This window comes from Mustela nigripes, chromosome 1, assembly GCF_022355385.1.
Source record: "Mustela nigripes isolate SB6536 chromosome 1, MUSNIG.SB6536, whole genome shotgun sequence".
Classification (NCBI taxonomy): Eukaryota; Metazoa; Chordata; class Mammalia; order Carnivora; family Mustelidae; genus Mustela; species Mustela nigripes.
Window position 1 is genome coordinate 10,732,236 of NC_081557.1, and position 72,089 is coordinate 10,804,324.

Consider the following 72,089-nt stretch of genomic DNA (forward strand, 5'->3'; position numbering starts at 1 on the left):
ATACACTTGGAACTGATATAATGTGGTATGTCAACTATGTCTCAAAAAAGGAAGTATTAAACATACAACCTCATAATTCACTGGGAAAGCTCTTGTCCTGGGGTGGGGTAGAGAACAAGTTGTAATCAACTGCATTTCTATAGCACTTGACAGTGTACTAAATACTTTCACATCCTTCGTCTCACTTTACCACAGACACCAGAGCCCAGGAGGGCGGATAGATAGATTCCTGCATGCTGGGGCTCTGAAGAACTCTTGGGGCCTACCCTGTAAGCTCGGCATAGAAGCAGAGGTCCCTACAGATGAAGCATGGGGGCTCTTCAAAGACCCATCTCTCTAGTTTCAAATCTGGACTTAGCCCTTCTTTGCTGTGTGATCCTAGCTTTGTGTCTCAGCTTCTCTGAGCCTCAGCTGTAACTTGGTGCTAATGATACCTTCCTTGTAGAGTTGTTGTGAGAATTAAAGGAGATATGTCTAAAGCATCTTGTCTAGCACCCTGCTCAGAATAGGCCCTTAATTCACAGCAGCCAGTTCTGGATTCAGGTACCCCCCGAGGCCACTTCTCTGTTACTGCTATGGTTCATTCAGCCCCCAGCCCCAGTCCCCTTGGCTTAAAGGGGAAAAAAAGTTTGTATATAGTTTTAAGTCATCTGCTATTTTATTTATTAAATAAATAAATGAATGGTTGCTGGAGAAGAGCATTTGCTTGGATTAGTGAATATATTAGAGGAAACCTGAGATAATTGATCATTCCAGGTTCAGAATTTAGAGGAAATGACACTGTGAGAAATGTCCTATCAAGCCAGTGAAGTTGGATTTGGAGAAATGCTTAGATCTCATATTTAGCTCTTTGTGGAATTTATACTTCCTGCTCCAAGGTTACAAGATAAAATCCAGTGTACCAAAAATATGTCTTTATAACTCCTGATAAAACCGAAGTGTTGGGGGAATTACTTACCACAGATTGTTGGTGTTTATTATTTGCTGGGAAACTCGGTGTTCAAAACAAGTGAGATTAGATGTCCCTGAAATTGTAGGCCTTTAGAATTCCCCTTTAGAAAAAAAAAATAAGAAGCAGTGCTTTTGTCTGAAAAACATTTTCTAAGAAGTTCAGCGAAAAACCCAATTTACTTAGTTGGCAAAATGATTGCAGAGCAGTAAATGAGCAGAGTTGAGGGAGCTGACAATGGTAAAGAATGGAAGACTAGGGGCGCCTGGGTGGCTCAGTGGGTTAAAGCCTCTGCCTTTGGCTCACGTCATGATCCCAGGGTCCTGGGATTGGGCCCCGCATCGGACTCTCTGCTCCTGGAGAGCCTGCTTCCTCCTCTCTCTCTGCCACCTCTCTGCCTACTTATGATCTCTGTCTGTCAAATAAATAAATAAAATCTTAAAAAAAAAAAAAAGGAAGACTATAACATGTGTGCCTGTTTTCATGCTGGGGCAGAAACATGTTCATGCTGTCGCGGAACAGACTTTGTGTGTGTATGGGTCTCTAAGAGTAACGTATTAGACTCATACAGGCACAAGTGACTGAGGTTACATAGTAAGCATTTTCAGAGTGATTTCTTAAGAATAATACTTTTCTTTCCTGTGTATTTACTATTTGCAGAATCATTTTGTTCACAATCGTAGAGGAAGCCCACACGGAAAAATATGTATTTTGTGCTTCCAATTTGGAACTCTACAAACACTAGAAAAACACCTTTTTTTAAAAAAAATTTTGCTTTATTAAAGCAAAGCAATATCCTTCCTAGATTCAACATAATGAAGAACAATTCTTAAATAAATCACCTCAACTTTATATGACCCCCAGTTTCTAATATATTTGTCCTCACATTTTTCCTCTGCTCTAATCTTTAATACCAGATGTCTCAGTCTTTTCCTTTGTCTTTCGCTGAAGTTAGAATTTAATTTCCTCCTATCTCAAGTCCCTTCTAAGGCGTCACCTACAGCCACTCCCTCCTTTGACCCAATAACATTCAATAGAAATGTCCCTGTGTGGTATCAGATACCATTAAGTAAAATCAGAAAAATGAATAAGACACTTTCCCATCTTCAAAGGTATAATAGACTGGTAAGAAAACACATCATTTTTAACTGATGGCTAATCTTGGTGGATTAAACTAATCTGATTCTGTTGCTTCATGAAACCTAACAAAAATAACAGTAAGAGGTAGGAAGAAACTTATTAACCTACAAATCCAAAAAAAAAAAAAATAGGAGAGAAAGGGGTGTCACATTTTTTCCAAATGTTAGCAAGCAAACGGATAAATAGTAAGTAACTTAGCAGCCCACAGAAAGTGTGAATCTGACGGATAGAGCTAGAAGTCTGGAAAAAAGGCTGATCCTCATTTGTAGAAGTCAGTAAGTCTTGAGAATTGGAAGTGCCTCCAGTTGGATGTATCACAGGACACGGTGAAGGCCTGGTTCTGACTGAGAAGCTAGTGAATTAGTAAATCAAGTAAATTGACTAAGAAGGGTGAACTAAGATCTCAGAAGGCCTAGAGGGTAATCATTTCTAAGTGGAACAACAGAATACAGAGTTCCAGAAGGAATGTCTCCAGAAAAATTAAATGAAATATTGTCCTCTGAGTCTGCAAAGATCGAGGGATTTGTGTTCATGGTGGGGTTCTTGGGAAATAATTGCCAAGGGGTAGGAAAAGCTAAGCATATGAAATGTGAGGCAGTTTTAAGTCCTGGAAAAGAAGTGGTTGAAAGAAGATACAAACATAACATGCATAGTAATTTACCTATTCATGACTAAAACACCATATATTGATCCAACTAAAAATGGTGGTGATAGAACTCTATTGGGAGAAGGAGGGAGAAGAAAGTGTTATTACGGGGAGGGGTATCCAGAGTAAGGGAGGAGGATGTAGGGGTGAGTCCATTGTCTTCAATAATAGGGAGTTATTTATAAAAGCCCCAAATTAAAAATAATGTTAAATACATTGTCTTAAGGGCTCCTGGGTGGCTCAGTCTGTTAAGCATCTGACTTGAGCTCAGGTCGTGATCTCAGGGTCCTGAGATCCAGTTGCCCCCTTGGGCTCCACGCTCAGCAGGAAGTCTGCTTCTCCCTCTTCCTCTGCCTCCCCCATCCCACTTGTGCTCTCTCTTTCTTTCTCTCTCAAATAAACAAAATATTAAAAATAAATAAATGCACTGGCTTAGAAATATGGACGTAAACACAAAATGAAACAACTGAAAATTTAAATGCTTGCTTCTAGAGAAAGGAAATTAGTTGAGACTCTGGTCACGGGATACTAATGATCTCCTTCAGGCTAAATCCAATGAACATTTTGCTGTTAATGTCTTGCTTCTCTGAACTTTCTGGTATTACTCAGAATATTTCTTTCTGTTGAAATACTGCTGTGTACAGTTTATGTGTATTACCTAAGATAATCCTCTCAATAACCATATGACATATTACCTACATTTTAAAAAAAGATTTTATTTATTTATTTATCTATTTTTTGGACAGACAGAGACACAGTGAGAGAGGGAACAGAAGCAGGGGGAGTGGGAGAGGGAGAAGCAAGCCTCCTGCTGAGAAGGGAGCCTGACGCCGGGCTCCATCCCAGGACACTAGGATCATGACCTGAGCCGAAGGCAGATGCTTAACGACTGAGCCACCCAGGCGCCCTGACATATCTACATCCTACAGGTGAATAAACTGAAGCTTGGAGAGCTCATTGGTCCCAGATCATGCAAGGAAACCTAGCTCTGTCTGATTCCAGCGTCTACACTGAAGACTACTAGTACTGTGGACTTTTCTCTTCCTGTAAAGATAATTTGATCCTCAAAATTGCCGTGTACTATATGTTAGCTAACTTGAACATAACAAAAAAATCAGAAAAATAGTTGCCGTGTGAATTTATTTCAATTATTATTTTTTGATAGTGTTAATGCAGCTACCTCCTACAGCATCCTCTTGGTCCATACGAATTCCATGCATCCAAATGTAGCTTGCCCTACTCTTTAGCTTCCTTTACAACAGTTGGTCAGTGTCCCATCTTCAGACTTCTTTGGGGCCAAGTTAGATGGGAATCTCTAAACCATTGTAGACTTAAAGGGTCATGGGCCAGTTAACACATGACCTTGCTTATTCTCTGCTCTAGTGGCAACTTGGGGCTCGCCTATGGTTTTCTACAGCTCAGCAAGTAAAATTCCAGACTTGCCTTCTGACAACTGCTTCCCCCCAAACCTCCAAAGAGTTCCTTGCTGACCATGCACTTGTCTGTTTGTGAGGACTAATGTGGGAAATGCCAAAAATTTCTGTAGTCCTATAAATTCCCTTCCTCCTTTTTGATGATAAATCTCTAGGCTTTTCTGCAAAGGGCTGCTGGGTTTGATGATCACTGAGTAGTTTCGCTAACGTTTTTTTAAGTTCTGGAGAAATGGATCCAGAAGCTGTCTTTCATTTGGGGGTACTTGTTGGCTCTTACTCTCTGAATTGTGTTTCAAATAAACTCCAGGGCCTATAGGAAAAATCACAACCTACCTCCTATTATTTTCATTTGGTTTTCATTTTTCTCTTCCTTTCATGATAGGTGGAATGTGTTAAGATAATGAAATCTACCGTTAGGTAAGAATAAAGAGACTGGGTCCAATGATGAATCTATCTGTGCTTTATTCTCCCCCTGTGGGGGGAGGGGCAGGTGCATTTTTGTCTTTAAGGGGGATAGTTACATTACATTAGATGTACACATTTAAAAAAAAAGAATAGATAATAAATAATGGATAAAGATTTTGATAGAAGGTTGTAAGTTTGTGAACTCGATATTCAAGGAATGGAAAAGAGTAGACATAATGTCATGGCTTGACCAGCCTCTTATTTTTCTGAACTGTATTCAGAGTTTTTTTCCTTTAAGGAATACCCTCAATTATTGCAAAGGATATTAGGATACCTGTACTTTTCCTCCTGTTTCTCATGTTGGAGTCATGTCATTTTGAGTTCCAGTTGTTATATTTTACATGAAAAAACACTTAGTCTTTAATCTCTTACTGCTTTATTTGTTCAATGCTATTTTGTGTTTTACTCATTATTTCACATTAGCTTTTTGTTTTGCTGGGTTATATCCTTTGATAATTCCAAACAGCTCTGAGGAGGCCTTCTGTGCCCAGTTGTTTCTTAGATAATACTTTTTTTGCCCTTACTTTTGAGTGTTGCTATTTTGTAGGACTTCTCATAGTTTCATTCCAGAAGATAGTGAAGTTTCTGTCCCTTCTGAACTTAATGATCCATAGAATCTACCCATTCCTGTTTTAACCCTTTAGAGTATCTCAAGGGACTAGTTTTCAACTGAAGCACTTTGGGAAATACCAGAATAACCCATTTTGGAACCAAGTGGTAGTAGTAGAGGTGAACTTTGTGGGTTGGGCTTGGCCAATGACAGGAATTAGAGAACAGGAGGAGAAACGGGTTGAAGACTTTGTATAGCCAAGAGCAGCTCACCATCTCGGGAAATTTTTCCTTAATAATTGAAAATGATAAGGAAACTCGGAGAAGTGAACCTAGTATACGGGATTCTTTTTATTTAAGAATATTTGCTGATTCTATTGGGTGTCCATTGGTATCGAAATATGGCTTTAATTTTCATTTTATTTATTTCTAATGAAATTAAACATGTTTTCATATCTTTTTTGACCATTTGGGTGTTCTATTTTTGTGAAATGCCTGGACAAGTCTCTTAAACAATTTTCTCCTGAGTTGTCTCTTCTTTAGCTAATACTTATAAGAGTTCTTTGTATGTTCAGGATACATATCCTTTCTTGCTTATATATATTTAAAATGCCATCTAAAATTCAGTGGATTTTCAATTTTTGCTGTTATTAGAGGTTCTCTCTTTTTGCATTAAGGACAGCACATGATGTGATGAGCTCTGGGTATTGTATCCAACTGATAAATTACTAAATACTATATCTGAAACGAAAGATGTACTGTATATTGGCTAACTAAATTCAAATTAAAAAAAGAAAATGCTTTCAACACACACAAAAAGTATATACACATTTAAAATTGTTCCACCTTTTTTTTTATTAATTTTTTATTTTTTATAAACATATATTTTTATCCCCAGGGGTACAGGTCTGTGAATCACCAGGTTTACACACTTCACAGCACTCACCAAAGCACATACCCTCCCCAATGTCCATAATCTTATTAAATAAATAAATAAATAAATAAATAAATAAAATTGTTCCATCTTCCTGGAGATTTTGACTGTAATAATAATTTTTAATTATGTAATGTTCCTCTTTTGGATAAATAACACTTTCTGCTCTAAGGTTAACTTTGTCTGATATTAATAAGGCTTAGCTTTAGAGTTTGCCCGATACATCTTTTCTCATTCTTTTACTTTAAACTGTGTTGTATTATTTAAGATTTGCCTCTTTTAAATAGTAAGTAATGGGGTTTGGTTTTTTTTAATCTAGTCTAAAATTTTTGTCACATATTACACATAATATATTTACTCGTATATTTGGAATTAAACCTACCATCTTAAAATTGACTTTCCTGGAAGAAATTAAAGTTCTAATTCTTATTAGAATCTGATAAGTCAATTATACATGCTGTGATTTTTAGAGGTATAAGTAAACACCTAGTAAAAGACTTTATAATTAGTAGACTAATTGAAGAGAGAACTATAATAATAAAAAAACTCATTGAAAAATACTCATATCAAAAATTAAGCAATAAAGGGGAAATAAGAGAATACAGAGCAGTTGCCAAAAAATAGAAAACATTTTTTTGTTTGTTCATTTGTTTAAGCTGGTTACTCTATTTTATGGTATTGGTTTCCCTAAATGCTCTGTTTCTATTCACACTTCAACTTGGTAATAGCTTTTTTCATGTCAATAAATATACATTCTGCTCACCACAGCCTACATCTGATGATTTTGAGGGAGAAGTAAGCATGAAGCCAGGTCATATGTGCAGGAAAATGGTGACTTAGGTGAGGAGAGCACCCACTTCTCTAGACAAAAGTGCCCTCTGAGTCTCCATGTTTAGAATCCTAGTTCTTGAGGGGATAGTCAGGACTTTCATTTGAGTACCAATTCCATAATACCCTTCTTCCTACTTTTTCTTCTGTTATTTCGAAGGCTTGACATTATTCCTGCCTCTGTTCTGCTTCTTACTGCGATCTGGTACTCACATCCTATGTATTTGCCTAAAGCAGAAAGGTAATTTTGCTCAGAAAAAAGTTCCCAAACCTTGGCTTGGGGCTACACCACACTGCTGTGTGGTGTAGTACCTGGGTGAAGGAGAAAGGGACTACTGACCTAGATGTTTCCAATAAAATTTTAAAAATGGTTTAACTAAATAACTGCCCCAGGCTCTGCCCTACTCTAATATTTACAGCTTCTGACACCGATCCTGAACTCTCTGTGTTTGCTCTTACTTCTGTGGTGGTCCTATCTGCTTTCTTTGGGGTAGAGAGATTCTATTCATGCTTCTCTGTCAAGTCTCATTTCTACTCTTCACTCTGTTTCCATAATTCTTCAACATCACTTGCCAGTTATGCTGTGTCTAACTTTTTTGTCGTTCCATGCAATCTGGTTCTTTGGAACACCCTCCAACCCCCAACTCAGTGGAACAGAGTAGAGAGCCCAGATATGGACCCTCAACTCTATGGTCAATTAATCTTCAACAAAACAGGAAAAAATATACAGTGGAAAAAAGACAGTCTCTTCAATAAATGGTGCTGCGGAAACTGGACAACTATATGCAGAAGAATGAAACTTGACCATTCTCTTACACCATGCACAAAGATAAACTCAAAATGGATAAAAGATCTCAATGTGAGACAGGAATCCATCAGAATCCTAGAGGAGAACATAGGCAGTAACTCTTCGATATCAGCCACAGCAACTTCTTTCAAGATATGTCTTCAAAGGCAAAGGAAACAAAAGTGAAGATGAACTTTTGGGACTTCATCAAGCTCAAAAGCTTCTGCACAGCCAAGGAAACAGTCAAGAAAACAAAGAGGCAACCATGGAATGGGAGAAGATATTTGCAAATGACAGTACAGACAAAAGGTTGATATCCAGGATCTATAATGAGCTCCTCAAACTCAACACACACAAAACAGACAATCATATCAAAAAACAGGCAGAAGATATGAACAGACACTTCTCCAGTGAAGACATACAAATGGCTAACACATGGAAAAATGTTCATCATCACTAGCCATCAGGGAGATTCAAATTAAAACATTGAGATACCACCTTACACCAGTTAGAATGGCCAAAATTAGCAAGACAGGAAACAACATGTGTTGGAGAGGATGTGGAGAAAGGGGAACCCTCTTACACTGTTGGTGGGAGTGCAAGTTGGTGCAGCCTCTTTGGAGAACAGTGTGGAGATTCCTCAAGAAATTAAAAATAGAACGTCCCTATGACCCTGCCATTACACTCCTGGGTATTTACCCCAAAGATACAGATGTCGTGAAAAGAAGGGCCATCTGTACCCCAATGTTTATAGCAGCAATGGCCGCGGTCGCCAAACTGTGGAAAGAACCAAGATGCCCTTCAGCGGATGAATGGATAAGGAAGATGTGGTCCATATACAGTATAGAGTATTATACCTCCATCAGAAAGGACGAATACCCAACTTTTGTAGCAACATGGATGGGACTGGAAGAGATTATGCTGAGTGAAATAAGTCAAGCAGAGAGAGTCAATTATCATATGGTTTCACTTATTTGTGGAGCATAACAAATAGCATGGAAGATAAGGGGAGATGGAGAGCAGAAGGGAGTTGGGGGAAATTGGAAGGGGAGGTGAACCATGAAAGACTATGGACTCTGAACAACAATCTGAGGGTTTTGAAGGGGCGGGGGGTGGGAGGTTGGGGGATCCAGGTGGTAGGTATTGGAGAGGGCATGGATTGCATGGAGCACTGGGTGTGGTGCAAAAATAATGAATACTGTTACGCTGAAAAAGTAAAAAAAAATTTTTTAAGTCATTAAATTAGTTTATGTATGTATATAAAGACCTTTGAGCAGAGTGTGACCCACAGTAAATCCTTAGCCACTGATCTCCACCGATACACACAGTAATGACACATTATAGACTATATACACGGTATTACACATGCTATTATTTTCCTATAAAAGACTGTATGAGGCAGTCACTGCTCATTCAGCAAATTTCACAACAGACACCCACACCCGTATTAAGGATGCTAAATCAGTTAGCACTTCCGACATAAAAAAGGAAGCAGCTGTGCATCTCAGAAATACTCAGCACTGCCTTTGGGGATCAGAAAAACTGCAGGAGAGGAATGCAGAATTGACCTGAGTGAGGTGTGGAGTGGGGCCAAGTGTTTTATCTGGACTGAAGGCACTTGCCCAGAGTCTCCGGCACTCATAGGACCACTGCAGACATTGCAGGCCTGAAGAAAGGTAGGGCATGCCTTTCTAGGCTCTGGGGCTGATGGGTTTTTCATCCGCTGGTTCTAGGGTGACTGAGAGTGGAATGAGAGAGGATCAAGTTACTTCTCACAGCAGGAGCTGGTATTCTGGGTTGGGGGTGGGTCTAGTGCACCTTTAAGTGTATGTTGGGAGGGGTGGGTTGGAGAACACTCTTTGTTGCAGAGGATGGTGGTAAGGACAGGCTCCTAGAGGCTGAGCCTGGGTAAGGTGGTCACAATTATGTTTGATCCCTACATCCCTAGGCTCTTAGGGAAACCGAAAGCAATATTTTATATTTTTTCACTAAGTATTTCATATACTCTTGAGTCTCCTTCTTTCGTGTTCTTTATTCTCTGTCTCTGACATCATTTTTATAATTCAGCAGTCAAAAAAGGCCTGTCACGTGAAGAATTTGGTGGAGATGCTGTCAGGCGAAGGTGGGGTCCCCAGTCTTAAGCAGGCCCTGGGGTACACTGTGGTCTGACCTAGTTCTCCAACCATTCCAGGGCAGCATTCACGAGATGCCATGCCACAGACTGAAGATACCTGTGAAGAAGTCTACTGAGGAAAGGGATTTTGTAGATTTAAGTTTGATGAAGACCATTGTCCAGCTCCCTCATTGGCACTTGGGACTCAGGAGGGAGTTGGTGATAAAACAGTAGGAAACAAAAGATGGGTGGCGGTACTCACCCCCAAGAAGATTTGGCATCAGTAGAAGAAAAGTGGGATGTTTTCTAGGTTTCTCCACATTTGTAGCAGGAACAGCAATAACAGGAAGACACTCTACTTGTCAACAGCCCAACACATATTGCAAATAATATGGTAATACTACAGTTCAGAGTCTTCCCCAATCTAGAGGAAATGTTCCTCATACCTTTCCAAACTTTTTTGTTGTTTTGGTTTCCTTTTTATTTGAAAATAGGGAAGTCCAGACCTAGGGGGTAAACACGTATTTATCCTTGAGGACTTTATCTTCCCTAGGCAATTACACATGGATTTCTGTGGTAGGAAAGAAGGAGGCAGTTAAGCAAATTTATAGTCAGAGTTCATTAGAAGGACCAGAGCATCAGCCCCAAATTACCAGGACCAGATATATGTTGCCACAGAATATGGAAAGACCATTAGAGACATTCGGAAGTGTTATTATAATATAGTGTTTGTTTGTGGGAAACTCAAAGTCTTATTAAATAGAGAAGAAGAACCACCAAGGATGTTTGACAAGATAGGGCCTACATCACCTAAATCCTCAATCTGAAGATAAGTCTGAGAGGTGAACGCAGAAATTTATTTGCATTAAAAAAGTACACTAAAATACACCTTTATTTGGACTAAGAATTACCAGTAGTTACTTTTACAATACTTTTGGTCTCTATGGTACAAGAAGGAAATAACTGAGTCTTTTTTTTCTTTCTTTTCTAGGTTTATTAAAAAATAACTGGCGTATATCGTTGTATAAGTTTAAGGAGTACAGCATGATCATTTCATTTATATGTTGTGAAGTGATGATCAGTCAGTTAAGCTAACCTCCATCTTCTCCTATAAATACAATAAAAAGAAAAAGAAAAAAAAGGGGGGGAAATTTCTCCTTGTGATAAGAATTACAGGATTTACTCTCTTAACAGCTTTCCTATACATTACATAGTCATGTTCACTATAGTCATCATATTGTACGTTGCATCCCTAGTACTTATGGATCTTATAACTGGAAGTTTGCATCTTTTTACACCTTCTGCCATTTCTGCCCACTGACTCTTCACCTCTAGTGACCATAATTCTGATCTCTTTCTAGGAGTTTTGGATTTTTTAAAAAATAAGATTCGACATGTAAGTGATATTATATAATATTTGTCTTGCCTGACATATTTCACTTAGCATAATGTCTCCAAGGTCCCTCTCTGTTGTTACAAATGGTAGAATTTCCTTTTTTTTTTTCATGGCTAAATAATAATCCAGTGTGTGTGTGTGTGTGTGTGTGTGTGTGTGTGTGTGTGTGTGTATGTGTGTGTGTGTGTAATGCTGCCATGAATGTGGGGGGATAGATACCTTTCCAAATTAGTGTCTTCATTTCCTTTGCACATATTCTCAAAAGTGTGATTGCTGGATCAAATGGTCATTCTATTTTAAATTTCTATTTATTTATTTATTGGATAATGCTGTTTTATTTTTTTGTTTTTTGTTTTTTTTTTGGCTTTTTATTTTTTTTTATTTATTTTTTTTTAAAGATTTTATTTATTTATTTGTCATAGAGAGAGAAGCGAAAGCAAGCACAGGCAGACAGAGTGGCAGGCAGAGGCAGAGGGAGAAGCAGGCTCCCCGCCAAGCAAGGAGCCCGATGTGGGACTCGATCCCAGGACGCCGGGATCATGACCTGAGCCGAAGGCAGCCGCTTAACCAACTGAGCCACCCAGGCGTCCCTTTTTTGGCTTTTTAAATTTATTTTCAGCATAACAGTGTCATTATTTTTTCACCACACCCAGTGCTCCATGCAATCCGTGCCCTCTTTAATACCCACCACCTGGTACCCCGACCTCCCACCCCCCCACCACTTCAAACCCCTCAGATTGTTTTTCAGAGTCCATAGTCTCTCATGATTTTTAATTTTTTGAGGAACCTCCATACTGTTTCCCACACTTACTGCTCCAATCTACATTCCCACCAACCATGTACAAGGATTTCTTTTTCTCCACATCCTCTCCAGCATTTGTTCTCTCCCATCTTTTTGAGGATGGCTATTCTAACCAGTGTAAGGTGATATCTTGTTGTGATTTTGACTTGAATTTCCCTAAGGGCTAGTGATGTTGAGCATCTTTTCATATATCTATTGGGGTTTTATATATCTTATTTGGAGAAATTTCTTTTCAAATCCTTTGCCCATTTTTTTTTCCTATTGAGTTGTATGAATTCTTTATGTATTTTGGACAGTAACCCCTTATCAGATATGTGATTTGCAAATACCTTTATCCTTTATCCCGTTCCATAGGTTTTTTCCCTTTCTTGATGGTTTCTTTTGATAAATAGAAGATTTTGGTTTAATGTAGTCCTGTTTGTTTATTGTAGATTTTTTCTTGCTTGTGCTCTAGATGTCATATCAAAAATTCATCATCAGGACGCATGTCAAAAGCTTTACTCCTATGTTTCCTTTGTAGGAGTTTATGGTTCCAGGTCTTACACTGAGGTCTTTATCCATTTTGAGTTAGTTTTTGTGAGTGGTGTAAGATTTATGTCCAGTGTAATTCTTCAACTTGTGTTCACCTAATTTTCCCAGCACCATTTGTGGAAGAGACTGTCTTTTCTCCATGGAGTATTCTTGACTCTCTTGTCAAATAGTAGTTGACCGTGTGTGCTTGGGCTTAGTTCCGGGCTCTGAATTTTGTTTTTGGTCTGTCTGTCTGTTTTTTGGCAGCACCACACTGTTTGGATGACTAAATCCTAATAGTATAACCTGAAATCAGGAAATGTGATGCCTTCTGTTTGTTCTCCTTTTTCAGTTTTTCTTTGGCTAGTTGGAATCTTCTGTGCTTCCATATAAATGTTAGGAATGTTTTTTTCTACTTCTATAAAAAATGCCATTAAAATCTTGATAAGCAATGCATTGAATCTATAGATGGCTCTCAGTGGTATTGACATTTTAACAGGATTAATTTTTCCAATCCGTGAACAGGGAATACTTTTCCATTTATATGTGTTTACAATTTCTTTCATTAATGTCTTGCAGTTTTCAGCATAGATCTTTTACCTTCTTAGTTAAATTTATTCATAAGTGTTTTTTTGTTTTTGGTGTTGTTATAAATGAGATCAATTTTTTCATTTCTTTTTCAAAAATTCCACAGTGTCTAGAAATGCTACTGATTTTGTATATATTCATTTTGTATCCTGCAACTTCCCTGAATTCATTGATTAGATCTAATAGGTTTTTAGTTGAGTCTTTAGGATTTTTTAAATATAAAAATCATATCATCTGCAAATAGAGACAATATTACTGCTTCCTTTCCAATTCCAATACCTTTTACTTCTGTTTCTTGACTGATTGGTCCAGCTAGTACCATATTGAATGGAAGTGGTGAGAGTAGACAACCTTGTCTTGTCCCTGATCTTTGAAGAAAAGCCTTCAACCTTTCACCTTTGTGTATGATATTAGCTGTGGGCTATTTGTATATGACCTTTATTAAGTTGAGTATGTTCTTCTATGTCTATCAGGTTAACAGTTTTATCATGAGTGGATGTTGAATTTTGTCAAATACTTTTTTCTGCATCTATTGAGATGATCATATGGTTCTTTTCTTTCATTCTATTACTGTGATGTATGATTGATTTGCATATGTTGAACAATTTTTGGTTTCAGGAGTAAATTCTGCTTGGTCACAGTGAACAATCCTTTCAATGTGTTGTTGAATTCAGTTTCCTAGTATTTTACTGAGAGTTTTAGCATGCATCAGGGATATATTCCTCCAGTATCTCTATCAGTATTTCCCTTCCTGGTTTTGGTATCAGACTAATGCTGGCCTCATAAAATGAGGTTTGAAATTTCCCCCTTTTTAAAAATTTTTATTTTGTTTTTTATAAATATATAATGTATTTTTATGCCCAGGGGTACAGGTCTGTGAATCACCAGGTTTACACACTTCACAGCACTCACCATAGCACATACCCTCCCCAGTGTCCATAACCCCACCCCCTCTCCTGACCCCCTGACCCCCCAGCAATCCTCTGTTTTGTGAGATTAAGAGTCACTTATGGTTTGTCTCCCTCTCAATCCCATCTTGTTTCATTTATTCTTTTCCTACCTCCCAAAACCCCCATGTTGCATCTCCACTTCCTCATATCAGGGAGATCATATGAGAGTTGTCTTTCTCTGATTGACTTATTTCACTAAGCATAATACCCTCTGGTTCCATCCACATTGTCGCAAATGGCAAGATTTTCATTTCTTTTGATGGTTGCATAGTATTCCGTTGTGTATATATACCACATCTTCTTTATCCATTCATCTGTTGATGGACATCTAGGTTCTTTCCATAGTTTGGCTATAGCGGACATTGCTGCTATAAATATTCAGGAGCATGTGCCCCTTCGGATCACTACATTTGTATCTTTAGGGTGAATACCCAGTAGTGCAATTGCTGGGTCATAGGGTAGCTCTAGTTTCAACTTTTTGAGGAACCTCCTTACTGTTTTCCAGAGTGGTTGCACCAGCTTGCATTCCCACCAGCAGTGTAGGAGGGTTCCCCTTTCTCCACATCCTCACCAGCATCTGTCTTTTTCTGACTTGTTAATTTTAGCCATTCTGACTGGTGTGAGGTGGTATCTCATTGCGGTTTTGATTTGTATTTCCCTGATGCTGAGTGATGTGGAGCATTTTTTCATGTGTCTGTTGGCCATCTGGATGTCTTCTTTGCAGAAATGTCTGTTCATGTCTTCTGCCCATTTCTTTTTTTTTTTTTTTAAGATTTTATTTATTTATTTGACAGAGAGAAATCACAAGTAGATGGAGAGGCAGGCAGAGAGAGAGAGGGAAGCAGGCTCCCTGCTGAGCAGAGAACCCAATGCGGGACTCGATCCCAGGACCCCGAGATCATGACCTGAGCCGAAGGCAGCGGCTTAACCCACTGAGCCACCCAGACACCCCTCTGCCCATTTCTTGATTGGATTATTTGTTCTTTGGGTGTTGAGTTTGCTAAGCTCTTTATAGATTTTGGACACTCTTCTATCGTTTTGAGTTTTCTGTCATTTATTTCTGCTCTAATCTTTATTATTTCCTTTCTTCTGCGAACTTGGGACTCAGTTTATTCTTCCTTTTCTTGTCCTTAAGGGGTAGAGTTAGCTTGTTTATTTGTGATCTTTCTTACTTCTTAATGTAGGTATTTATTGCTGTGAAATTCCTTCAGAGTTGCTTTTGCTGCATCCCACAAGTTCTGGTAAGCTGTGTTCCCACGTTTGTCTCAGGAAATTTTAAAATCTCCCCTTTAATTTCTTTTTTTGACCCATTGGTTGTTCAGGAGTGCTGTTCAATTTCCATATGTTGATGAATTTTCCTCTTTTCCTCTTGTTTTGACTTCTAGCTTCATGCCATTGATGTCAGAGAAGATAAATGGTGTGATTTTAATTTTCTTGAATTTTCTAAGACTTCTTTGTATCCACACATATGGTCTATCCTAGAATGTGCACTTGAGAAGAAAATGTGTTCTGCTGTTGCTCTAGTGTCTTTTCTCATCTACAGAATGGGCTGGGGAACACTCTGACCAGGGGACTCGGTGAGATCCATATCTGACTGAATTGGATCCTTAAACAAGTTTTGTGTCTTTGTTCATAAAGGATATTCATCTGTGGTTTTCTTTTTTTAATGATGTCTTTTCTTGATTTTGATATCAAGGTAACCTGGCCTTGAACAATAAATTGGGAAGTATCCTTCCTCTTCCAGTTTTTTAAAAGAGTTTTTGAAGAAAAGTTATTGAATCTTTTGTCTTCCTCTTCCAGTTTTTTTTTTAAGAAGTTTTGAAGAGGGGTTATTGAATCTTTTTATTTTTTTTTTATTTTTTTTTAAAGATTTTATTTATTTATTTGACAGAGAGAAATCACAAGTAGATGGAGAGGCAGGCAGAGAGAGAGAGAGGGAAGCTGGCTCCCTACTGAGCAGAGAGCCCGATGCGGGACTCGATCCCAGGACCCTGAGATCATGACCTGAGCTGAAGGCAGTGGCTTAACCCACTGAGCCACCCAGGCGCCCAATTATTGAATCTTTTTAAAATGCTTAATACAATCACCAGTGAAACCATATGGGCATGGGCTTTTCTTTATAGGAAATTTTTAATTTCCTCATTTAAATGCTTGTTATAGGTCTATATAGCTTTTGTGTTTCTTCTTCCATCAGTTTCATTAGTATCTCTACAAGAATTTAACTGTGTCATCTAAGTTATCTCATTTATTGGCATATAGTTATTCATAGTAATCTATGAATTTTACAATTTTTTTTTCTGTAAGGTTGGTTATCATATTGACTTCATTCCTGATTTTGGTAATTTCTTCTTACAATTCTTCTTGTTCAGTCTAGATGATTTTCTAATGATTTCTAAAAATCTAATGATTTTCCAGTTTTGTTGATCTTTTCAAAGAATACCCCATTCCAAGTATTCATTGTTGTTGTGGCTATTTGTCATTGCTGTGTTGTTGTTGTTGTGTAGTGACTGTCAGATCTCTTCTGTGAAGTATATATTCTGTGTAATCTGTGCACATCAGAATTTCTGTTTTATTCAGGTTAGTGGTCAGCTACTGATTTAAGAGATATCTTTAAGAGCCTCCTCCCCCTAATAAGTCTCCTTCCATTTTGTCTTAAGTCATGTGTGCATGCAGCAAACTTTAATACTCTGGTACTTTATGCCCCTGTATTTCATTTCTCTATAGCCTTTCCTTCTTCCTTGCACAGAGTCCTGAGATAAGACATAGTTGAGGAATTAGGAACTTCTCAGGTCTTTCCTGGGCACACATACAACATACACATATATGGACTTCTAGATCCCCAGGGATATATTAAGAATTTTTCAAGGTCCTTTCAGAAATCTCATTCCTGTTTTTTTCTTTTAACTATTTTTTAAATTCAGCTTTTTTTTTTTAACTCCAACTGTATCACTGCCTCAGGAAGCTATGAATTAAACAATTTCTGATAATTGCTTTTGACAAACACCTTGGAGTTAAGGCTGCCATCACCGAATGAGCCTTGAGTCCTACATATCAAGTAAAGACAAGATCTATGAGTAGAGCTTTTCCAGATGTTTTCCAAACAAGTTAGTAGTGACAATTTCCTGGAGATGGGGTTTGTTAAGAATTTCCAATTTTATTTTAACCCCTTCACAGACTGTTAAGTGGCCAGTTTCTGTAGCTGCCATGGTTCTAAGGCTTCTAGTTTTCAGGGCTACCACAGAACTGGGAGAGGGTTATAGGAGTAGGATTAAGTTAAAACAACAATAGAGAGAATTGATGAAACCAAGAGTTTGTTCTTTGAAAATATCAACAAAATTGACAAACATTTAGTTAGATTATCTAATACAAAAAGATGAGTCAAATAACTAATTTATAAGTGAAAAGGGACATAATACTGATTTTATAGAAATAATAAAAGGATTATAAGAGAGTACTATGAACAATCGTTTCCCAATAACTTGGATAACCTAAATGAAATGGACAAATTCGTGGAAAGACGCAGCCTACCTAGACTTACTCATGAAGAAATTAGAAAGTCTGAAGAGGCCTATAATTAGAAAAGATATTGAAGAAATAATTGAAAACCTCCCCAAAAAGAAAAACCAAGGACCAGGTAGCTTCACTGGTGAAATCTACCAAACATTTAAAGAAAAATTAATGCCAATCTTTATCAACTTTTCCAAAACATTCAAGGGGAGGAAACACCCCATAATTCATTCCATGAGGTGAGCATTACCTTATTACCAAAGCCAGATAAAGACATGACAAGAAAACTATAGAGCACTATCCCTTATAATTATTGACACCAATATCTTCAACAAAGAACTAAAAACCAAATTTGACAGTCTATTAAAAGGATTATATACCATGACCAGGTGAGACTTATACCTAGAATGCAAGGATAGTCCAATATATAAAAATGGATTAGTTAATATGCCACATTAACAGAATGACCTAAAGAGTCACACATGATAATCTGAATTGATGCAGAAAAAGCATTTGACAAAATTCAACTCCCTTTCCTTACAAAAACACTCAGAAAACTATAAATAGAAGGAAGCTCCCTTAACATAATAAAGGCCATATATAAAAAGTTTACAGTCAACATTGTACTTAACGTTAAAAAAAGAATGAAACCTTTTCCTCTAAGATTAGAAACAAAGCAAGGACCTGCTTTCGCCACTTTTATTCAGCATAGAAACAGAAGTTCCTGTCAGAGAAATTAGGCAAGCTAAAGTAATAAGAGGCATCATCAACATTGTAAAGGAAGAAGTAAAATTATCTCTGTTGGCAAGATGACATGCTTTTATATATAGAAAACCCTAAAGATCGCACACACACAGCTGTTAGAAGTAATAAATGAATTCAGGAAAAGTTGCAGGACACAGAATCAACACACAAAAATCACCTGCATTTCTCTATACTAACAATGAACAACCTGAGAAGAAAATAAAGAAAACCAATTTATAATAGTGTTGAAATAATAAAAGATTTCAGCTTAAACTTAACCAAGGAGATGAGACTTTCAATGCTGAAAACTACAAAATATTCCTCAAGGAAACTGAAGATAACACAAATAAATGGAAAGACATGCCATGTTCACGGACTAAAATTGCTAAGATAGAAGTATTGAAGAGAATTAATGCAATACCCAGACAAAGAAAATATGGTTTATACATATAATAGAAACCTATTCAGCCTTAAAAGGAAAAGAAGTTTTGGTACCTGGCTACACATGAGTGAAATAAGACATTTTGTTAAGTGAAATAAGCTAGTCACCAAAGAACAGTATTGCATCATTCTCCTTATACGAGTTTCCTGCAGTAGTTCAGTTCATGAAGACAGAAAGTAGAACATTTGCTAGGAGAGGTGGAAATGGGGAGTTTCAGCACAGAGTTTCAGCTGAGAAAATAGAAAAAGTTTTGGCGATGTATGTAATGCTTGCACAACAATGTGAATGGACTTAGAGCAACTATTACACTTAATACTAGTTTAAATGGTAAATTATATCCTGTGAATCTTTATGACAAAGAAAAAATGACAAAGTTCAATATGCCTATCAAAAGTCAACAATTATCTTTGAATAAATGTTTTTGATTGTTACAAGATCTTGGTTAATGTCTAGACTTCTGGGAAAGTAGATTTTCACCATTTTCCCAGTGTGATCTCAATGCTTTCAAAGAAGAGTGGATTTTCAGATGCCCTCAAATAATTCTGGAGGTGATTAGTCCTCTACGATAGTTTTTGCTTTCTGTTTGTCTCGCTTATTTTTCTGTTCATTTTATCTCCTTTCTTGCCTTTTTGGTGGATAGATAACATTTTTTTCTTCATTTTCTCGTAACATTTTCCCTTCTTTATTGAAAAAAATTACATAACCATTTCTTATCTTTATCAGTAACTCTTGTTTTTTTCACCCTAATTGAATGGGTGAGCCTGATGATGGGTATTAAGGAGGACATGTATTGCATGGAGCATTAGGTGTGGTACATAAACAATGAATTTTGGAACACTGAAAAAATAAAAAAGAAAAAGAGAAAGGTAAAAAAAAAAAAAAAGAAATCTAAAGTTACTATCTTCACCCATTTCCCAAAGAGCACAAGGACATTAGAAGACCAATTCTTATCATCCCAATCCTAAATTTTGCTTTTTGGGGAGTTCAGTGTTTTCTATTTTGTCCTTACGTTTCACCTAATGAATCAATTATTGTTGGTCTTATTTTGTGCAAACAACACATATGCATACATGTTTACCAATTTCTTTGCTAACCATTCCTTCTTGCATCAAAAAACAACCTTCTGGGATTCATGTTTCTCATTTTTTAAGCACTTCATTTGAAAGTTCTATTTAGTGAACATTCTATTTGGTGGATGTTTGCCAGTGCTGGTAAACACCATCAAGGGTTTACTTATCTGAAAATGTCTTCATGTCACCCTTGATCTCGAAGCCCAGTTTTAGTGCATAAAACAAAATTCTAGGTCTCTCATTGTTTCCTCTCAGGCTTTTGAAAAATATTTTTCTATGGTTTTCTGGCTTATGTTGTAATTAGTCTAATTGTTCTCACTTTGCACAGGATCAGACTTTTCCTTTTTACTACTCTCTTTTTTTTAAATTTATTTTTTATTTATTTTCAGCATAACAGTATTCATTATTTTTGCACCACACCCAGTCCTCCATGCAATCCGTGCCCTCTCCAATACCCACCACCTGGTACCCTGACTTCCTACCCCCCGCCCCTTCAAAACCCTCAGATTGTTTTTCAGAGTCCATAGTCTCTCATGGTTCACTTCCCCTTCCAATTTCCCCCAACTCCCTTCTCCTCTCTAACTCCCCTTGTCCTCCATGCTATTTATTATGCTCCACAAATAAGTGAAACCATATGATAATTGACTCTCTCTGCTTGACTTATTTCACTCAGCATAATCTCTTCCAGTCCCATCCATGTTGCTACAAAAGTTGGGTATTCGTCCTTTCTGATGGAGGCATAATACTCCATAGTGTATATGGACCACATCTTCCTTATCCATTCGTCCATTGAAGGGCATCTTGGTTCTTTCCACAGTTTGGCGACCGCGGCCATTGCTGCTATAAACACTGGGGTACAGATGGCCCTTCTTTTCACTCCATCTGTATCTTTGGGGTAAATACCCAGTAGTGCAATTGCAGAGTCATAGGGAAGTTCTATTTTTAATTTCTTGAGGAATCTCCACACTGTTCTCCAAAGAGGCTGCACCAACTTGCACTCCCACCAACAGTGTAAGAGGGTTCCCCTTTCTCCACATCCTCTCCAACACATGTTGTTTCCTGTCTTGCTAATTTTGGCCATTCTAACTGGTATAAGGTGGTATCTCAATGTGGTTTTAATTTGAATCTCCCTCATGGCTACTGATGATGAACATTTTTTCATGTGTCTGATAGCCATTTGTAAGTCTTCATTGGAGAAGTGTCTGTTCATATCTTCTGCCCATTTTTTACATATACACTGTGTTTTCATTTTTACTACTATTAAGATCATCTTTGCTTTTTGCTATCTTGTAAGTTTACCATGATGTGTTTGAATATAAATTTTTTGAAATAAAACTGCTTGGTGTATGTTATGTGATCTGTGTCTGTGAGTTTCACATATTGCCAATTTCACCCATCCTCCATTTGTTGTCTCCTTTTTTTATAGGACTCTATACACATCTCAAATTTTTAGTTCTGTACTTCTAATCTTTTTATATCTCTTCTCCTATGTCCATTTCTTTGTCTGTGTGACTTCTAGGTCATTTTTCCAGATTTATCTTCCAGTTCACAGATTCCCTTTTCTTTGTCCATTGCTGTGTAACACATTAACCAAGTATTTTTTTTAATGTCGACATTGCTTTCTTTACATTTGAAATTTGTCAAGTCACTTCAGCACTTTATCTGTGTTTTCTCATTTTTGAAATTCCATTTTTATTTGAACACTTTGTCAATACTTATTACACATTCTGTATTTGATTATCATAATATCTGAAGCATTTGTTGTTTCTCATAACTAAATCTCTTGGTTTTTGTACACTTGGTGATCTTTGACTATGATGATATACTCAGATGATTCCAATCTGTAGGATTTCTTGGAGATTTTTGGCAAGAAGACTTGCTTCCTCCTTTGTTTGTTTTTTAAGATTTTATTTATTTATTTGACAGACAGAGATCACAAGTAGGCAGAGAAGCAGGCAGAGAGAGGAGGAAGCAGGCTCCCTGCTGAGCAGAGAGCCCGATGTGGGGCTTGATCCCAGAACCCTGGGATCATGACCCCAGCCGAAGGCAGAGGCTTTAACCCACTAAGCCACCCAGATGCCCCTGCTCCCTCCTTTGCAGACTCCAGTGTAAGAATTATTCAGAGACAGATGGCTTCCTACAAAAGTGGCTTTTTGATGTGTTTTCTCTGCTATTCCCACCTTTTATGTCTCAGAACTATACTTGCCCAGGGAAGCTGCAGCTGTCAGCTAGTGTGTTCATTCTCTGGATTATAAATAAGAGCATGTGTTTTATACCTCAGCGAGACTCTCGCCTTTGATAAGTGTACGCTGAAATCTGTGGCGTAATGTCCTGCTTCTTTGATACTCCTTCTGCATTTCTCCCAAATTTTTCTTCATGCAGTCTTCATTGCTTTTAACAAATACTTCATCTGAATTATGGTAATTTTAGTTGTGTCCCAGTTTCAAAATGGAGTTCTACTTTTCTCTGTATTACTTTTGGAAATATTCTCGAACAGGAGAAGAAACATTGACTTTTTGGTTATATCCTCTTATTTACTTCCTCATCTTAACTGTTTTATTCTCCTTCATATTATTATTCCTTATGAATTACCAATTATATTTTTCTGTCATCTTATTTTTAAAGTTTTTGTTTTATTATTTTAGGATTTACTATTTTGTACTTTTCATTTTATTGCTTTCCAGAACTTTGAATACATTTGTTACTAAAATTAAATTAATGTTTTAAAATTATTAATATTTATTTTCATTTGGGTTGTTTACCCTTGCCTGTCTCTGAGATAGATTCATTTTTTTTTTTCTTATCTTGGCCAAGTGTTGTTTTGTTTTGTTTGCTAGATAACTAATAATGTAGTTCCCTTAGCCTATAGAGTATAAATATAGGTTAATAATCCTTTCCTGAGAAAAATGGATTCTTTCCCAATACCAGAAAAATGTGTGTTGCTGGAACATTCTTTGATATTGTACTACCAATGAAAGAGCACACATCTCCAAACTGGAGGCTTTGACAGAGCCTCACCAAACCATGAATGGAATCAGAATTGATTGTGGCTTTGCAAAGTCTTAATTTTCACTTCTGTCAAAATTTATGAATGTGAGCCATGCAACATCTGAACATGGATTCAAATGAGTAGATAAAGTGTTCTGGTGCTTTAAACTCACTTCTACATAACCTGACTGGGGTTACTAGATTGAAGAGAGAAAGTGGCACAAGAGTATTATGTTTGTGCTTTGAGCCTCAAAAAAATAATTTTATGTGTCCTTGTCATGCATTGACAAGTCAGGTTTTAAAATATTTAAATGAGACAAGAGATTTAAATTCTCAGTGCCAGGATTATGACTCAGGATCATAAAGTCCATCCACAGAGTCCAAAGTTTATAGGATAAAATCCAAGATTAAAATAATTTAATAAGATAAACCTGGAGGAGTTTTCCAGCTCTGAGAATATAACTCTGCTCCAATTAGAAAAGGGAGACCATAAAATACTTTTACGATCAATGGGAACAGAGATGATTCTGTGTAGTTTATTCCTATTATAAAAGTTCTCTTTCGGGGCACCTGGGTGGCTCAGTGGGTTAAGCTGCTGCCTTCGGCTCAGGTCATGATCTCAGGGTCCTGGGATTGAGCCCCGCATCGGACTCTCTGCTCAGCAGGGAGTCTGCTTCCCCTTCTCTCTCTGCCTGCCTCTCTACCTCCCTCTCTGCCTACTTGTGATCTCTCTCTCTCTCTCTCTCTCTCTCTGTAAAATAAATAAATAAATAATCTAAAAAGGAAAAAAAGGTATCTTTCAAAGGGGAAATGGTGGGACGCCTAGGTGACTCAGTGGGTTAAGCGTAAACTCAAGCCATAATCCCAGGGTCTTGGGATGGAGTCCCTCATGGGGTTCCTTGCTCAGCAGGGAACATGTTTCTCTCTCTTCCTCTCACCCTGCTTGTGCCCTCTCTGACAAATAAATAAATAAAATCTTAAAAAAAAAAACCCAAAGGAGAAATGGTTATAATCAGAGAGATAATATGTGAGTACAAACTTCATATATTTGAGGGACCCAGCGTATTCACCTCAATTCTATCTAGATTTCCTCTCTTCAGTACTTTCTAGCATCTGGATAACACATGGCATTTCTCTCTCTCCATTTCTCTCCTTAAGGTGTTTTATCCACTTTCCTGGCTGATGTTTGCAATAACTACATTTTGCAAAGATGTTCTAATAGCTGTTATAATAAAGCAAGGGAATGTAGACCATAGTTTGTCCTGTCATTAACAGGACCTCATCCTAAATTACATTTCTTTTTGTAGCTTCTTTTCTGCTGCCATGGCAACCACACAAGGACTAGAAGGGACCACAGGGGCTGGCCCTGATGTGCACCAGCCAGAGAAGTCTGAGGTTCTATACCCACATCAGTGGAAATGGATGCCAGAGAAGTTCTTGAAGGGGGAACCTAAAGTTCTCGGGGTAAGTCAGTTGCAGATCCAGAAGTAGACCAGTTGTATTGTAAACTCACAGCTGATCAGTTTTAATGACAAATACTTTGTCCCATTAACCTTATAATACATCAGCCTGCCCAAGGGTCATTGGTATCTGATGCTCAGGCCCTTTTAGTCAAAATGGTACAATATTCTATTACATCATGCTTCTAATCTCATTGTATTTAAAACATAGTGACTTCAGATCTATTCTACGTTTGTGGGTCATCCATGATAACTTTAACTTCAGCAGGGAATAGCAGCAAAAGAAAAGGCCACATGTACACTAGCTGGTGTCCATCCAACAGATTTTTCTGAAAGCTAATTACCCCACATTGCTACTGTCTCTGGGAAATTTTCTCAGACTGCTCCTCAGAGGATGAAAATTCTTTTATTCTCTGTGCATTTCTGTTCAGAGTCTCAGGTGAGTGTGCCTACAAGAAATGGACAGTTTAAAGAAAGACAGATTAGTGCAGGTTGAAGGAGAGTGAATACAGAGGTTGATCTCTAGCCTAAGCTTTAAACCAATGGGACCAAATCATTATGAAACTTTGTATCCTTTTTATGCCATGAGATAACTCTAATCTAATGCCTCTATTTTTAGATCCTAGATGCCAAGAAAAGCTCATATTGCTCTTTTCTTTTGCTTCACCTATGCCCATGCTCCTTCCCTCACATTATTTTTCCTTGCTTCCTAATTTCTGAGTCACTCTCATCTGAGCAAAAGAGAGCAAGAGCTGCAGTAGGAGTAACACCACAGGGGTCAGTAAAGAACCTCTGGGTAGGTCCTGGTTCATTCTTCTTACCTTGAAAATGACTGGGACATTAGGGATGGATATCCCAAGAGACAGTTTTAGTAAGCTAATATACCCATAGTTCTTTATATGAAAGAAAAACAACAGGAGACTATCAAGACCGTCTATCATATTAGAAGATGGAGAAGAGGAGGAACTTAGTGGTTGGAAAGGGGGTGGCAGATAATCAGTCTTTACTTTCTTCATCATTTCTAGGTTGTGCAGATCCTGATTGCCCTGATGAACCTCAGCCTGGGAATAATAAACATTAATGTCATATTTCCATTCAATGAGTATCATTATTTGTTAGAGCATGAGGTGTACAAAACTGTGGGGTCGCTGATGGTGAGTAGAATACCTTCTGTTATCGTTGGAGACAACATAATTTCGTTGTTAATGTCTTGAGCTTTAGAATCATATATAGCCCTCTTTTGTAGTTCTATAACTTTGAGAAAGGTATCTAATCTCCTTTTGACTCCATTTTCTCACATTTAAAATAGGAATAATAATAAAAGACTCATAGAAAGCTGGGAGATTAAATATTTAGTATGGTATATTACAGCAGCATATAGCAAAAGACCCAAACAGGATGTATTAAACATTGAAAGCATTGATTTTTTTTCACAACTAGAAACCCAGTGGCTAGTCATTACCAGGGTTGGTTAGTTCAGGAGTGCAAGAACTTCATTGAAGATGGCTGGCATATCGTATCAGACTAGATACATCTCATTGTTCATAAATGTTTTGTGTGCATAAATCCTTTATATTCCCAAACCAACTCTGGGCAAAGGTAATGGATTTGCCATTGTTGGCTTGGACTAATTGAAATTCACTTCTCAGTTAGCCTGGGAAGGGCTCACTGACCTCATGAACAAAATGAGGATTTCATTAACAAGAAAGAAGAGACATGGCTGTTATGCAGGCAATTTATAATCAGCTATCAAATCTTAACAATGGAGCTGCTATTAGATAAATTTTGTTTCAAAAATTTAACAATAACTATAAGATTAAGTGAAAATTTAAGAAAGTTTATGGACATTGGGGAGGGTATGTGCTTTGGTGAATGCTGTGAAGTGTGTAAACCTGGTGATTCACAGACCTGTACCCCTGAGGATAAAAATATATGTTTATAAAAAATAAAAAATTTAAAAAAAATTTTTTTCCCTTAACATAAAATTCAAGGGAGTTTCTCTGCAAATTAAGAATGTAAACAGAAAGCAAAGTATCAAGTGATAAGAGGAAAATAAGTTTATGTTAGAACCAGAAAACCCTATTCAAGAACTGTAAGGTTTCTGTTCATCTACAACGTTGAGAATGAGAGAGTTTAGAGCTTTATTACAGAGTTGGCTTTTTGTTCCCCTTTGCCTGTTTACAAAAGTGAAGATTTAAAGAACAGCATACACTGTGTTACTCCTGGGCATTTGTACCATGCTTTACACGTCTGATGATACTTATGTCAATAATGGCTTTTATTCAACACTTACCATAGTCTGGGCACTATTTTAAGTGATTTATGTATTTAGTTCCATTTGTGCAACCATCACAGACTTCTGAGAAAGGATTTACCATTGTCCTCATTTTGTGAATGAAGAAACTGGGACTTGGAGAAATTAAGTGATTTGCTCAAGATCATGCTTTTATTTGGTACAGGAATCAGGGTTCAAACAGGGTCGTTCTGATTTCAGTCTTGCAGACATCAGCCACTCACACATTCTGCTTCCCCTTCACTCTCCCCTCCTTTTTTAAAATAAGATTTTATTTACTTATTTGATACAGAGAGAGATCTCAAGTAGGCAGAGAAGCAGGTGGCGGGGGTGGAGTGGGGGGGAGAAGCAGGCAAAGAGACTGAAACAGGGCTTGGTCCCAGGACCCTGAGATCATGACCTGAGTCAAAGGCAGAGGCTTAACCCACTGAGCCACCCAGGCACCCCTAATTTCCTTTTCAACACTACTTTGGAAACCAGTTCTCATAATTTATGTCCTCTGCACAGGTTCCATAGATTTCCAGGAACTGCAGGAGCTATGTTTGTCAATTGAACTATCACTCAAACCATCATAGGAATCCCACTAGATCAGTCTTTATTTAATTGGTGGGACATTTTTGCTGTGACCTTCCATTATTCTTTCAACCTCATTTTCCCTTTACTCTCTTATACAGTTCAACAACCAATACCAAGAACAAATCACAAATATCTCTTATCTTTGACAATTTGGTTTCCAGTACAGCTGTATATCTTTTTTCAGAATGCTATAAAATTATTCCCTCATGAGTCTATCTGTGCAAGTTTTCTTCTGTGGACTATTCAAACACTGTAAAGTTTTACTCATATACACTGTTCAGAGTCCTTGTTAAGTTTTTTTCTCTTGGAAACTTAATATATTTTTTACTGTGATATTAAATCCTGTGTTTTAAACACAGAAATACAAAGGCACCTGGGGGGCTTAGTCATTTAGGCATCTGACTCCTGATTTTAGCTCAGGTCATGATCTCAGTCATGAGACTGAGCCCTACATCAGGCTCTGCCTTCAGTGAGGAGACCACTTGAGATTCTCTCTCTCCCTCTCCCTCTGCCCCTTCCCCCACTCATACGCTTTCTCCCTCTTTCTCTCTCAAATAGTTAAATCTTTACACACACACACACAAATAAGTATGTATTTATATGTAATTTCTGTATATAATGTTCTTCCCATGTACCTTACTAATTTTTCTTAAAGTTTATAGTAGCCTTTAGTTGATATTCTTGGAGATCCTCAGCATAATGCATTCACATTTAAATAACAGTAAATGTAAACATTTTCCTCAAATATTTTTCTTACATAGTAATTTTGGTTAATATACTAAGAAGAGTAATATCTGTTCATCTAGACTTTTATCTTGATTTTGACTTTAATAGAGATGGCCCTAGTGTTTCCTCATTAAATACGATAAAGACTTCCAGACCAAGACAAATGTTCCATTACGTATGGAAGATGAAACTCTTTGTATCTTATAAAGAATGTTTAAGTCATAATAGTGTTGAATTCTATTAAATGTCTTAACATTGTAAACATGAGTAATAATTTGATGTGAATTTTCTCCTTAAATTTGTATTTATAAATTATAATACTATTCAATATTTTAAAAACCTGGACATTTAAAGGAATATCCCACATAGTCATGATTCATTTCATATAATATAATGGATGCTTCTTGCTGCTATTTTTTTCTGCAGGTGACTTAATTAACCTTTACCATCTCCATGTTTTTGAATTTATAAACATTTTGAAGAAATTTACCAAGCTGTTTCATTAGATCAGTCTTTGTTTGATATTAAGATACAATTTTTGAAACTCTTGAAATCAAATTGGAAAGCAAACCCAGAAATTCAAACAGTCAAATAGTTCAAGGCAGGGGCGGGGGGGGGGGAATCCAATCAACTTGATTCTAGCTGTTTTAGATAAATGGAAAATAATCACCCAACTGATAGAACCAAATGGAATAGTATATTATTAAAAACTTTTTAAAATAATCATCATCTAATATGGAATTTTAAAACTTTCACTGCTACTATTTTGTTTATAGCTTTTAATAGTCATTTTAAATAAAAACGATCTTTACTTTCTTTTCTTTTCTAAAATCTTATTAAATTTTGGTACCATATTAGGGTTCCTTTATATCAGGAATTTAGGAGCTTTCTTGGTATTTCAAGGACCTCAAACGTTTAAATACCATTGCAATTAGACATTTTTTTGAGAGGCTTGAAAAATTCTCCTGTGAATCCATGTGGTAGAGTTTCTCTGTTGTTTCCGGGAGAAGAGGAGAGTTTTTTTACAATCTTTTGTGTTTCTCCCAATATAATTGATCTTTTTAACAAATTTATCAGTTAGGGGTAAGTTTTAGTACATTTTGACTTCAAATATTTGTTTAAAGTTTTTCTACCCACACTTTTTTTCTCTTGTTACTAGTTTATTGTTTCGGGGTCCTTGTCAATTGTAGCAGGGACTAAAACTACAAAAGGCCTGGTGAGTACTATTTCCTTTTTTTTTTCTTTTAATCTGTTTGCTTATTTTTGTCCCAGAAGAAGAAGGACTAATCAAGTATTTGTTCTGCCAGAGTACAAGACGGGTTTTGTTTTTTTAAAAATCCGGAGAGATTGTTTTACATAGTTGCATTGGTGTTTCAGAAATTGTAATAAAAAAATGACTGCTCATAAAATTACTGATATGACTATGAAAAGTTTGGGAAGGCAGTGTTGAGAGAATCTTTATGAAAATACAGAGCATTCCTGAAAAGGAATCTCTAATGGGACTGGCCAAACAGATGTTGCAGCTTGAGATCGAATCCAAAACAATGACACCAAGTGTCTGCGTGGCATAATCTCTGTTCATTTATTAATTAAAATGTGTATTCCGACTGCTTATGGAAAGGATTTTCATTTGGTTTGCCATGAAAGAAATTCACAATAAGGCTATTAAGTAAGGAAAAGCAAATTTACAACACAGCTCTCATGCCAATAGGTCTTTCACAAAGCCAAGAAAAGTTAAAAGCCCAGATCTCAACATATGTTTTTGCTCACTAAAGGCCATAGTTGCGTTTTCTTAGCTCAAAGGATAAAGATCAGATTATGGAGCATGATCTTTATGGCTTTTCCAAATCTGACCTGTGTGTCTCCATAGTATCTGGTCCAGCTATGACCATTAAAATCCCCCTTGTGCTACAGCCACACTCAACCTCTCATGCTTTCTTGGAGAATTTCCATTCTTATAATAAGCTTCCACAGGAGGAGAATGCAGGAAAGGAATACAGAACAGAGGGAGGTCATACGCAAAAAGCGCAAAAAGCGTGGAGGCCACATTTGAGAAATAATGCGCAGCCAGGCACCCAGCACAGAGCAGGGCAGGAGATGGGCATGGGCAGAACTGTCTAGTTAACATGGAAAAAAGAGTTTATCTCATGTGCGTGGTGGTTGCCTGAAGGATTTAAGCTTGAAAACCACAGGATCGTGTTTGTGCATGGGCAGCTGTGAGGGGAGAGACCAGTGAGGAAACAGCACAGCAGTCAAGATGGGTCAGCTGGACTGTAGGGACAGAAGTGAGGGGTGTGGAGTGCCTGTTGGTGACACCCCTGGGGATACCACCAGATTGCTGGATTGATTTTCCTTCCGTCCTAGATCAGAAGTAGCCTGGGGTTAAACATCTCCAGCTCTGTCTTGGCGGCATTTGGGACCTATTTCACTGCAAGCCACTTGAATAGTTTCCGATACAATCTCTTTCACTGTGGCACTTATGAGAAGACGGAGAACTGCTTCCTGTCCCTGTATATTTTCATGGTGAGTGCTTCCTCTTTTCCTGGGGTTCTGTGATGGAAGCAAGTTACAGGAGCTCCGGCTCTGGCAAAAGCAACACGCAGTAGTAGTTCCTGACTGATGAATGCATCACTTTGGGAAATTGAAAATGATTGAAGAAGAGGAAAATCTTGTATTTGGAGCCGTGCCCATGTCTCATCTCTCTCTTTGTTCCTCCATAGGTGATGAGGGAAAGTGGGAAGGAAGCTCATAGTTATGGAACATCTACTCTCACTAGTTAGTACTCTAAGCACATTGCATATTTTTTTCTGTTTAATTTCAAAACAACAATTCTGTTGTCCAGTCTAAAAAAGGAGCCCAGATGTCAATCCCTCTGTGTCCCCGGAGCTCCCTGGTGGAGTTTCCTGGTTCTCTAATAATAGAATAAAATTGTCTTGAACATCACCCAACAAGTGGCAAATCACCCATTACCCTCCTCCCCCACCTGCAACATCTCTGAATGTTTTTGCAAGATTAAGCTCTTTGGGCCTCAACATCCAGCTCCCGGCAAACTCCCAATTTCCATTCTGTATATCACTACTTCTCTGTGCCACTTGCCCTCATTTAGATGTTATCCTAATGTCTTTAGTTCTCCAAATTGCCACTAACACAAGATATTGTAGGCTGTGAAGCTGTGGGCCTCTGGGTAAGTGCAGGGAGGGAGCGCTCTTGAGGTACAGCCCTGGACAAAATGCAACTGAAACTTTACTCCTAAGAAATAAAAAAAAAAGTCTATTAGCCATTCTCAGCACCACAAAGTTTCCTGTTGTCTCCCCTCCATGCACGCTTCCTTCTGGCCTTTCTCTGTGCTGCTTGCTTAGTCCTCTGTCTCACCGTGTCTTGTCTGCGCCCAAACATGGAAACTTAACATTCTTCCAGACTCATTATGGTTTTTCTTCATTCCCAGCTAATCCTTGATCAGTCCTGAGTGCTGCATCATCACGCCAATACAACACCTTGACTGTCTCTGCTAAACTAACGCATACTTCCCTTGAGGTTTCTAATGTGGCTTATAGTAGGCAAAGCTCATTTCTTGCCTGTTACTCAAAATAATAGAGCTTCTTCAGACAACTTTCATTTTTGCCCCAAGATCATGCCGTTGGGAATTGGCAGAAGCAAGATGAGATTCTGTGCTTTCCTGCCTCCAATGTCCCTATCCATTTCTGTATTTTATATTGTTCTGTGTTGTTATCCTGAAGAAGAAGTCTCCTTTCAGTCTCTGCAGTTCTGTCCATTTGCAGTCTGTCAGGGTACAGTGCTAAGGACAAAATGTGGAACAGACCGGCTTCATGGGGCTGGCTGCCTGGGCATGGGAACTGCGCAGACACACAGGCTTACCAGTTAAAAGAGACCTACACCTGCTTTACTATTCTGCTGTTGCTGTCTTGAAGTCCTTAATGATTTTTTTAACAAGAGGCCTTCTAAATAAGGTAGCCAGTTCCGTGTTCAATCTCAATCACATTCTCCCAGAGGTAGTCACCGAAGCCTATTGTGAACATTTTTCCTGCCTGTCCTTGGTGGGTAAATCCATAAGGGTTACTTGGGATCTGAACTCTCGGGTCTCTTCCTACGTGGGCACCTGCACAGTCAGTCCACAGGTCTGTGAGCCCACACTATACTCCTGGTACTAGCATTGACACTCCAGGAGACTTAAGGAGACCAGGCCTCTACCTTTAGGAGTTCCTTGTAGGAAAGTTAAGAAATATTGGAAAGCAGCTAGCAGTTGATGAAGACCTAAGATCTTACTTTTGAGTACGATTATAAGAAGAGGCTAGAAAAGGTGAGCTCTTTGCAGGGAAGAGGACAGCACATACTACTTGGAATTATTAGGCAGAACAGTATGAAATTGACAATGATCAACTCTGCTTCGTATAGAAAGACAATGGTTTTATATGGCTTAAACTCAGATTTTTGCTCAAACTACTTTTTGCTGGAAATCCAGCCTGACTACTGTTTTTTGTAAGTTAAGCTTTATTGGAACATAACCACACATTTGTTTACATATTGCCTGTGGCTGCTTTGGTACTCTAAGAGCCTGAGTATTTATGACAGAGAACCTACAGCCTATAAAACTTAAAATATGTGCTAGCTGGCCTCTTACAGAAAAAGGTTTTCCAATTCCTGGGCTACCCCACCAGTGGTAAGATCCTTGAGGTTAGGGAAATAGTCTGTTCTATATGCTGCTCTGTCTTCTGTGCCTACAACAATTCCTGAAACATAGAGTCTACTGTATGTTGAAGAGATGAGTAAATAGATTTTTAAAAATGATGAATGCCAATATTCTCAAGGCCCAGTTGAGTCTGTGTCACTTGTGTCCTGGGCTCTGATCTGTTGACACTTCCACAAGGTTAGGGATAGATACTATGCCTGTCCATGGAGAGAGAAAGAGAGAATATTTAGACCAAAGAATCCCAGGCCTCCAATTCAGATTTTTAGGAGTAAGAGTACTGCCCAGTGTTTCTCAAATCTGACCATATGTTTTGATTAAAGATGAAACCTAAAGCCAGCTCTCTGGGGAGATGGCTTAAAGACTGATTAACTTTGTTTTTATTGTTACTTCAGCTTCTTACTGCTGCTGTAACAAAACTATTGCCAACTTAGTGACTCGAGACAACATAATTTTATTATCTTACAATTCTGGAGGTCAGAAATTTCAAATAGTTGTCATTGCGTTAAAATCAAAGTGTTGGCAGAGCTACATTCTTTTCTGGAGGCTGTAAGGGAGAATCCGTTACCTGGCCTTTGCCGGCTTCCAGAGTCTGTCCTCAGTCCTTACCTTGTGGTCCCATCCTCTGTCTTCAAAGCAAGCAGGGCAACATCTTCAAATCTCTCTTGGACTTTGACTCTCCTGCCTCCCGCTTCTACTTAGAAGGATTCTTTCATTATTTTGGGCCCACCCAGGTAATCCAGAATAATCTTTTTATCTCAAGGTCAGTTAATAAACAACCTTAATTTAATCTGCAAATTTGATTCTCCCTTGCTATGTAACTTGACATATCCCTAGGTTCCAGAGGTTAAGATGCGGACCTCTTTGGTCTTTTAATATTCTGCCCACAATTATTACTCTGCGTGTAACTACCAAGATAGGAGATGATATTATTGTGTCAACTATATGGAATGTCTGGTGTTTGAAAAACCTAAGCTATCTTTATGATCCCTTACCCCTCTTTAAAGAGTTTTCACATTCTGTATCTACAATAGCACTGGAAGGTAGAGGGTGGGGGAAAGTTGTTATTTCATTAATGAAAAAAATGAGAGGATAAGTGGCATTCAACAGGCCCACACTGGTCAAGGGCATATGACTGCCATGAGGAACCAACCAGTTTTTCTGACAGCAGGCCAGTGCTTCTGGTTTAGCCTTGTAACCCGATGGTCTGTATTTTTCATCTTGTCATCTCCATTTCTCACATTTCCTGGCTATAAATTCGTTTCTAGGGTTTGGATGCTATGGTGATCCTGTTAAGTATGCTAGAGTTCTGCGTTTCTGTGTCCCTCTCTGCCTTCGGATGCAAAGTAACCTGCTGCCATCCTGAGGGGGTGAGTGTTGAGCTTGCCTCAAAGTCAAGTGTGCTAGTTTTCTGTGGCCGTGGAGTACATTCCAGAAAATTAGAGGTTTCAACAACACACATTCGTCACTTCTCAGCTTCCATGGGTGAAGAGTCTGGGCACACCTCAGCTGGTTCCTCTGCTCAGGGTCTGTTATCGAGAAGCTGGCTGGGGCTGCGGTGGCAGCTGAGGCCTCTACTCCCCTTCCATGCTCGTGTGGCGGAGCTGATTTCCTTTCAGCTGTGCAACTCATGACAACTGACTTCTACTTTTGAGGCCAGCAAGAGAGTGAAAACCTCTGATGATCTAAGTTTCTTTTAAACAGCTCATAGGATTAGGTCTAATCTACCCAGAATAACGTCCTTTTTAAACTGAGGTATACAGCTGAGTGATTTGACAGTTCTTTTCAGTACCCAGTGCTCACTGTGATGTCACCTGTCACCATGCGAGGTTGTTACAATACAATGAATATGTTCCCCACGCTGTACTTTTCATTTTCATGACGGATTCACTTTATAATTGGACATCTGTACCTCTTAATCCCCTTCATCTATTTTGCCCCCCCCCCCCACCTACCTTCACTCTGGCAACCACCAGTTTGTTCTCTGTATTCAAGAATCTGTTTTGTTTGTTTTGTTTTTTAGATTTCACATGTAAGGGAGATGATATGGTATTTTTCTGTTTCTGCATTTTACTTGGCATAATACCTTTTAAATCCATCCAAATTGTCACAAATAATAGGAACTCATTCTTTTTTTTAAAAAGATTTTATTTATTTAACAGACAGGGATCACAAGTAAGCAGAGAGGCAGGCAGAGAGAGAGAGGAGGAATCAGGCTCCCCGCCGAGCAGAGAGCCCGATGCGGGGCTCAATCCCAGGTTCCTGGGATCATGACCTGAGGCAAAGACAGAGGCTTTAACCCACTGAGCCACCCAGGCACCCCAAGAACTCATTCTTTTTTATGGCTGAGTTGTATATATCCATCTTGTTCACCCATTCATTTATTGATGGATTTTACAATTACTTCCGTATCTTGGCTATTGTAAATAATGCTGCAATAAACATGGGGGAACATATATCTTTTCAAATTAGTGTTTTCATATTCTTTGGGCAAATACCAGGTGTGGAATTACTGGATCATGTGGTATTTCTATTTTTAATTTTTTGAGGAACCTCTATACTGTTTTCGGTAGTGACTTCACCAATCTACATTCCCATCAATAATGCAACAGGCTCCACATTCTTGCCAACACTTGTCTCCTGTCTTTTTGGATAGTCTCCATTCTGACATGTTTGTGAAGTGGTACCTCGCTGTGGTTTTGATTTACATTTACCTGATCACGAATGACATTAAGCACTTTTTCCTATTGGTCATCTGTATGTCTTCTTTGGAAAAATGTTTACAAAGTAATGTCTTTTTTGATAAACTCAAAGTCAACTGCTCAGTTACCTACTCATAGGAGTGATATCCCATCAGATACACAGATCCCACTCATTTTCAAGCAGTGGGTATCACATAGGGGCATGGGTCACTGGGTGTCTTTTTAGCATCTTGCCTCCCACAATGAATAAAGACAAATTAATTTTCTCCATCCTTACTCCCCCTTAGGGCCTCCTCTCTTAGTCCAGATCAGAAAATACTTCACAATGGAGAGGTCCCCAGAGAGGGCCAGATTTTGCTTCATTATCCTATCATAGCAACCTTCCCTGGGTTACTAAAGAAAGTCAGTGTTTCCAACTTCTTTACCAATGCCTGCATGCCTGCCTATCTCTTACCCAGAGACCTGCAGCAGATCCTCCTGGCCACTGAAAGAGCATCACATAGAGACAATTGGTAAATGGGAAGAGAGAAGAGACCAAGAGGCATTGGGAAGAATAGGACAAGGATATCTTCCAAGAACTGAGTTAAAATGCCAAGAGTTGCTCATAGTTTTATTACCCAAAGGAAAATCCTAAAACAGTAATAGTTTGATGAGATTATTTTTCTCTTGCTCTTCTCTACCATTTTGTGCCTCTTCACTCTCTTTTGGGGCTGCCGTGGTACACTGCATCTCCTGCCCCACAGAAGAGAGCTGGACTAACTCTATCTGTGGACTTCTGTGTTATAAGACCCCAGAAGTTAAAGTTTTCAGCAACTCCTGATGACTTTGTAATTTCATTAAGTGAAACTTTTTTATTTTCATTGACCAAATCATCTGCACAAGGGAGCAAATTCTTTAGTAACCTTCCTATCGTAATGTCTAGGCCTGTGTTCCCTTCTGCTCCTGGAGTTACAAAGTTGGGAAAAGCTTCTCCCACAAATCTCTTGGGGCAAATCCAGAAGAGCAGTGTCTTTGAAACATTAAGGCCAAAGTTTTATCTCTTCCTGTTTCTATCCTCCCCCAGCCCTCACACACATACATACTCCATTTCACACTTGAGTTTGTGGAAGAGAGACCAGAATTTTCCTTAGTTTGCTGATGGTTCCTGCCTTTCTGGGTCTCTGTGGTTTTTGAAATGATTGAGTCATGGCCAGCAAATCATGATTTGGATATCTTGTTGCCATCAGCATAAAGAACTGGATTTGGAAGAAAAGCTCTAAATTTTCCATAACACTTTGATCAGCAACTTGCTGTGCACACTCATCCATGTGTAAGATCAGTCCACTTACAGAGTCACAAAAACAGCCACGAGCTATCACTGCATGTTTTTCCAAGATCCAGTCTGAGCTCCAGAATGCCAGAGAAACCCCACCAAGTTAATATTGAAACCAAACTCCAAGAAGAAAGAGTAGACTCTGATAGTGATGCATTGTGTGGACAGGAAGGAAAAGTCCTGTGGTTTTTTTTTTTTTTTTTTTTTCCTTTTTTTTTGGTTGACTCACCTATGGCACTCTGATTGACTTCACAGGTTATGTTGATTATGCCATCAAATCCTCACACGGCAGAAACTGCATTTCCTGAACCATTTTCAGGAGGTTTGATGCCACCAACAGACCAACAACAAAATGTTCCAGAAAATGCATCCTGACAGTTGTGCAAGAACCCCATTTGGGAAAGTACCAGAATCCAACTCTGGTATATACATGATTCAAAGTGATGTTCTCATTTTTCCCTAAGAACTAGACCGCTCATTTTACTGGCTCTTTATCAACAATAGCAGAAATTAAATAAATAAATCATGCATTTAATGAGTTAATGGTGCTTGAAAGTTTTTATCCATTGGGTCGTCTGGGTGGTTCGGTCAGTTAAGTGCAGACTTGATTTCAGCTCAGGTCATGATCTCAAGGTCATAAGATCAAGTCATGTCAGTCTCCTTACTGAACCTGGAGCCTGCTTGAGACTTTCTCTTTCCATCTCTCTCTGCCCTTTCCCTCTTGTGCTCTTTCTTTCTTAAAAAAAAAAAAAAAAATTTTAACCATCTTCAGAACTTTATATAAGGACATTAAGTTGGTAAATTAAATTCAGCAGAAGAAGGTCAAAAAGACATTGCTGAAATGAGGGCTCCTAAAGACTATATTTTTCTGCTTCCCTGGCCGGTACTCCTCGTATTTGTTTGACTTTCCTCTCCTGCCTTTGGGAATGCAAGGTGTTTTTACCTTCAGAACATTGAGATGCACAGCTTTCCCCTCTCCTTCCTTTTCCTGTTTTTCTTCTACCATAGAAATACCTTCTAATAGTATATTCAGTCCTTGTATCTATGCAAGGACTCTTTCTCTCTCCTTCCCTACTTTTTCTCTCTCCCCCACTTTTTTTCCTTCTCTTCACCCCATTCTCTCTCTTCTAAGGGCAGGATTATATCTTAATCAAATATCTATCCAGTGTGATACTGTGTGTATAGATATGAGATTGTGCAGTATATGGTATTTTCTGAATGCTCATTAAATACACTTGATTTATTACAGAGCAAAAATAAATTAAATTAAATTAGAAACACCACGTTCAGGCACTGCCTACTTCCTAGACAGATGAAACTTAGAAGAAACTAAATGATGATATCAGGAAATATAGTGTGGTGGTAAACAATGACAACCCTGGGTTTTCATCTCAAAAATTCCAACTCTCCCATGAAATGTCTCTGTGTATCCTATTTCTCTTCAGTAAAATAGTAATAATATCACATGGCTCGTAGACTTGTGATAAAATAGGTAAAGCAACTACTACTTTGGCTGGCACAGCCTGAACCATAGAAGTTTTAATACACACACACGTGAATACATATGTGCATGTATATGCATTTGGACATTTTCTTTCCATTCATTGTTGTTTTATTAAGCACATATTTATAAAGTGTCTGTTTTGGGCAGGCATCCAGAGAGTGAACTGCTTCCTCTCATGTAGGTTAAACTGACAGGGCAGGGCATAGTTGAACATGTAAATAATCAGTCAAAATATTTTCATGTGTTGTTAGGAGCTATGATGATGAAGCAAGTTAGTGGGCTCACCGTGAGGCAGACATTAGAAACGGTAACCAGGAAAGTTCTTTCTGAGGAACTAACATTTTCATGATAGAAATACTATCATTGCATTTTTTAAAATTATGTTCAATTACCTAAGATATAGTACATCATTAGGTTTTGATGTAGTGTCCAACAATTCATTAGTTACATGTAACACCCAGTGCTCATCACATGTGCCCTCCTTAATACCCATCACCTGATTACCTCATCCCTCCACCCCCCTTCCCTCTGTAACCCTCAGTTTTGTTCCTGGAGTCCAGAGTGGTGTGTCTCCCTCTCTGATTTCTTCCCATTCAGTTTTCCCTCCCTTCCCCTGCGGTCCTCTGTGCGATTCCTTATGTTGATGGACATTTTCTTTCTCCTTTAACTTTTAATTTTTAAATTTTTTCCAGCTTTATTGAGGTATAATGGGCAAAAAATAATTACATGTATTTAACATGTACAATGTGATATTTTGATATATGTGTATATATTGTGGAATGATTATCACATACCCATCACTTCACAAAGTTATCTTCGAATTTTTTCTTTTTTCTTCAGATCAACTCTCTTAGCAAATTTCAAGTGTACATTTTATTAACTGTAGTCAGCATGCTGTACATTAGATCACCAGAGCTTAACTCATTCTGCTTAACTGAAACTTTGTCCTGTGACCACCATCTCCTCATTTCCCTCACTCCCCAGCTTCTGACAACTCTCTTTTTACTTTCTGCTTTTATGAGCTTGAATTTTTTAATTCCACATGTAAGTGAAACATATGACATTTGTCTTTCTCTGTCTGACTTACTTCATTTTACATAACATCCTTCAGGCTCAACCTGTTGTCATTAATGGCAGGATTTCCTTCTAACTCTGAAATTCCTTATGTACACACACACACACACACACACACATACACACACACACACACATTTTTTAATCCATTCATCCACTGGTGGACACAACCAGTTTCCATACCTTGGCTATTATGAATAATGTTGCAGTGGACATAGGAGTATAGATACCTCTTTCAGATTGTGATTTCATTTTCTTTGTCAATATACCCAGAAGCAAGATTGCTAGATCATACAGTAGTTAATTTTTATTTTTTTGAGGAACCATCATACTCTTCCATAATGGTGTACTAATTCACATTCCAAGCAACAGTGCATGACGATGGTTCACTTTTATTCACATCCTCATCAACATGTGTTATGGCTTTTTTGATAGCAGCCATTCTAACAGGTGTAAGTGATATTGCATTGAGGTTTTGAATGTGCATATCTCTGATGATTAGTGATGTTGAGTATCTTTTCTCATTCTTGTTTGCCTTTTGCATCATAACTTCTTTGGAGGAATGTCTAAGTCCTTTTCCTCTTTTCTAATCAGGTTATTTGAGTTTGGGTTGTTGTTTTGCTTTGTTTTCTGTTTGGGGTATTTTTGCTATGGAGTTGTTTGAGTTTCTTGTATGTTTTGGGAATTAACTATCCAATGCATATATCAGATGAATTGTCTTACAGATATTTCTTCCATCTCATAGGTTGTCTCATCATTTTGTTACCTCCTTTGCTGTGCAGAAGCTTTTCAGTGTAGGTATATAAAAAGAATTTGACAAAATTCAACTTTATTTCATGGTAAAAATTGTCAAGAAATTAGGTTTAGAAGAGAGGCATCTGGCTGGCTCAGTCAGTAGAGCATTTTACTCTTGATCTGGGGGTTACTGGTTCGAGCCCCATGTTAGGTATAGAGGCTATTTAAATAAATAATAAATAAATAAGTAAACTTAAAAAAAACAAATTAGGTTTAGAAGAAATGTACCTCAGCATAATAAACTCCATATATGACAAGCCCACAGCTAATAATGAAAAGCAAAAAACTTTTCTTTTCAGATCAGAACCAAGACAAGGACATTTGACATTTCTATCCAACATAATACTTGAGATCTTAGAGCAATTAGGCAAGAAACAGAAATAAAAGATATATAAAATGGAAAAAAAGAAGTAAATGATCTGTTTTTAGACGTTATGATCTTATTTACAAAAAAAATTCTAAATACTCACCAAAAATTTTCTAGAACTAATAAACAAATTTGCTGAAGTTACAGAATACAAGATCAACATACAAAAATAAGCTATATTTGTATATACTAATAATAACAATGCAAAAGAAATTAAGAAAGCAATCATATTTAAATAACATCAAAATAAATAATATACTTAGGAATAAATTTAACCAAGGTGTTGAAAGATGTGTAATGAAGTCATGCCTGGGTAGCTCTCAGTTGGTTAAGCATCCATCTCTTAATTTCAGCTCAGATCATGATCTCAGGGTCATGAGATCAAGCCCTGTGTTATATTCTCTTTTTTCCACCTCTCCTTCTGCCCCTCCACTTCATCATTCAAACACACACACACACACACACACACACACTCTCTCTCTCTCAAAAAAAATTTGTACACTGAAAACTATAAGATATTGATTAAAGAAATTGAAGGAGGGGCGCCTGGGTGGCTCAGTGGTTAAAGCCTCTGCCTTCAGCTCAGGTCATGATCTCAGGGTCCTGGGATCAAGTCCTGCATCGGGCTCTCTGCTCAGCAGGGAGCCTGCCTCCTCCTCTTGTCTCTCTCTGCCTGCCTCTCTGCCTACTTGTGATCTCTCTGTCAAATTAAAAAAAAAAAAAAGAAATTGAAGGAGACACAAGTAAATGGGAAGATAACCTGTGATTGTGGGATTGGAATAATTAATGTCTTAATGTCTATACTGCTCAAAATGATCTACAGAACCAATGAAATCCCATCAAAATTTCAATGGCATTTTTCATGGCTATAGAAAAAAACAATACAAAAATTGGAACCAGAAAAGATCCCAAATAGTCAAAGCAATACTGAACAAGAAGAACAAAGCTGGAGGCATTTTATCTTCTGATTCAAAATACATTACAAGACTATAGTAACCAAAAGAGTATAGTACTGACAAAATACACACAGACCAATGGAACAGAATAGAGATCCCAGAAATAAATCCATGCTTTTATGATCAATTGATCTTTGACAAGGGTTTCTAGAACACACAAAGGAGAATGGGTATTCATAAAAATGTAAGGACTCCCTCCCTCTACACCAACCTGTACACTTTCTCCAGCACTACAGATTGACAATAGTTAGAAAAAAACAAGCAAGACATTCCTTTTTCTGGTTAAAGATTGAACAGTGATCTAGCAAGATCCATCAAGATGGAACCTCAAAAGCTTGCTTTTATGTTAATATAGATATTCTATTTGTATTGCTGGGCATCAGCGTGGATACTGATTACTGGCAGATGTGTTTATCTGTAAAGGAACTAACTTTAAGATAAAATTCAATAAAGAGAAATAACAAGACATGGAAATAAGATGGGTCTTTGATTCCACAGTTGAGAAGCTATATCCCAAAGCTTGTTTTAACTATGATTTTTAATAAATAGTTTCTATGGTTGAGCCATTTCAATTGAGTTCCTTATTTATTGTAACATGGATTTTTGTCCTTCTTCTTCATCTTATAGTTATTTGTTTATGTTCTTTGCCTATTTCCTTTTTATTATGTATATATATTTTCATATTAGTGTTACTAGTCCATCATCTATATTTATTCTATGATGCAATTATGTTTTCTTAGTCAGCTATTTTTGTCTTACATTTTTTTTTTTGTTGTCTCTTGCCCTAAAGTTATTTTTAGATTTAATGTAGAGTTTTAGGAATCCATCAAAATCCTCAAGGAGAACACAGACAGCAGCCTCTTTGACCTCAGCTGCAATAACTTCTTCCTAGAAGCATTGCCAAAGGCAAGGGAAGTAAGGACAAAAATGAACTACTGGGACTTCATCAAGATCAAAAGCTTTTGCACAGCAAAGGAAACAGTCAACAAAACCAAAAGACAACTGACAGGATGGGAAAAGATATTCACAATGACATATCAGATAAAGGGCTAGTATCCAAAATCCATAAAGAACTTATCAAACTCAACACCCAAAGAAAAAATAATCCAATCAAGAAATGGGCAGGAGACACAAACAGACATTTCTGCAAAGAAGATATCCAGATAGTCAACAGACACATGAAAAAGTGCTTAACATCACTTGGCATTAGGGAAATACAAATCAAAATCACAATGAGATACCACCTCACACCAGTGAGCATAGCTATAATTAACCAGTCAGGAAATGACAGATGTTGGCAAGGATGCGGAGAAAGGGGAACCCTCCTACATTGTTGGTGGGAATGCAAGCTGGTGTAGCCACTCTGGAAAACAGCATGAAGGTTCCTCAAAAAGTTGAAAATAGAGCTACCCTATGACCCAGAAATCACACTACTGGGTATTTACCCTAAAGATATAAATGTAATGATCTGAAGGAGCACATGCACCCAAATGTTCATAGCAACAATGTCCACACCAGCCAAACTACAGAAAGAACCTAGATGCCCATCAATAGATGAATGGATAAAGAAGATACAGTACACACACACACACACACACACACACACACAGGAATACTATGTAGCCATCAAAAGAAATGAAATCTTGTCATTTACAATGACATGGTTGGAACTAGAGGGTATTATGCTGAATGAAATAAGTCCATCAGAGAAAGACAATAATCATATGATCTCTCTGATATGAGGAATTTGAGAGGCAGGGTTGGGAGTTTGGGGGGTAGGGAAGGGAAAAATGAAACCAGATAGGATCAGGAGGGAGACAAATCATAAGACACTCTTAATCTCACAAAACAAACTGAGGGTTCCTGGGAGGTGGAGTGGTAGGAAGAGGATGGTTGGGTTATGGACATTGGGGAGGGTATGTGCTATGATGAGTGCTGTGAAATGTGTAAGCCTGATGATTTACCCCTGGGGTAAATAATACATTATATGTTAATAAAAATAATTTTTAAAAAATTTAATGTAGAGTTTTTAAAAGTAATTTTATTTATAAATTCTCATATTTTAAATTTCTCATTTCTCATTACAATATATTCTTTAGTATTTTCTTTTCTTGCTTCAGAGACTTGTCTCTAACATTTGTTTTTATTAGTACTGTTGAGTATTATAAAACACTGACATTAAATGTTAGTATTTTACCATGCAATAGAACCATATTTGTCTTGATTTGTACTAGCCACAGTCTTCTAATTATTTTATACATGTTGATTTTTAAATGAAAACTCCCTCCCTCACTTACTATTTTTTCTCCCATATTTCATTTACATTTTATATTTTTTGATACACAGTATTTATTCCCATTTGTTCTGATAGTTGTGACCTGAATTTCTTCTAAGGAACCACCCCATCATTCCATTACTCCCAATTTATCTACAAAGGTGGAGCTGACTCTACCCTCAATTCCTCCTATATCTGGGCAATGGCAGAATTGCATCAACCCAACTAAAGTAGATGGTTCTGTTATAGCTTAGGGACCCAAGAAAAACCAATTGTATAAATGATACATTTCCAAGTGATGCTAATTCCAGTATTTTTGCTATACTGACCTGGAAAGAGAATCTTACTCTTTTCTCTTTCCTGTTGTGTTTAGAGCTGTGTTGGTATAAATCTAATGCTATTAGCGGTCATCAGGCTACTGTATGAATCCTATCAGAGACAAAAGGTTATAGAAGAGAGAAAAACTTAGAGGTTCTAAGTGATAGGTCAGTCCCTAACAATGTCCTTTGAATCTCTTGAGTCAACGTGTACCTGGAACTGGGCTAACATCTGGAGTCAAGCCAATCCCTGAAGTTTTAGACAGATAAAGGAATTAAAATAGCTCTATTCAAATAGTGCAGTAACTGGACAAAATCCTACTATGGTTTCCTCTTTAATTCATAATAAAAGCCGAAGTTCTTACTAAGTCCTACAAGTTCTTACTAAGTCTTACTAAGCCCCACATCACTCAATTCTTTGTTATTTCTTGGATTTAATAAAATACCTATACTTGTATTTGTTGAGAAGTTGCTTTGGGTTTATATTAAATGGACAGAGAATGTCTTCCTTTGGCAAGAATTTTTGCATCCATGAAACTTTCTATGATTTTATTTATATAAGCAATCGAAGAATAGTGCATTTTTACTTGTGAAAAGTTCACACAAACATTCCAGGTTAGTAGAGCAAGATGTTATGATTCTAACTTTTAGAGAAGACTACCTGCATTTCATATCATATCATTTTTAAACTTTTCATGAATGTATATGTCTGTTTTTATTGATTGGTTTTTCTCCTGATTTTTCGTTTTTGTCCTTTTTCTGCTTCTTGGCATGTATAATAATTTTTGATTTGATGATAGATGTAGTCATTTTTATGTGGTTGACTGCTCAAATTTTCTTTTTTCAGAATATTACACTTTATTTTTGACAGACAGTTAAACTTGTAGATAAGTTTGGTTCTTCTGAGGCTTTTTTTTTTTCTAATCTGGAACTTTATTGTAACAAAATATAATTTTGTAAAGTTTTACAACTTATAAGAGAAAGAAAGTATGATTTGTGGTATTTTCCTTTAATTTTCTTCCAATTATAATACTAATACACTGCAGAAAAACTAGAAAATCTAAGAATATATGAGACAAAACCCACCAGTAACCTTACTATTAAAGATAAACATTGTTAATATGCTAGGATTTTTACATATATACATATATGTACATACATTTAAAAAATAGAGTTCAGTTATGTGGCATTTCTAGGCCTACATTTTAGTGTTTTTAAAAGCCTTTATAGGGAGGCTTTAGAGTTATTATTATTCTGGACTAGTTCAGATTTATCTTTTGTGTGTGTGTGTGTGTGGTACATTTTTCTTAATTTTATTTTTCCCGTGTTCCAAGATTCATTGTTTATGCACCACACCCAGTGCTCCATGCAATACGTGCCCTCATTAATACCCACCATCAGGGTAACCCATCCCCCACTCTCCTCCCTTCCAAACCCCTCAGTTTGTTTCCCATAGTCCATAGTGTCTCATGCTTCATCTCCCCTTCTGATTTACCACAATTCACTTTTCCTTTACTTCTCCTAATGTCCTCCATGTTAAGGCTTAACTCTCTGGAGGTCCTTATATCCTAAGTATTCATGGAGACTCTGTACTCCCACTTATAAGAACTTGAATGTCTCCCAGCTCTGTGTGATTTCTGGTAATCATTTAGCTTGCAACTATCTATTTAGTCTTTGATTGGACTTTGGAATTTCAACTTGTAAATGTCAGCTTAGTATTTGACAACAGATTCAAGGAGACCTTCTTGCAGACTTCAGGAAATCTCTCTGCATAGCTACCTCCCTTTCTTGTTCTGCACTCACTAATTCAATTTCAGCTACTTTAACTCCCTCCCCTCTGATTTCTGTCTTCTCAATGTAGCAGGATCAGTAGGGATCCATCTCCCTGACCATGGTCTAGAAAGTTTCTTCATGCAGAACCAGATCTGTTGTTATATTCACATTTGTTTCCATTTTCTCCATGTTGTAAGCCCTACAGTGACTACTGTCCAATGTCTGAAAGTAGTTGTTTAGAATTGTTTTTAGTTTTGTAATTGCACAGAGTGGTCTACAGAGTAAGTCTGGTTCCATGATGACAGGAAGAATTGATTTTTTCCAAATTTCAATATCAATAAACATATAAGTTTGTATTTCTTGTTTCCTTTTCCAACATTTAAAATTCACTTAAGGTTGTCTAAAGAGGACATTTAATTAAGTTAATACTTGCCCAATCATTTAAAATCTTCAACCATAAAGTTCAAGTATAACAATTTTCATATGCTCATTTTCTTAAGTCACCCTCTTTAGATTTCATGAGAAGCAACTCATAAAAGACACTTGCACATTTCAGTTGTTATTTTATATGTGAATTCTGACATTTTCCAATGCCTTTATATAGTAATACCTGACAGTTTGGGGCCATGTTCAAAGATTTTTGTTCTCACATAATACAAATAGTGGTAACATAATAAGACAAAGCTATACAAATTTCAGGGCAAGTATTTAAATTTTTTAATTAATCGAAATATGTTCCTTGGTTTGATTTTTTAAATAGCTGTATTATAAACACAGAAAAGATATAAGAAGTCACTTTCTTTTGATTTCTTGGTGGGTAAGGAAAAAATATGACTTCTAAATTTGAGATACGGTTTAAACAAAGCTGATAAAATGTTTGGCTTCCTTTTGGAACCTCTTCAAGGTCAGCAATTTGTTTTTTAGTGATCAACATTTGTTGGGGTTACTGCAGCCCATTAGATTTTCACTAATTTAGCAAACTTTGATTGACTTGTAGGGTTAAAAAGCTAACTCTGATTAACTTGTAGGGCTAAAATTTAGACATTTTTTTTCTTCATGTCCAATAAGTGCAGACATCAGGCAGAGGAAGTTCTAAAAGTCTCTGTGGTTGCTCCCTGGTTATTCCCATTTTAATTGTCAATTTTAGCAACGTGTGGTATTTTCCCCCAATGAAAATTTCGAACAGCTTGTTCCAATTCTTCTCTACTAACACATAGAGCTTCACCAGAATCACCCATGTCTTGAGTGGACTTATTCCATGCTATTTGTTATGTTGATACAAGAGGATTGACTGTCAGGAAGAGAAGAGTCATGGGAGAGCTGGGAGTCAGTCACCTCATAGTGCTTTGCAGCCCAGCTGTCATCCAGGCTGTTTTCCGTTGCCTGGCTCCCAGACCAGAGCACCATACTGATTCCTTTGAAAACTGATTTTTCCTTCAGTTGTTTTTTTTTTTTTTTTTCTACTTAGTATTCCTTCCCTCCCAAATTTGATTAAAGATGACGGAGAGCAATGAAAATTTTTCCATTTTCCCTGTAGCTTTTTTTTTTTAAAGATTTTATTTATTTATTTGACAGAGATCACAAGTAGGCAGAGAGGCAGGCAGAGAGGGAGAAAGGGAAGCAGACTCCCTGCTGAGCAGAGAGCCCGATGTGGGGCTCGATCCCAGGACTCTGAGACCATGACCTGAGCCCAGGTAGATGTTTAACCAACTGAGCCACCCAGGTGCCCCTGTACTTTTCTTCTTTAATGGGGCAAACACAAAAGAGTACATGCTCTATGATTCTATTTATTGAGACACCAAAATCCCAACAAAAAAATCAGTGGTATTAAAAAGTCAATATGATGGTTACCCTGGGGATGTGATGGCTAGAACAGAGCTCAAGGGTTGTGTGCCTCTGGGTGCCCTCACTTTGCTAACTTTTGATCTAGGAGGGGTTAATAAGCTGTGCTCCCTTTATGTTTCCCATTAAGCTTTATATTAAGACTTCTGCAATTTTGAGGTTCCTCCAATGAAAATATCCACATTAAATCTCCATCTCCAGCTCTGTTTCCTGGAAACTTGGACTAAGACTATTGAAAGTTAATTTTCAAAAGAGGTGCTCCTCATCCTCATGTAGATAGATTACATATGAAGAGGTTTACCTCTACGTAACATACACATAAAGTGGTCTGTGCATTAATCATCTTCTCTAGGCTGTCTGTGCAAGAACAAAAAGTCACACTATCATTTAAATTTTCATTCCTAGCTTAAAAGGAAAGGAAAAAATTCAAACAAATCCAAAAATCACCAGTGCAGAGCTTCACATAAGGGATTTGGGGATTCAACATGACACTTTTTTTTTCCCTTAACTTTCTGGTTTCCAAGGAAACGGGACTCGGAATCTACTTCTTTTTTTTCTTTTCTTTTTTAACTTCTCTTCAGCGTAACAGTATTCATTGTTTTTGCACCACACCCAGTGCTCCATGCAATCTGTGCCCTCTCTAATACCCACCACCTGGTTTCCCCAACCTCCCAGCCCCTGCCCCTTCAAAACCCTCAGATTGTTTTTCAGAGTTCATAGTCTCTCATGGTTCACCTCCCCTTCCAATTTCCCTCAACTCCCTTCTCCTCTCCATCTCCCCTTGTCCTCCATGCTATTTGTTATGCTCCACAAATAAGAGAAACTATATGATAATTGACTCTCTCTGCTTGACTTAGTTCACTCAGCATAATCTCTTCCAGTCCCATCCATGTTGATACAAAAGTTGGGTATTCATCCTTTCTGATGGAGGCATAATACTCCATAGTGTATATGGACCACATCTTCCTTATCCATTCGTCCGTTGAAGGGCATCTTGGTTCTTTCCACAGTTTGGTGACCATGGCCATTGCTGCTATAAACATTGGGGTACAGATGGCCCTTCTTTTCACTACATCTGTATCTTTGGGGCAAATACCCAATAGTGCAGTGGCAGGGTCATAGGGAAGCTCTATTTTTAATTTCTTGAGGAATCTCCACACTGTTTTCCAAAGAGGCTGCACCAACTTGCATTCCCACCAACAGTATAAGAGGGTTCCCCTTTCTCCACATCGTCTCCAACACATGTTGTTTCCTGTCTTGCTAATTTTGGCCATCTGAATCTACTTCTAAGCCAGGTTTGGTGGTAACCCCCATATACACAGCTCTGCTTTGTTTTAAGCCAATCAAAACACCACATCTAAAGTTTACCTAAATTCCACCTTTCCCCAAATCTTAAAATAATCCCATTTTTCCCTCTATTTAGGTGTCTCCTAGTTCTTATGTGTGCACTACACTTGTGGAAATGAGTCAATAAACCCACTGTGTTGGACAAAATATTTGTCCCTGGTACTGTTTACTAGATGGGCTTTATCTGTCTACTATAGATAATATTTTATATTATTGACTAGGCAGGAACACACAGACTGTAATTTGTAGAAATACATTATTTGGTCACTCAGATAACCGAAATATATTCCATATATATACACACATATATATATATGTATTCAGTCTTCATGCACAGTTCCTAAATCATTTTTCCCAAAACCCTAGGAACTTCCTGAGTGATAAGATCAATGGGAGCATCTTTTGTCATAATGTTTGGTGTCTTGTCCTCGGTTCCTAAAATCCCTTCAGAGAGGTAAAGGTGAAATGGGTGTCTTGTGATTTGTAACAAGCCACTTTCCACCAACTGGGTTTATATTAATGAGATGACTTGGAAGTTCTTAGGGTACTTAGGAACTTAGGGAACTTAGGAAGACCTAAGGAAAAGAGCTGATTACCAGAGGAAACAACCACGTGATTAGAAGTTTGGAACTTTTAGTCTACCCTTCTGACCTCCAAGAAGAGGAGAGGAGCTGGAGGTTGAATCAATTAATAATGGCCATTCAATCATGTCTGAATAATAAGGACTCCATAAAAATAAAAAATTAAAAAAAAGGAAAGGATTAGGATAGCTTCCTGGTTGGTGAACGTGGAGGTCTGGGGAAAGTGGCACACTCAGAGAAGACAGGGAAGCCCCGAACCCTTTCCCTTCACCCTGTCCTATGTGTTTTTTTCCATTTGCCTATTCCTGAGTCAAGTCCTTTTGTAATAAATCAGTAATCTAGTAAGAACAGGGGCGCCTGGGTGGCTCAGTGGGTTAAGGCCTCAGTGGGTTAAGGCTCAGGTCATGATCCCAGCGTCCTGGGATCTAGCCCCGCATCATGCTCTCTGCTCAGCGGGGAGCCTGCTTCCTTCCTCTCTCTCTCTGTCTGCTCTCTGCCTACTTGTGATCTCTGTCTATCAAATAAGTAAATAAATAAATCCCCAAAAAGTCTAGTAAGAACAGTTGTCCCTTGGGCAATGCAGGCTTGAACTGTGTGGGTCTACTTATACATGGCTCTTTAAATTTTTTTATTTTTTTATTTGAGAGAGAGAGAGTGCAAGCAGGTGTGGGGGAAGAGACAGAGGGACAAGCAGACTCATGCTGAACATAGAGCCCAATGTGGGGTCAATCACACAATCCTGAGATCATGACCTAATCTGAAACCAAGAGTTGGATGCTTAACCAAGTGAGCCACCCTGGTGCCCCATACATGGAATTTTTTTTTTTTTTTACAACACATACTATAAATGTGTTTTCCCTTCCTTATGATTTTCTTAATAACATTTTCTTTTCTCTATTTATTTATTGTAAGAATACAGCACATGATACACATACAAATATGTGTTAATCCACCATTTTCGTTATTGGTAAGGCTTCTGGCCCACAGTAGGCAATTATTAGTTAAGTTTTTGCAGAGGTAAAAGGTATACATCAATTTTCAACTGTGAAGGAGTCAGTGTCCCAATCCCTGCATTATCCCAAGTCACCTTGTAATATACTTCTGAGTTTAATTAATCAAACCCAAGGCGGTTGATCAAATCTCCAAATCCATAGGTAGTGGGTCAGTAGCACAACAACCTGGAATTACAACTGGCATCTGCAATTGTACATTGTGGTGGAGATTGGTTTTGTGGGACTGAGCCCATAACCTATGGAATCTGATGCTGTATCTGAGTAGATAGTGTTAGAATTGAGTTAAACTGAAGACCACCAGCTGGTGTGCAAGAATTGCCTGGTGGTGTGGGTCAAAACCACTTTACAGATACACACGTACATGCACAGAGTGCCGAATCATTTGAAAGCAAGTGCTTGACATCACGATACTTGGTCCCTAAATACCCAGGACCTATCTCCTAAGAATAGCATTCTCCTATATAACTTACTAGCATAATTATATCACCAAATTTGTTCATATAATAATCCAGCATGTAGTTCCACAGAAACTCTGGGATCAAGCTCTAAATGTTTATATTTCTTGGGAAGACAAAACTGTAAGAAGCTCTCAAATACATCAATCCTAATTATGTCCCAATGTTTATTATTTCATGAGAAAATTAGCCTAGATCTTGTGTTAGTTTGACATAGCACAGTTTAAACCATCTGTATATTTCGGGTAAAGCAAGGTTTCCCCCACACTGGGATGTTAAATGCAGATACTGACTTATTCAGAGAGACATAAAATTTCTTTATCAGCTGGCCCACATTAATAATGTGAAGAGAGACCTTTGAAAACGCTTTTCAGATATAAGCCATAAAACAAAATACCAATAATAAAAAGTGTATATACATGTATACACACACACACACACAATGGAATATTACTTAGCCATAAAAAATGAGATATACACACACACATGCACACACACACACACATATATACATACACACACACACACCATACCTTCTTTATCCATTCATCTCTCAATGGATACTTGGGTTGTTTCTGTATTTTGGCTATTGTGAATAATGCTGCAAAAAACATTCAGGTGCATATATCTTTTCAAATTATTGTTTTTGTTTTCTTTGGTGAGTGCCCAGTAGTGGAATTACTGGATCATATGGTATTTCTATTTTTAATATTTTGAAGAAACTCTATCCTGTTTTCCATAGTGATTGCACCAATGTGCATTCCCACCAACTGTGCATGAGGGTTCCCTTTTCTCCACATCCCCACCAACACTTGTTTCTTGTGTGTTTACTTTAGCCATTCTGACAGGTGTGAGGTGATAGCTCATTGTGGTTTTTGTTTGTTTGTTTGTTTGTTTGTTTTTTTAAACAAAACAAAGATGAACTTTTGAGACTTCATCAAAATCAAAAGCTTCTGCACAGCCAAGGAAACAGTCAAGAAAACAAAGAGGCAACCCACAGAATGGGAGAAGATATTTGCAAATGACAGTACAGACAAAAGATTGATATCCAGGATCTATAATGAACTCCTCAAACTCAACACACACAAAACAGACAATCATATCAAAAAATGGGCAGAAGATATGGACAGACACTTCTCCAATAAAGACATACAAATGGCTATCAGACACATGAAAAAATGTTCATCATCACTAGCCATCAGGGAGATTCAAATTAAAACTACATTGAGATATCACCTTACACCAGTTAGAATGGCCAAAATTAGCAAGACAGGAAACAACATGTGTTGGAGAGGACGTGGAGAAAGGGGAACCCTCTTCCACTGTTGGTGGGAATGCAAGTTGGTGCAGCCTCTTTGGAGAACAGTGTGGAGATTCCTCAAGAAATTAAAAATAGAACTTCCCTGTGACCCTGCAATTGCTCATTGTGGTTTTGAATTACATTTCCCAGATGATTAGTGATGTTGAGCATCCTTTCATGAATCTGCTAGGCATCTGTAACTCTTCTTTAGAGAAATGTATATTTGTGTCTTCTGCTCAGTTTTTAATTGGATTATTTGGGATTTTTTTGGTGTTGAGTTGTAGAAGTTCTTTACATATGTTGGATATTAACCTTTTATTGGCAAGTATATTCTCCCATTCGGTAGATTGTCTTTTTGTTTTGTTGACAATTTCTTTTGATGTGCAAAAACTTTTTATTTTGGTGTCGTTCCAAGAGTTTATTTTTGCTTTTGTTTCTCTTGCCTCTGGGGACCTATCTAGAAAAATACTGTTAAAATTGATGTCAGAGAAATTACTGCCTACGTTCTCTTCTAGGATTTTCATGGCTTCAGGGCTCACATTTAGGCCTTTAATTCATTTTGAGTTTGGTTTTGTGTGTGGTGTAAGAGAAGGGTCCAGTTTCACTCTTCTGCACTTTGCTGTCCAGTTTTCCCAACACTATTTGTAGAAGAAGTTTTTTCCCATTGCACATTCTGTTGAAGATTAATTGACCATATAACCATGGATTTATTTCTGTGCTATGTTTTCTGTTCTGTTGATATATGCTTCCGTTTTTGTGCCCATACCATTCTGCTTTGATTAATACTTTATAATATATCTTGAAATCTGGAATTGTGATACTTCTGGCTTTGTTCTTCAAGATTGCTTTGGCTATTCAGGGTCTTTTGTGGTTCCAAACACATTTTAGAATTATTTGTTCTAGTTCTGTGAAACATGCTGTGGGTATTTTGATAGGGACTGCATTAAATATGTTTATTGCTTTGGGTAGTATGGACATTTTAACAATATTTTTTCTCTCAACCCATGAGCATGGAATATCTTTTCATTAGTTTGCATCATCTTCAATTCTTTCACTAGTGTTTTACAGTTTTTAGAGTACAGGTTTTTCACCTGTATTTTATTATTTTATTATTTTTTTGGTGCAATTCTAAACAACGGGATTGTTTTCTAAATTTCTCTTTCTGTTACTTCACTATTAGCATACAGAAATGCAATAGATTCCTGTATATATGGGACACAAATGGAAAGCAGTTGACCTGAGCCTGTTCCTTAGCTAAAACAAACAAGGCTTTTTCCCTTTATAAACACCCTAATGCCCACAGGGATCAAGTCAGGGGCCTGTTTGTTCAAATCAAAAAGATTATGTACACTTCAGTCTACTTAATTCTCAGTTGGGAAACAGTTTTCCCCTTTCTTGCTGCCCACTGCAGGCTTCTTCTCCATTATGGGAAGAAACTCCTCACGTAGGAGTATCTCGGTCTATGCCATGAACTAGCCTGTGCTGGGCTCTGGCCCTTCCTTCTCCAAACATCTTGAAGGGCGGAGCAGGTGGTCAGGCTGTATTTTCAGCTGCAGACTTCCTGTTGCCCAACAGCACCTTATCCACAGACTGTGAGCAAGACTAAAATTCTTGCAAGATAATATTTGTTTTTCCTTTTTCAGTCCAAGCATTTTAGGACTTTCTTAGCTTTTTCCTTAAGATAACCTATTAATTGGGGGGTGAGGAAATGGTGGGGGGAAGTACAGGCATATATAACTGGAGGAAGGAAAAGGAGATTCTGCCTACTAGTTTATAGCTTTTGTTTTCCAAAAGTACAAAGAATCAGATCCCACTAAAGAAGTTATGATAAATGCTTCAGAAAGAGAAGTGTTCCTATTGTTTAGGAACAAAGGGGGATACAGAATGGAAGGAGTAGTCATGATAATTAAGAGCATAACAGATGTCTTTGGCAACTTTAAGAAGATTCCTATGGTCCTGAGAAGAGAGGGGGCAGAGGGTCAGTGACAAAAGCTGAGGCAGATGGAGGACCTAGCTAAAACAATGAAGATCCAATGGTTGTTTTAGGTCCAAAGAGTTTGGGTCTTCTTACTTTATAAGTGGATCCTTGGATAACCTGTTTTGATAAATGGTAGGATATGATTTTAAAAAATGCTTTGATAAGTGGTATGAAATGATTAAAAAAAATAAATTTTGATAACCAAAATTACTCCCCAATCCAGCTCTCCATCACTATATTAAACACCTGCTTTACAGATTATGCCACAGGTAACAGGAAGACTTTCCACCTCTCAGCAGACAGAATGGTATCTTATAACAAGAAATTAACTTGAGTGACATCAGCAAGATGGTGGAATGGGAAGCCCCAAGCCCCCATTCTCCCATGGAGACACCAAATTAACAACATACGGACCAAAATGCCTTGAAAGCCCTCTGGAAACCAGTTAAGAAGTCACAGCACACTAGACAAGCCCATGGCCACGAAGAGATGCATCCAAATGGATGGGAAAACATGTGATACTTACTTTTCCCACCTGGCACAGTGTGATATAATGGGGAGGAAACTCCCAATTCCAGCTTTTTCCTCAGGAGGGAAAGAAAAATAGAGGCCCAGAGTCATGTGTCCAGCATTCTGGATTTTTGAGGGGCTACCAGAAGGATCGGTTTCTGTCTCATGGATTTGGAGTGCTGAGGCAAACTGGCAGAGTTTGGGTGTGAGACTGGGGGGTCGCTAAAAACATAGCAAGCACTGTGGCTTGTCATAGCTCCAGAGGGACTGTGGTACCTCAAATGGATGATGCAGAGGAAGAATGTGTGGGTTTCAGAGAAGAAGCAGGCAGACCTCTTTAACTGGGAGGTTTACACACACTTGCCCAGAGCAGATGCATCTCCAGAAAATGTTGGAAAGGTCCCCAGAATCTCTAGCCATGATGATTGGCAACCGTCTTCCCCTTTATGATGCCAGTATGAAAGACTGGAGGAGGTGGTTTTGGTTTTGTTTTGTTTTCAAATGCCCAAATCTCACCAAAAGATCCCAAGACATGAAGAGAAACAGGAAAGCATGGCTCAACCAAACCAAAATAAATCTTTAGGAACTGACGCGAAGGAAAAGGAGAGTTTCACACTCACACTTATGACAACATTATTCACAACAGGCAAAGAAACAACCCAATACCAATGGCAGATGAATGAATTAACCACAAGTGGCATATGCATACAGTGGAATATTATTCAGTCTTCAACAAGGAGATCCTATCACATGCTGCAATGCGGATGAAACTTGAGAACATCATGCTATGACATAAGCCAACTGGAAAAGGACAAATAAGATATGATTCTATGGTTGTGAGGTATCTAAAGTAGTCACATTCATAGTAACAGAGCCAGAATGATGGTTGCCAGGGGTTGAGGGGAGAAGAAATGGGGAATTGTCATTCAATGGGTATAAAGCTTCAGTTTTACAAAAAAAAAACTGAAAAAGTTCTAGAGACCTGTTGCACAATAATGTGAACATACTTAACACTACTGAACTGTATACTTAAAAATGACTAAGGTAATAAATTTTATGTGGGTTTTTTTTTTTTTTACCACAATTAAAAATAAAAACTAAAGGGGCACCTGGCTGGCTCAGTGGGTTAAGCCTCTGCCTTTAGTTCAGGTCATGGTCTCAGGGTCCCGGGATCGTGCCCCACATCGGGCTCTCTGCTCAGTGGGGAGCCTGCTTCCCCCCCTGCCCCTGACTGCCTCTCCACGTCCTTGTGATCTCTCTCTCTGTGTCAAATAAATAAATAAAAATCTTTAAAATAAAAAATTATAAAAAAATAAAAACTAAAGAATTAATGAGCTAAAGAACAATAATTATTCGCTTCTTGCATGTTTGCCTTTACGCAGAAGCCACAGAAAAACTTTATTCTTCTAGATCAGTTGTTCTCAATGAGGAAATTTTGTCCCCTCTCCATAACGGGACATTTGTCAATATTTGGTGACCTCGCATCTGGTGTGGGCAACGTTTCTGGCATCTAGTGAGTAGGGGCCAGAGATCTTGCTAAACATCCTACAATGCACAGAACGGGACCCCTTGTTCTGCAACAAAAAGTTACCCAAATCAAAAATTCATTAGTGCTTCTTTAGAGAAACCTGAATTATTAAGTGCGAGTGTTAACTACTCTGTCATTCCTTTCCCTCCAGGTTGGGTTGACAGAGTTCAGACTCTGGAAACAACAGATGGTCAAGGTGGGACGGGTCTAATTTGAGAGAATAGAGGGAGAAGCTTCTTGTTCAGATATTACTGAAGCCCCCCAAAAAAAGAAAAAGAAGGAGGAAGGTGCAGAGTGGGAGAGAGAAGCAGGGAGGGAGATTGGAATTGGGAGTTTGAGTGGGGTGGGTGTAGAGGGAAGGCTGTTGATAGACTCCTTTTGGGTCACTCGTCTGTATAGTTCTGCAGCAAGCACCTTGAAGTGTCATCTCATGCAATCCTCGTAACTCCTCTGAGATCATTTAAAGTTGTACTAGTAAGAGAGGAAGACAGACTGTGAAGGGATCTTTGCTTGGTCAGTCGACTTAATTGGTTATTACCACATTCCACTGAAGGGAAAGAGGTTGCGGTTGTCCCTTATGGAGCTAGGCTCCTTCTTTGTCAAAGCCTAGGGGAGAGCTGTACCCCCACTCTTTTACTGGCTGCTGGGATGGTGATAAGGGCACAGGGCGTGATGGGAAAACTACAGCAGACACCTTGGGAAAGGAGAAGGCACACCAGAAGCTCAGGAGCGAGAGGGTAGAGGTTCTTCTGTGGCTCTTCCATCGTTTCTGGACGCGTCATTCCCTCTCTCTATTCATCTCTAGAATTTAAGAAAAGAGAATTGCATTTAGTAATCTGTGCCATTTGGTCCTGGAAACTAAGCCAACCTTAATGGTGTTTCTTAATTCTTTTTTTTTTTTTTGAAGTATGGAGTTAACTTGCAGAACCCACGTCCCCCTGAGGGGACAGTGATCATCCTGGTGTGTTCCCAGGTTCCTTCTGGCACTCCCCCAAGGGAAGGAGGAAGCTTATGGTATGGGGCTGTTTAGCTTCCTTGACTGGCTTTGGCATCGGTATCCTCGTCTGGCATATCAAAGTTGGCTTCCAAAGAGCACCCACCTGAGGGCTTGAGGGGGCACAGGACCTCTCTGTTTCACAAAACCGCCCCAAGTATGAGTTTGCCAAGTTTATGCATCCCCATCTGGTTTCACCACTTCCTAGAGATGTCCAACTTTTTCGGGGGACAGGGATCTATTGCTAGAGAGAGAAGCCAGAGAAGAAAGATAATTCTGTAGCAGCCAGTATCTAGGTAGTAGATGCAGAGAGGCTGGTTCAGCCTGTCCAGAGCCCAGGGAACTGGAAAAAGGAAAACATACATAAGTAACAAAAAAAATCTTTCTATATTCTATTATTACTATTATTAGCTGTATATTATTGAGTGCTCCTTGAAAGCAGTGTAGTCAGACTATGGTTAGCTATATATTATTGAATATTATGATTTATCAATATCACTATTTCAGTCAATGTTACTATTATTAGTTACATATTATCGAACGCTCCTTGGAGGCAGTGAAAGACCTTCTATAAACATTTTCTCTAAACTTTATAACAAACCTCCTGTGTTGATATTGTTTCCCTAAGAGATTTGAAAACGGAGTCACAGAGAAGAACACAGACTTGTCTAATGACAGAGCTAGTAAGTATTGGCCTGACAATACCCACACAGAGCTCCAGGAATCCTACGTCCTCACAGCCATTAGGTGGTTCTACGTGTGACTTTTCTGAAGATGCTAGGAGTTTCGAAAAAAAGGAAGTGCAGACACATTTCACAAATCTACGATCTGTAAGTATCACATCCTGTGTGGCTGGAAACTCTGGACTAAGGAAGGGCTGGTGACTTTCAAAAGATGAAGACAAGTAGAAAATTCTACAGGACTCTGTGACAGCCCAGAGTCACCGCCTCCTGGGAGTTTGTGAGCACTCGGCTGGAACCAGCAGGCTGGTCCACGGGCACAGGTAGGCATTGCTGAGAGACTGGTTTAAACTTCCCATTCCCCTGCTGTGCCTCCCTGTGGGAGATTTGATTGGAAGCTCCTGGAAAGAAGTTAAGAGGCAGGAAAGTATTTTGGAAACAGAATGAGAGGAGGGAAGGAGCAGTGTGTTGAACACTTTCTGCTGTTTTCTGTGTGATCTTGGGCCCCTTCCCTGAGCTCATGTGATTAATGGGAGCATAGTTCTTACCTCTATGGGCCCTGTGCAAACTAGACAGGTCCTGGGCTGAGAACGGTGCTGCAAACAGAGATCCAAGCTGAGCTTGCTGCTAAGACGGCTAATAGAGCTAATATCACAGGTACTGGTTCTTGAGGCCAGCAAACTGAGGGCCTGACCTTGAACCTGGGTTTCATGACTTCAGGTCCTGTTTCCATATTTCTGACTGCTGCTGCTTCTCCACCCTGAATCAACTCAGGCACAGGCTACCGAAGCAAGGTAGGATGATGAAGAAGTCGTGTGCTCTCATGAATTGTACAAAGTCTTCAGATTCAGAGAGACCTGGGGTCCTGTCCCAGTTCTTACATCTCCCCAGCTGTGTGAACCTACCTGAGTAACCATTATAACTGCAAATATTTTTTTGTCATTAACTCTTATAGGCACATAGGAAAAGCAGGTATTATTTCCATTCATAATAAACTTTTGGATTCCAAGTTTCCCTAATTATGACATGGTTTTGCTAACTAAAGAACTAACATACAGAGTTGTTGAAAGATGAAAGGCGCTATAGGATGGGGTAACCTGGCTCACTCCGTCAGTAGAACACATGACTTTTGATCTCAGGGTCATGAGTCAAATTCCCAGATAGGGTGTATAGCTTACTTAAAAAAAGAAAGAAAGAAAGAAAGAAAGAAAGAAAGAAAGAAAGAAAGAAAGAAAGAAAAGATACTACAGGATAATGTCCAGTAGAATACAATAAAAAATACCTAGGATCAGTCCTAGTAAGTATTACTTATTGGACGAGAAAATGAACAGTTAGTGTGAGATGTGCCAAACCCGAATAGGAAAATGTTGACAAAGAGAACCCTTACTGCGTCTCATGACTGGTAGGGAAGTTTGGGGGTGCAATCCATGGAATATTTGGCAATTCAGTTGTTGCAGGTAGAACCAGAAGAAAGAGAGATTTCTACATATTGTAAGTTTTTTGTGACCATTTGCCTCTAGACATTGAGACCTCTCACAATTGGTGCTTCTGCTTCCCTGTGGTATGTCTCTTATCTCTAATGAATAGACTGGGCCAAAGACTGTATAAAAAAGTATTCATGGTGGGGCCCCTGGGTGGCTCAATGGGTGAAAGTCTCTGCCTTTGGCTCAGGTCATGATCTCAGGGTCCTGGGATCAAGTCCCACATTGGGCTCTCTGCTCAGCGGGGACCCTGCTTCCCCCTCACTCTCTGCCTGATGCTCTGCCTACTTGTGATGTCCCTCTCTCTCTCTCTGTCAAATAAATAAATAAAATCTTAAAAAATATATTCATGGTACCAAATTTTTGTGCTTTTTATAGCTCTCTATGCTGTCCATTTCCTTCGCAAGAATAGATCAAGTCAGGACTAATGGGAAAATACTGAGGAGACTTGAGAGCTCTATACTTTTTAAAAGCTGAGTTTATTTTCTTTCCCCGTGCTAGTGACCCCATCGTATCACAGCCCATGGCCAATCAGACCATCATAGTTCTGACACCAAATGGCATCAACTTTCCCAAAACGGAGGATCCCAAACCCACCAACCAGAGGCAAGACAGCCTAGAGAAACATCTAAAGGCAGATGTCAAAATTCTTGGGGTAAGTCCAATTAAGAATTTGCTGGACTGGAATGGGGAGGGGGTCCAGGAAATTCTTGGGACTACACGGTGAGCACAGAGACTCTCAAACTTTATTTGAGGAATTCCAGGTTGATGGGCAGGCCAATGGAAGCCCCCTGGAGGGCCATCTGAACCTTCCCCAGACATAAGATGATATGAAAAGTGTATTCCTCCTATTCTGAATCTGATCAACTCACTTTTTGTTGATGTTTCTGTATTTTTGCAATAACACACTTCTCAACATTTTCTTTAAAAAAAAACACTTTATTGAGGAATAATTGGCCTACAAAAAGCTGTATATCTATTTTTTTTTACAAAAGTAATGGGGCAAATAATATGTGTTAATAATAATAATAATAATAAAGTGATGGTAAATAATTACATATTTTAGGTACTTTTTTCTGTGATTACCAACTGCAAGCTTAATAATATGATTTTTAAGGGAATTTTTCCCTCATCACAAATTATAGGACAAATAAACCTCCTTCCCCTTTTTTCTCTTTCCCTTTTGGGAACAGAGATAGTTGCCTTTTGCTGGCTTCTCTCCTCTTGTGCATGATTTATTAAAGAAGCTCTGTGGGTATGTCTGGGTGGCTCAGTTGGTTAAGCGTCTGCCTTCAGCTCAGGTCATGATCCCAGGGTCCTGGCTCTACATTGGGTTCTCTGCTTGGCGAGGAGCCTGCTCCTTCCTCTCCCTCTGCCTACTGCTCCCCTTGCTTGTGCTTGCTCTCTCTCTGTCAAAGGACTAGGAGGGAACTAAAGAGCTCTGCCTCTTGGAGTCATCTCTGCATTTATATGATCTAAGTTTGCACAACCCAGTGGGAGCGACTGCCTTGCCTCTAATATACGATCCTGTGGATTACTGTGAGGCTTGTGGGACATAATGTTTGGAAAACTTTGGCTTGGTAAGTGTTAGCAGAGCTATAAGTGTCTGAGGTGGACTTCAAGGAGGAAAACTTGGTCACTTGGAAGCCAAGATCCTCAGCTGCAGGGACATGGACTGGAGGGGTCACAGAACTCAGAACTGGCCAGAGGGCCAGGCTCTCTGTTGTATCCAGTGGGGCCTGGGGGATGTAAGGAGGCACGTCCACACCAGCAGGGCTAAGACAGTGTGAGGGGTTTCGGATATCCCCTGTTCGCATATGAGGTAGAAAGTGAGTTAATAGCAACAGATTCAGAGAGCCAGGGGAAACAGTGTTGCAGGGAGCTGGGAGCTGGCGCCACATGAGCAGACACGGGCAGAGAGCCAGAGATGCCTGAAGACTTGCTGAACACTTGCCAGGTGTCCTGAGACAGTAGTTGTCTGCGGCACAGCAACATCTCTTCCAAAGTATATTTGCAGAGTTGTCACTCCGGAGCTTTTCAAAGTCTGTATCCTTGCTGGAGTCCTGCAGAGAGTGATAATGCACGAGCACCGTGGGAGAGAGAAAGACGTCTTGCCTTTCCAAATGCTGATGTTAATTCTCTATCTCCATCTCCCTTCTTCTTCCAACAGACCATCCAGATCCTGTGTGGGGTGATGGTGTTGAGTTTGGGAATTATTTTGGTATCTGTTCCCTCTTCTCCACAATTTGCCCCGACGCTTTCTGCCCTGTTGAAGGCTGCTTACCCATTCATAGGAGCCCTGTGTGTGAGTAGAGATCCTTAGGAGGATGGGGGGAAGTTGGGGCAGAGGGAAAAGGGGGAAGAAATCCTTGAGGATTTCACAAGTTTGTCCTGTTATCTGTTCCAAGGTCCCATCAAAGATACTACATTACATTACATTGTGTCTCCTTCAGCTCCTCTATACTTTCTCAGACTTCTCCTTGGGGATGTTGGTGGTCTTGAGTAGCAAGGGCCAGGATTTTTTTGAATTTCAGCATGTTCCTAAATTGGGGTTCACATGGTACTTTTTTCTCATATTCAGATTGTGATGGATTTCCAGGTGGAAGGGACAGAGGTGAGGTGTCCTATTGAGGACATAATGCTATCAACATGATTTGTCACTGAGCACATTAACCTTAACCCTGAGGCTGAGGTGGAGTTGGCAGGTTCTTCTGCTGTGGAGTCACCTCTTCCCTCCTTTTTCCATACTCTACTCTTCAAGAGCAAGTCATGAAGCACAGCCCATGTTGGTAGAGGCACCTCGTTCAATTTTGAAGACCCAGGCTTAATTTAGGCAGATCTGAAGTACTTAAGGCTGGGGCTGTGGGATCTACAACTTTTCTTTTCTCGCTGTTTTGTCATTGTTAAAGGATTTTCTATTACTTCACTGCCCCAAATAAATTAGGTCATGAATATTGTAAAATGATTCACTGTGTCCAGCTTTGTCTTCTCTCTGATCTCAGCCACCACTCCACCTAAACCGGGGAGCCACCAACTTAACATGTGTGTCTCCATCCTCCCATATCTGTTAACTGTCCTCACTCTTTTCTTTTTCTGTACCATTGCTTTCATATTTTTCTCTACATAATGTCTAACTCCAAAACTTCCTTCTGTCATTAAAAAAATACCCCCGGGCACCTGGGTGGCTCAGTGGGTTGAGCCGCTGCCTTCGGCTCGGGTCATGATCTCAGGGTCCTGGGATCGAGTCCCGCGTCAGGCTCTCTGCTCAGCAGGGAGCCTGCTTCCTCCTCTCTCTCTCTGCCTGCCTCTCTGCCTAATTGTGATCTGTCTCTGTCAAATAAATAAATAAAATCTTTAAAAAAAAAAATACCCCCTTTCCTGACTCGTAAGGCCCTCATTTTGGTTACTGGGATATATTCTTACTTGTATCTGCCTTTGTTCATGCTTTTCTGAATACTCTGTGGGAAAAAGAGTCACATCTCTGTAATTAATTGGGCCTTACATTGTAGGTCAATGGTTTTTTAAGACTGTTTCCATAGGAGTTTTCCATAAACACCATGATAATAACATTGTAGCTTCACCTGTACATAGACACTGACTTCACCATTGTCTCTCCTTTCTGAACAGTTTGTCATTTCTGGAATTCTATCAATCATCATGGAGAAAAAGTCAACTAAGCCTTTGGTAAGTATGAGAAGCAAACCCTACAACTCATGGATTGAAATGAAATTGAAGGAGAACTCTTCAAGATCAATCTCTTTACCTTGCAGAGTAGGAAACTGAGTTTCAGAGCAGGCATGTGGCATAGTCAGGAATTGAACTTGGCTCATTGATATTCCTGCCCAGTGCACAGTCCTCCAACCACTGTGCCCTTAATCACAGTCTTCATTCAGGGTGTTGTATTATCCCCTAGATCAGCTCCCAGGAATCTATTCTAGAAAAAGTCTATCTCCTTATAATGTCCTTTTCACAGTAACTGGCCTTCAATTTTAGATCTTCAATGACAAAGAAGGTGACAGCATTATAAAGAGGTCTATTTGTTGTGGATTCACTGTGTAAGCCCATCTGTCCAAACCCTTGAGAACACCCAGTCAAAATGTTATTCATGTTAGGACTTATCTCTCATTCTTTTATCTATCTAATCTAAAAATTATTACTTTTCTTGGATTTGAGTATGACCTCTCAGGTCCTAAAAGTTGTCATTAGTCATTGGCATTGGCTAAGAAGACAACTTTACCTGCATTTAACTCTTCCAGGAAAACCAGAACTGGGAGTGGCAGGGAGAGGAAAGCTGCATTATAGGGAGAAGATTTCTAATCTGTAAATGTTCACCAAGTCTTCACTCAATCCTAGACCCCTCAAATAGTCTGATGTTGGGAGTCATGGGTAAGAATGACATATAACACAGTTGCACAGAAATTCAATTTGGAAACTCTGCCTACAAACATTTCCTGAAGACAGCAGGAAATTAGAGAGAGTGCTCAAGGGCATGCCAATCTATCTCTTTTTTTCCACCAGAATTTAGAGAGTGATCACTTGGAACCCTCACTTATCCTCCAAACTGCTGGATCCGTGCTGTCCAATAGAACCTCTGGTGACAATAGAGAGGAGGGTAGTCTTATTGCCTGGGCTGGTGGTCACATGTTGCAACCGATAGCTTGGAATGTGGCTACTGAAATCAAGAAACTGAATTATAAATTTTAAATTTTACTTAATATTACTTTAAATACAAGGAGTCCATGGTGCTAGTGACAACCATGTTGGGTAGTACAATTCAAGAATAGTGTTTCTAGATTTGCGGGGAGGAAGCTTATGGGGTTCTTACTTCAGAGAAGAACAAGACCAGAGTGAATAGGGCAGCAAACTCAAGGATCTAGGGTGTGGTTTTGGGATATGCTCAGGCCTACCAGATTAATCTGTCCTGTAGTAAATTCTACTGGGGTCACACATGATGCCAGCCCTTTTGGAGCCTGGAGCCAGAGGAAACCTAAATCATTCTAAGAAATATATCCTCTGGAATTCATGACTGTTATTGGCTGTAAGGAGGCCAAGGAGCATATACCGTAGTCATTGTTTTAGGAAACTTGGGGTTAGGAGGAGAAAAAATACCCCGCCTCTTCTCTTCTGTGCCCCAAAGCTCCAACTGCTGAGCCCCTGGATGGGATTATGTAATATTCTAATTTGTGGTTACTGGGTGTGCCCTGGACTACACTTACCCATAAATAGAGATTTCAGGATAATCCTAGATCAATTCCCCCTTCTGTGAAGTGGGGTAGGAAGGAACATATTTCTGAGATCATTTTATTCATTCCCCTCCCTCACCTTATAAACGTAGAAATGAAACCAGAGAGGGAAGTGAAATTAGGGAACTGAGCACTCCAGAAAATGGAGAGGGTCTCAGGCAAAGCTACCACAGGGACCTCAGTTTCCTGACATACAGTCTGATCATTTACCTCACACTGCTGCTAACGTGTTACACAACCCTTGGACCGGGGTTAGAAGTCCAGCTACACTCTTTCATATGGATCCCTGCCTGTGACCACCAGAGCCTGTCCACTCCAGGACTCACCTAAGCCTGAGGACTATGTTCCCACACTCATCTTTGGGAATATGTGTGCATTGAAGAGAGTCATATGCTAGGAAGAATAGCTTGCTTCATCTGCCTCTTTTGTGTGGTAGACAGCTTCCTTGAGAGGTTTCTGAATGAGTCGGGGGAAAGAGAAATCATATTGGCCTTTGGTCATACTTTTTTGGGAATTCTGCAGGCACGGCCCCATGAAGCCCTGCTTTCAGTCCCAAATAAAGAATTTAGAAGAGCAATATTCTCTGCCACCTACCGAAGTCCTGCCTAGGGAGAAACATTTCATACATTCATTCACTTAGCCAAGATTTACCTGCTAGGTTCAGAGATGTTGCTGAGTACTAGGGAAGATGTCTCCTGGTTTAAGTCTACCGGTGCTAGATCCCCTGAGGGACAAAAATAAGAAAAAAAATTTTGCAGTGCATTGGCAAAGAGGGATAAAAGGCACGTGTTGGTCATTGACGGTGATTCTTACTCAGCCTTTGTCTTTCAGGCTCAGAGCAGCATGGCTGCAAACATTCTGGGTTCTCTGTTTGCTCTTATGGGTTTTATTCTCCTCTCGGTCAACCTGGCTGCTTTGGATCCTGCCTTTTGGAAGTGCGAATTGAACAAAGAGGACAAAGCACCTGCAGGGGATTACTTTTACCATTATATGCACCCATATATTAAAAATGAATGTTTCATGGCCAAAACTACTCTGGCTGTAAGTATTTTTAGGCTGAGATAAAGGCGTTAGGCTCTAAGGTTACATACCAGTGATAGGGAATGGAAGAGTCAATGTCAAATCAAGTTGATGATGAAGAATGAAAACTTACTGTTGATAGAGTTTCTTAATAATCAAAGTAATTCTGTTGTTAGAGATATAAAATAGGAGTTTGTCCAACCAAAAATCTTGGCACATAAAATGGTAAATTAAGAAAGGCAAAGACACCAGGAAGACCCAAGTGGTCAAAAAGCATGGAAAGTATGTGTGCTGGGCTTTAACTCAGTCTGAGGGAACTCAGTGCTGGGCTAACTCACAGCACTGAGTTCTGATTAACAGGATTGATCAGGGGAGAAGGCAATATCACTGTTGTTTGTGATAACTTATAGGGGTGGGATTTATTAAATTCGGAAATAAAGATGTAGGAAGGTGGAGAATGGGAACTGACTATGATTGTCATTATTGAAAAAAAGAAAAGAATGAAGTTTGGCTAACAGAAAAAATGTCTTCAGCTGAAGCATTAAAGAGTATGTGTATGGTCAGAAAACACTGAGAAAGACCCAGGCAACATATGAGTAAAGAGACTGCTGCCTATCTGTTGTCCCACAATCACAAAAGTGAGTTAGGTCAAGGCACGGTTGGAGGATGGCCAGATGCTAACAGCTGGTCAAGCACGCACTTGCACACGGCTCCTTGTGGACCTGGCCCCAGGCACTTCTCTCCAGGTTCATGATATTACAATGAGAAAAGGTACATGCAAATGAGGTTGATAACAATTGGCATAAAGCAACACATGGAGTAGGCAGCCCCACCTTGGGAAAAAATCTGGAGAGAAGTTTGGGAGGGATTTGTGGAATGTATAAAATATGAATTCATGAGGGATAATTTTGCTTTATAAATAAAGGAATTATACTGCACCTGCTTGATGGGACAGTTTCTAATTAACATAAACAAGTTGTACTTCCTCTTGAACTGTACATAAATAGGCTAGAGGTTTATGCAATCACATTTTCTCTCCTGTCCTATCAGGTTGCCTGGTCTGCATGAAGGATGCCTCAGGACAGAAATGGTAGAACTTAGTCTTTTGGCATAGTATCTTTTTTGAGTTGGTGTGGGTTGTTAGCAATGGAGGCCGATCTCTTTATGCTATGTTTATTGCCTTGATTTTTCTTTCTCTTACCAACATTAAGAAAGGCTAAGGAAGCTCATCCAGCCCATTCAAAATGTTGAATTTTACAAAGGGTTTGCACCACTGAGGTCAAACTTCATTGTTCTCAGGTGTCTCTGAGAAGGAAATATCATTGTGCACATTTGATAAATGTGGAGACTTCAGGTTCACACACTATGTCTCAGTGGGATAAGAAACGATGCCCAAAGTGGGTTAATGTGTAGCTGATGTAGTTCTGCTCATCTGCCTCTCAAGGGAATAAATAAGCAAAGGGATTAAATAAAAGCCAATCACTAGGCTAGGAACGAGCATTGTTGATGTTCTGCCTTCATCTTCTGAGGGTTGAGGCAGTCTTCACCTCTATGGTCAACACTGAATAAGGCATGAAGGTGTCAGTTGATTCAAGCACCACCAACCTTGTATTTCCTGAATTTCAGGGAACTCTGTCTGTGATGCTAATTTGCACGGTGCTGGAGTTCTGCCTGGCTGTGCTCGCTGCTGTGGTTTGGTGGAAAAAGGCTCATTCCAACTTCACTGGGGTGAGTGTGCTGGCCTGCCTCCCTAAGTCCTGCCAGGTGTATCTCCAGTTCTGGGTTGTGTTGAGCAATGTCAGCAAGACTGGCAGAAGGGTCAGCAGTCGTCGGTTACAAGATACACATGAGAGATGGCGACTTGATGGGGGTGGAAGACTGATAAGTAATGCAGATGGCAATTGAATAGCTGACTAGCTAAGTTATGGTTGAACCTGAAAAATTGTCTGGTTTATAGATGCAGAAATATGTAAATTAAATGACTTGCTCAGCATTGTGTATGAGTTTGTGCTCAGGCCCCCAGAACCTGGTTTGTGTCTTTATCAGACTGGAACACTTTCTACCACAGACCTAGTCTCTCTCACAGCCTTGACTTGATCAAGGGCATTTGCATACATGACTGGATTTGCTACATGTCCTTATGCTCTGGTTTCCCTTCTGTGATTTTTTAAAATTTAATTTTATTTTATTTCTTTTCAGTGTTCCAGAATTCATTCTTTATGCACCATACTCAGTGCTCCATGCAATACGTGCCCTCCTTAATACCCACCACCAGGCTCACTCAACCCCCCAACCCCCTCCCGTCCAAAACCCTCAGTTTGTTTCTTAGAGTCCACAGTATCTCATGATTCGTCTCCCCCTCCAATTTTCCCCAGCTCAGCTGTCCTCTCCATCTTCCAGTGTCCTCCATGATATTTGTTATGCTCCACAAATAAGTGAAACCATATGATAATTGACTCTCTCTGCTTGACCTATTTCACTCAGCATAATATCTTCCAGTCCCATCCATGTTGATACAAAAGTTGGGTATTCATCCTTTCTGATGGAGGCATAATACTCCATTGTATATATGAACCATATCTTCTTTAGTCATTTGTCCACTGAAGGGCATCTTGGTTCTTTCCACAGTTTGGTGACCGTGGTCATTGCTGCTATAAACACTGGGGTACAGTTGGCCCTTCTTTCCACTACATCAGTATCTTTGGGGTAAATACCCAGTAGTGCAATTGCAGGATCATAGGGAAGTTCTATTTTTAATTTCTTGAGGAATCTCCACACTGTTTTCCAAAGTGGCTGCACCAACTTGCATTCCCACCAACAGTGTAAGAGGGTTCCCCTTTCTCCATATCCTCTCCAACACTTGTTGTTTCCTGTCTTGTTAATTTTGGCCATTCTAACTGGTGTAAGGTGGTATCTTAATGTGGTTTTGACTTGACTTACCCTGATGGCTAGTGATGATGAACATTTTTTCATGTGTCTGTTCACCATTTGTATGTCTTCTTTGGAGAAATGTCTGTTCATGTCTTCTGCCCATTTTTTGACGTGGTTATCTGTTTTGCGTGTGTTGAGTTTGAGGAGTTCTTTATAGATCTTGGATATCAGCCCTTTGTCTGTACTGTCATTTGTGAATATCTTCCCCGGTTCCATGGGTTGCCCTCTTCCTGTGATGTTAAAATTCTTTTCTCACTTAAAAGATACTTTTAAAAAAATAGTTGTTTCAAATTCCATGGGACAGCACTCTACCACCACCATGGACTTGTGGCTTCATTTCACTGAAATAAAAAGCATTAATTTATCCAGATTGTATTACAGAAAGCAGAAAGACTATTGAGCCACACTTATTTAAAGAACTTAATAACATACTATATTCATCTTGTAATATATATGTATATATACACACACACACAAAGATGGAGGAAGTGACATTGATATTTATATCTAGATATAAATGTAGATACAAGTGTATATATATAATATATATCTATTATATGTGTATGTATATATATGAAACTGAACCTGAGTGAAGTCTGAAGAACTAACATAAAGAACTAACATATTTTGTTTCCTTTAGAGTGTGCTTTTCTTGCCTCGGAGTTACAAGAATAAATCTGGCGTACCCTTGGCAAAATCCTTAAAGGCATCTTCTGACCCTGGATACGAAGAACTATTGACTTCTTAGGAGAAATATTCATCAGGAATTTGGTTTTATGATGCTATATAAAAACCAACCAAAGAAACTGAACTCAAGAAAGCAAATTTTGAATTCTCTGAAATGTAGGCTTTTATATAATGAACACCGAAAATATATATCTTTGTTTTCTTGTTATTGAATATTTGTGTTCAATGGGGGTCTCTTCATTTGCCATTAGGCAAAGTGCATATGTGTAAATTACCAATGCCTAGACTGCAAAACAGAGATTTCCCAAGAAACTAGACAGAAATGTGATTCAAGGGTCATGGTGAAGTAAAGGAGACAACTCCTTCTTGTCCTCCTTAATTGTCAATGGGAGTTCTCCAAGTAATGGTGGTGTTCAGACTCTTTCATGGTAGACACTAGTGTTGCATCACATGATTATCCTCGTTATAGCTTGCAGACAAGCCCCCCACAATTAAGTCTCAGGAGCTATGTGAGTAACTAGCTTCCAAATAAAATCTTTATTCAATTTCTATGATGTGTGTTTTTTCAACACCACCAAGCCATTAACTCAATCCTCACACTATCTATCTACCTGGAGATAGCATCAAACCCCACACAGGTGGAAGTTCTCAAGACCCCCTCCTTGGCTCAATTAATTTGCCAGAGTGGCTCACAGAACTCAGAGAAACATTTAACTTACTGGATTACCAGTTTAGTATAAGAGGATATAACTCTAGAATAGCCATATGGAAAAGAAACAGAGGGCAAGGAATGGGAAGGGGTGTGGAGCACCACTGTCCCTGAATCTCCCTGGGTTTACCAAGAAGCTATCCCAATCTTATCCTTTTGGTGGTTTATAGAGACTTTGTTACACACATATGATTGATCAAATCATCAGCCCCTGGTGATTAAACTCAGTTTTTAGCCCCTCTTCCCTTTCTAGATGTCAGGGGTGGGGGGTAAGTGGACTAAAAGTTACAATCCTCTAATTGTAAGGTTGGTTCCTCTGCTTGGAGGGCTCCACAACCCAACCTTAGGTTCTCTGAGGTCTTTCCCAAAGTCAACTCATTAACATAAAAAAATACATCTTTGCTGCTCTTTCATTTAGGAAATTCCACAGATTTGTTCCAGGAACTGGAAGGAAGCCTAAATATATATTTTTCTTATTAAAAAATCACAAAATCATCATTACATATTTTTGGAAACTCATTTTTTTTTCTTTTCCTTTTAAATACTGAGTAAGTCAACAGTGATAGATATAAACCTAAACTTGAACTCTGTTCTCCCTCATCAGCTACTCAAACAAAACAAGCAAACAAAGGCTAACCAGAATATTTATGAAGAGATAGCCAGTTCATTTTTTTCTTGATTTCAAAATAAGAACAATTGTTCGAGCATAAATGTTAAGCCCCCCCCCCCCACACACACACACGTGCTCACATGCTGGTGTTGAAAGCTTCTAATTTTATACAAGCCCCATTTCTTTGAAAGATTTTCTCATATTTTCCCTGCCCTGACCCACTATGTCAGGGTCATACGCACTGTGTCAGATCTGAAGCTCAGTTTCCCCATTCTGTTTTTCATTCTGAGAGTAGGATGTTGGAGCTTTCAGCTCTTTCTTCAAATTCTCTCCCCATTATCATCTCCCTTTCTTTTGCCCTGCTTCCCTATGCACACATTTTTACACCATTCCTCTTCTTTATTTGCTTATTATGGATATCGAATATTTATGGGGACTTTGGGGTTACCCGATCCTATGCTGGATGCCAGGCTTACAAAGATGAATAACATGGAATGTTGGCTTGGCTTCAGGGAATTCATAATCAACTGGGGAAAACAGATGACTTGTAAAGGTAGAGAAACACCATTCAGGGCACTACGAGCTATTTAAGCACAGAATAAAGAACCCTCTTCTCTGCCTGAAAGACTGTAGGGGATAAATGTGCATGTGTGTCTGTGTGAGAAAGAGAGAGAGAGAGAATGATTCCTTCTCTGGAGAACACCCCAGTGGACACTCGAAGTGGGGCTGTCAAACACATGAGGCCACTGTCCTTCCACACACAGTTGACTCTACCATACCCTCATCTTGCCACCCCACCACTTCCATCATTCTAGTGCTGGAGCTCCTCCTGGGTCTCTCCTGTTAGGACTGTAATCGAAGGACTGAGACTGATACAAAGTGAAAGTCAAGCAAAGCTTTATTTCTCGCCAAGCATCGAGAATCAAACCGACCATTCGGGGCCGCCTATTACAGAGAGGGCGAACTCTCCCTGCCTTAAGACTAACTTTTAAAGGGCAAAGGCCATGTGGTTGGGCCTGGCCACACACAGATGCCCAATGAGATTGCAACACACAGAGAAAGCGGCATAGTCATGCTAGGTCACACACGGGTGACCAATTGAATCACAATTTACCTTATAGTAGATATTTGAACTAGCCTATCACCTTGGTCAGAATTGGAACCCAAAAGGGCCCAAAAGGCAGGGCCCACACTCCTTGGTAGCTAGGGAGGTAGTATGCATGCCCACTGATTGGATGTCTCCACCTGGCCTGACCCGCCCTTGTATTTGGGCTTTGTTACCTGGGACTGTTTTCCCCGACTTGCTTTTAAGTCCCCTGTGGGGCGGAGGGCAGGGTCAGTTTAAGTTTTACTGCATAAACGTCAAAATCACTGTTTAGCCTGATGGAATCACTCTGGCTAAATAGGCCCTTACACTCCTAGCTTTGACTCCTTTCTCAGAAAAGGCAGCCAGCCCTTTAGGCAACCCTCAAAGTCAGTTCTCACCATAGGTTCAACATAACTG

The 72,089-nt window shown here is 38.9% G+C and overlaps 2 protein-coding genes across 3 annotated transcripts; both read left to right on the plus strand.

Moving 5' to 3' along the window:
• The first annotated feature begins 9,211 nt into the window (after positions 1-9,211).
• On the plus strand, positions 9,212-37,152 carry LOC132007781 (membrane-spanning 4-domains subfamily A member 4A-like). Of its 2 annotated transcripts, XM_059386192.1 has the most exons (7): positions 9,212-9,407; positions 24,149-24,305; positions 25,327-25,455; positions 29,056-29,112; positions 30,261-30,419; positions 33,870-33,971; positions 36,871-37,152. In XM_059386192.1, exons 2-7 carry the CDS (start codon positions 24,165-24,167, stop codon positions 36,988-36,990), a joined length of 708 nt encoding a protein of 235 aa, XP_059242175.1. In that variant the 5' UTR covers positions 9,212-9,407; positions 24,149-24,164; the 3' UTR covers positions 36,991-37,152. The 2 variants fall into 2 exon arrangements, with proteins under 2 accessions (XP_059242175.1, XP_059242263.1); XM_059386280.1 differs by lacking the exon at positions 33,870-33,971.
• A 19,265-nt stretch (positions 37,153-56,417) lies between these two features.
• On the plus strand, positions 56,418-69,815 carry LOC132005339 (membrane-spanning 4-domains subfamily A member 6A-like). The gene is made up of 8 exons (XM_059385938.1): positions 56,418-56,426; positions 58,133-58,227; positions 59,887-60,040; positions 61,556-61,690; positions 63,013-63,069; positions 65,460-65,669; positions 67,275-67,376; positions 69,220-69,815. The coding sequence occupies exons 1-8, from the start codon at positions 56,418-56,420 to the stop codon at positions 69,325-69,327; spliced, it is 870 nt and encodes a 289-aa protein (XP_059241921.1). The 3' UTR covers positions 69,328-69,815.
• Positions 69,816-72,089: the final 2,274 nt, after the last annotated feature.

Bases quoted from the DNA above. Each gene is read 5' to 3' on its own strand.
- LOC132007781 (XM_059386192.1), top strand. From the start codon at position 24,165: ATGGCAACCACACAAGGACTAGAAGGGACCACAGGGGCTGGCCCTGAT. The intron at 24,306-25,326 runs GTAAGTCAGTTG...CATCATTTCTAG, and splicing joins GGGAACCTAAAGTTCTCGGG to GTTGTGCAGATCCTGATTGC. The intron at 30,420-33,869 runs GTGAGTGCTTCC...ATTCGTTTCTAG, and splicing joins TGTCCCTGTATATTTTCATG to GGTTTGGATGCTATGGTGAT.
- LOC132005339 (XM_059385938.1), top strand. The intron at 65,670-67,274 runs GTAAGTATTTTT...CCTGAATTTCAG, and splicing joins TGGCCAAAACTACTCTGGCT to GGAACTCTGTCTGTGATGCT. The intron at 67,377-69,219 runs GTGAGTGTGCTG...TGTTTCCTTTAG, and splicing joins CTCATTCCAACTTCACTGGG to AGTGTGCTTTTCTTGCCTCG.